This window comes from Panicum hallii, chromosome 9 (genome assembly GCF_002211085.1).
Source record: "Panicum hallii strain FIL2 chromosome 9, PHallii_v3.1, whole genome shotgun sequence".
NCBI classification, from domain to species: domain Eukaryota; kingdom Viridiplantae; phylum Streptophyta; class Magnoliopsida; order Poales; family Poaceae; genus Panicum; species Panicum hallii.
This window is the reverse complement of record NC_038050.1, coordinates 64,762,772-64,823,719: the sequence shown is the minus strand read 5'-3', so window position 1 is coordinate 64,823,719 and position 60,948 is coordinate 64,762,772. Positions and strand designations below refer to the sequence as shown.

Below are 60,948 nucleotides of genomic sequence, written 5' to 3'. Positions count from 1 at the left end.
GGACATCGTGGTGTCCCACATCGAGCGTCGTCCCGGACCTGCAAGGAGAAGGGATCCCTCCGGAGCACCAGAAAAATAAGAGTAGCTCCTTCTTTTTTCTTTTTGATGTAATGTAATGTTTTGTACATAATAAGTAATGTATTTGTTTTGCAAAAAACAAGACTTAGCCGTTTTGCGTATCTGTTTTGCGAGAAAACTTAGCCGTTTTTCCGATTGCCGATTCTGTCGTGTGCTTTCAGGCTTGCCGAGGTCCTTTTGCCCCCTGGGAGGTAGTCGCGATGAATTGGGACTAGCTACCATTAAACCGAGATCCTGCACATGACTTAGAATAGCTGCTTAGCAATTTTTCCCACGGGGTCCCGGACCTTGCCCGCTAGGGGTCTCTAAGATGCTTTGTGAATCTGGGCACTAGGGCCTATGCTTAAGGATCAGAGGGTTCCAGGCTTCCGCGGGCATGGTCCGAGGTACTACGGCACTTATCATAGGGAGATAGAGCGTGTAGGCTTAAGGTGCGGAACCAGTCTAAGCGGCTACACAACTCTGGACCCCGCAAAGGACGAGTGCGTTTCCCTGAAGCCAGTTCCCAGAAGGCCGGACCCTTCCTTCCTGTGAATATAGGTCCTGGGCGAAGATACAACATAGCAACTCTAAGCAGGCCTCGAGTACGGCATGGGAATAAGGGACCTCGTGGGGGTTAGCGAAGCAATAAATAAGGGAAAAATAGAATCGCATAAGCCTTAAAGACATACTGAGAATAAATTCCTCCTTAATAAATTGGTACAGACAGAGTGTGCGATGGATGACAGGGGCCAGTTTACGAGGACAGACCTCCACCGCTCTGGTCCGCACGGGGATGCTACCATTTACAAAGGAAAGAATTTTCTCTCACCTAGGCCCCTAAGGGTAGAACTTACGGAGGTGTTCAATATTCCACGGGTTAGGTAGCTGCATGCCTTCCTCCGTAGCCAAGCGAACAGATCCGGGTCGGCACACCTTCGTTACCTTGAAAGGACCCTCCAAGCTGGGAGAGAGTTTGTGTAGCCCTTCGCGGTTCAAGATTCGCCTTAGGACTAGGTCTCCGATCTGGAGCTCCCTACTATGCACGAACCGTTGATGGTAACGCCGGAGCGCTTGGTTCTACCGTGCATTTCGGACTGCTGCTTGCCATCTTCGCTCGTCGACGAGGTCCACATCTTGGCGACGCTGCTGCTCCTGCAAGTCCTCATCGAAAGCTTGGACTCGTAGCGAGCCCATGGTGATCTGCGGGGGAAGGCATGCTTCGGCCCCGTAGACCAGGAAGAAAGGAGTCTCCCCAGTCGCCCGGCTGGGTGTGGTCCGATTCCCCCACAGCACACTTGAAAGCTGGTCAACCCATTTTGCGCCATGTTTCTCAAGATCGTTGTAGGTTCGGATCTTGAGCCCTCTGAGGATCTCAGCATTAGCCCGCTCAACTTGGCCATTGCTCTTAGGATGCACCACGGAGGCAAAATAGAGCTAGATGCCAATATCTTCGCAGTACTCTTGGAAGTATTGGCTCGTGAACTAAGTCCCATTGTCAGTAATGATCCGGTTTGGGACCCCAAACCGACACACAATTGACTTGAGAAAGGTAGTTGCTGACGCCTTGGTAATGTTGACCACGGGGGTTGCCTCCGGCCATTTGGTGAATTTGTTGATGGCGACGTATAGGTACTGGTACCCGCCGATGGCCCTAGGGAAAGGTCCCAAGATATACAACCCTCATACAGCGAAGGGCCAAGAGGTTGGAATCATTTGTAGTGCCTGTGCTGGAGTGTGTATCTGCTTTGCATGGAACTGGCATGCCTTGCAGGACCTTACCAGCTCAGCTGCATCCTGGAGCACTGTTGGCCAGTAAAAGCCATGTCGGAAGGCCTTACCGACCAGCGTGCGGGATGAAGAATGACTTCCGCACTCGCCTCCATGGATCTCTGCAAGCAAGTCGCAGCCCTCTTCTCGAGTCATGCACCACATGAGGATGCCGTTGGCGCCACGACGGTAGAGATCCCCTTCTACCACCATGTATCGCTTAGCCATCCACACTATACGCTCAGCAGATGCTTGGTCTTCAGGAATGAAATTGTCTTTCAGGTAGTCCCGGATCTTGGAGATCCATGCATCGGGACCTTCCTGAGAAACTGGGTGCGGCTCCCCGAGGTCTTCGGGACCCTCGAGGGTGCACACAACCCTTGGCGGGCTCCACAGATGGGGCGCCACCAGGACCGCTAGCTTCGAGGTGCTAGTCCAACCCCTTCGCCCAGTCCGGCATGCTGGGCTGAAGGCTTCAGCAGCCGTCTTTGGAAGACGCCCTCTGGCACGGGTGCCTGAGTCGATGCCTTCGTCGAGAGTGCATCCGCCGCTGAGTTGCCCTCGCGTGGAACGTGTTGCAGTTCTAGCACATCGAAGTCCTTCTCCAGCTTCCTCACGTGGATGAAGTAAGCTGCGAGCTGGGGATTGTTGCAGCAACACTCCCCCCGGACCTGTCTGATGACGAGTTGGGAGTCCACTTTGACCAGGAGCTCCCGGACTCCCAGGGACTGGGCCACCGTGAGTCTGAAGATTAAGGTCTCATACTCCACCATGTTATTGGTGGCCTCAAAGTTGAGGAGCACCATGTACTTCACTTGCTCACCGCTTGGGTCGATGAGGACCACGCCAGCCCCAGCCTTCTTGTTGCGAGCGGACCCGTCGAAGAAGAGCGTCCAGTGGGGTCCGGTGAACACCGGAGCCCTGGCATCTGGAGGTGGGGGGTCCGACCCATTGCCCAGACCCCCTAGGATACTCGGTGCTGGTATCCACTCCGCAACAAAGTCGGCGAGGATCTGGCTCTTGATGGCGTGGCGTGGCTGGAAGTCGAGTTGAAATTCAGCAAGCTCTGCTGCCCACTTGGCGATATTGCCCGTGGCGTTGGAATTGTGGAGTATGGCCCTCAAAGGGTAGGAGATCACCACCACAATCTTGTGGGCCTGGAAATAATGATGGAGCTTCTGCGACGCAACGAGTATAGCATAAAGGAGCTTATGCGACTCAGGATACCTGGCTTTTGCCTCGTGAAGGACCTCGCTGACGTAGTAGACCGGCTTCTGGACAGTCTTGACTTTGCCAGCTGGACTGGGTCCTTCTATTTGGGCTGGGGACACGCCGGACCCCCGGTCACCTCATTCTTCCCCGGGTCTGGACCCGGCCGAGCCCTCCGAAGCAGGGTCGGTTGCCACACTGGTGGAGTCCGGACCTCCACCTCCTGCAGGGGGACCACGGAGGCCCCCTGCAGGAGTTGCTCAGACCTCTCAGTGACCAGCACCATGCTGATCACTTCAGTCGTCGCTGCAAGGTAAAGAAACAGCGTCTCACGCTGGGTGCCTTGGTCAGCGCCTTGGCACGAGAGGATGAGGGGTCAGACCCCTCGGGGCCAGCTGTCGGGGCAAGCCCTGCTGCTAGCTTATGCAGCTTCTCAACCACCACCACGGCAGCGGTCCGGTCGTTCTGCACGGTGAGGACGCCTGCCGGGGACAGCATCTTGAATACCAAGTACCCGTAATGGGCAACGCCATGAACCGGTACAGAGCCGGTCTGCCAATGATGGCATTGAAGGGGAGGTTGACTTCCGCAACTTCGAACTGGACGTTCTCCGTGCGGAAGTTCACCTCCGTCCCGAACGTGACCGGCAGGGAAATGGTCCCCACCGGGTAAACGGGATTTGGGCCTACTCCGGAGAACGGGCGCGACGGAGCCAACTTTACTCCGGGATCTGCAGGTGCTTGAACGCTGCATAGCTGATGACGCTAAGGCCAGCGCCTCCGTCGATCAGCACGTGGTGGAGCCTGACGTTGGCAATGGTGGGGGCGGTGACGAGCGGTAGGACTCCAACCCCCTCCATGTTCTTAGGGCAGTCGGACGGCTCGAAGGAGATGGTGGTGCTCTTCCACCTCTGGTGGGGCACCGCCTTTGGCGTCTCCGGCTTCACCGAGAGAACCTCTCGGCGTAGGGTTTTAACATCCCACCGAAGATGAGCTCCGAACTACCGCCGTACATGACGTACAGCTTTTTGCAGCGCTCAGCCCCCCCCGGACTCGGAGTCAGACTGGTGGAAGAGGCCCTTGAGGTCCTTGTTTGGGGTCTGGTACCCCAACTCCCTCTCCGTCGCAGCCGCATCGGCATCGGAGGCCTTCTCCTTGCCGGACCACCGCGGTGGGGAGGAGCCTTCCCTGGAGGCTTGGTCGCGCCTCTTGCTAAGGCGCTCCGCGAGCTTCTGGATCTCGCGGCACTTGGTGGCGCTGTGGCGAGCCCCAGGATGAACAGGGCACGACCCGGGGTCGGTGCGCTGTTGACGTGGGCGCTTGCCACGGGAGTTCTGGCCCCCGGTCGCTGCAGCTGCGGCGACCGGACACCCAACTCGTGACTTGTCAAAGCCACGGTTCTTCTTGTTCTTTTTCTTGTCGCTGCCAGGGGCAGCGACACTGGACCCACTCGTTTGTGCGGGCCCTCCTTGAGGGGCAGAGTGCCATGCTCGGCCCTCTGCTGCCCTGGCGCATTTGTCCACTAAGGCGAACAAGGTGGTGACAGTTTTTGTGGCAGAACCAACCTGAATTATACCGGCTCAAGTACGTGAGTCCATTTCTGAGGGCTCCAACGTGCTTCAAACGGTATAATCCCTTGGCCTGTCGGGTAACTTCCCGATAAACCACCGAATACAGGATCAATAAGGTTATCTCACACGAAGGTGAGTCCAGAGATACAGTCATCATCATATTTTACATCACAGAAAATTACAAATTTAGAGAAAATATTACAAACTGTTAAAGCTATGGTTTTTGGCAGCGGAAAACATACGGGATGATGTACAGCACGTCGTCAAGATGGATGTCATGCTAAGCCCGGGCACGACATCATTCGAGATCATCAGTGTTGGCCGGGGATGGATCCCATTCCACGGACCAACCATCTGGAAGAGCACAGGGCCAAGGCAAGGGAAGAGTAGGGTCTTCAAACACTTTACCTGAAAAACAAGTAACTAGCAAGACTGAGTATACTGATACTCAGCAAGGCTTACCCGTTCATGGTATACTTAGCCATGTAACTAGACTTATGAAGGCTTTTAGCTTTGGGTAGAGTTTTCAGCTGAAAAGCATCGAAGAGTAGATCCTTAATGTCAAATTTTAGCTTTCAAGTTCTATGTGATTATTCATTCTAGGTAGGCACGTATAGCTATTCAAGCATGGTAGAAACTTTAGCCAAACATCATCTTTGATAATCATGAAATTTCTCTTGTTACTCTATATGATAAAGGGATCAAGCAGTCTCAATCTCCGCGAGAAACGGACGATTCTGAATCCAATTTTCAACCTTGCAAGGTAAACCTAACTCACACGCTTGGAACATCCAACGATTGTTCCGAAGCAACCGTTTGCCTTTCATTCCGACTCGTGGACAGGTCCACCACAAGCGACTGCAAGACCATACGCACTTCCAAAGTGCGGGACATATGTCTGTAGCGCGACTACAAAACCCGTATTCCTGGTTGCCCTTGCAACACGTATTCCCACACGTCGAACTAAGTAACCAGAAGAAGCAAGACGAGTGGTGGGAGGTATGTCCACTCCTCGGGCCGATTGGTTATTAGGCTTGCCGCTTACCCAAAACTCACGGTATGTGGTAAGTACTTTCAAACGCTTAACCCCGATCGGCACACACCGCGACCTTATCCAATTTATCAACACAGACGGGGTATCATTCATTTCCATGATACTGCACACAACCCCGTCCATCATCCTTATATTGATTACAGTAATGTAAATATTACAACTCCTATATCGCGCGAGTGACAGGAAATCACTCGACTTCTACCGGTCCTATTAGCATAGCAGCTATTCGGACTCAAGTGCTAGTATTCAATACATTGGATCCTAAGAAAATGCAACTAGGGTATCTCATACAATTCCTATGAACGTAATGCATAGATAGATATACGTAATATAGGTTGCAGTGTAAATAAAGTAGGGGTTATGTCCGGGGCTTGCCTTCTTGCACGGGGTTGAGGCAGTTAGTATTTTTCGAATTTTGGTTCGGTACTTCAGTTAGACTTTTGACGGCGTCTTTGGGGTCTACAGGAATTTCCACGGCTTGGTCCGCGATCAGCTCGTAATCATCGTCGGCGAGAGTAGTCGGGTCTACATGATATGCAAGGATATAAAATTAAGAAATGCATAGTCTTTTTACTTTATTTCACGATAAGCTGCAATCCAAAAGGCTAACACTCAAGAACTTTTGGTACAAAAAGGGATTTAAGTTTTGAATCATTTACATTCAACTCATGACTATAGCATTGATTTAATTGACAACAAGAATTAAAATATTTCAAGTTTAAATTAAATTCAAATTTGAATGTAAACCTTGGATAATTAAAGTTATAAAGTTTTGAAAATTTAAACATAGATCAATTGCATACTTTAAAAGATTATGACCAAGAGATCTAGTTAGTTAAGCTTTAATGGGTATACTTAGCTAATTCTACTATAAAACAAATTGAGTTGATCAATTTAAAAGAATTTAAATTACAAAACAAAATTAGGTTTGAAAATTCCACATCAATTTATAGTTAATCTCTAGAAATTGTATACCAAAAATCATGATCAACAAAGTTAACATGTAGGAGCTATGGACATTATACTCCCTTATCTTAGATTTAAAATAGATTCGAAAATACTCAGATTCAAACCAAACTCATTTAACAAAAGTTGTAGGATTTAAAATCTAGTTTCCAGCAAAATTGGTTTGACAAATTTTGGAATTTTCTACAATTTTCTATTGAATTTACAAGCCAGCAGCACTACTCACATGAAATAACACTAACATTTACACAGAGATCCCCAAACAGCACTGTTCTTATGAGTCTAGAACTTTGCAGAAAACCCCCTGAACTTGTTCCAATTGTTGCACGAGGTCCTTCACCTGCATTTGGAGCAGAGGAGGCGCTTGGGGGCGGCTCGGTTCCGGTGGAAGAAAGCCATGCCGGCGGCGGGGGCGGGGGGGGGGGGGGGGTGGGGTCGAGCAGCTCACTGGGAGCCCTTTTTGGGGGTCAACAGGCGAGGAGGAGGGCCAGAAGGAGGTCTTCAGCGTTGGGGGGGCGGAGCTCAGGGGCGCGGGTTGCTCTGACCGGCCGGAAAGGAAGCATCTGGTGGCTGCCGGCCGGGGGCGAAGTTGAGGAGGCGCCGAGGGGTGCTGTCGTGCTGGTGTCAAGGCGCGGCACAGCCCCTACGGCTGGCGGAAGCGGGCGAGGGACCAGAGTCGTGCGCGGATGGCGTTGTCCCGCGCGATGTCGAGACCGAGGAGGGCCACGCAGAGCTTCTGACGCGGCTGGGATGGCGGTCTTGCACGAGGGGGCGGTGCACGGGGAGAGCTCGCGCGCGCCTGGGGGCAGGCGGAGCAGGGCGTTGGCCACGGGGGCCGGAATCAGAAGCGCGGGCGCGGCGGCGAGGAGGAACGTCGAGAGGGAGCGCGCCGATGCGGCGTTCAGCGTGGAGGACGGGTAGTTCAAGATTAGCGTGGCGATGTGGTGCGGGCACAGGGGTGGTTTGGTTGGGGTGCTGGCAGGGTGAGTGCGGCGGAGGTTGGAGAAAAGCGGCGGTGTAGAGAGAGGTGCGCGAGAGGTGAGAGGAAGGCAGGGGCGGCGCGTGGAATTTTGCAGCAGGAGGTGGCGAGGACAACCGGAACAGCGGCGGGCTGCAGAGCAGAGAAACAGAGGAGCGCCAGAGAAGGAAGAGAAAGCGGATTTTCTCAGGGACCTGTTTGTAAAACTGAAGAATTACAGGGACTCTACGGTAAACTAACTTTTCCCACTGATATAGAGATCTAATGAGAAGGTGCCCAAAACGAAAGTTGTAGAACTTTTCAAGCCCTACAACATTGTTTTAGGGCTCAAGCTTAAAAACTCAAAACTTGCAGCATTACATGTTGAATTTTTAGCAAAGGTAAAATTTGAATTACCTTGGTCCTTACCAAAAGGGGTTTGGTCAAAATTTGGACCTATTTATAAGTTTTCATGATTGTCATGATGACTGGCATTCTTGCAGTTTAGTCCTAAGTAAACTTTAGAAGTCATTTTTATACTCTACTTAGCTTGCATAAAAGAACCCATATTTTTGCATTAATTACATTTAGGTCCTTGTTTTCCACGCAAAAACCCATTTTTCATGTGATTTAGCATATCTATTACACTTTCTTTCTTATGATGATATAGACTTAATGCCTAGTGTTATATTTATCCTAGGTTTTAAAGCTATCTTCCATTCCACTTAAACAACACTCAAGGACCTATATTCTATAGAAATTACAAATATACTCTTAATTATTTGTACTATACATAAATACCATAGCAAGCACATACTCTTTTCACTAAGTCTAGTATCTATATATCTATTTACCCAGTTGTCACAGTTTCCACCTGATGTGTCGCCAGCTTCTCCAGCATCTTCTCGTCACGGACCCCCTGACGGAAAGCCGTGATGATAGATACATCGGAGATACGTGGAATGGTCCCATGTACCTTGGTGAAGCGGGAGATGAAAGGCCGGAGGGTTTCCCCAGGTTGTTGCCTCACGGCGTGGAGGTGGGCCTCCACACCATGCTGCTGGTACGTGCTGGCGAAGTTTGCTGTGAACTACGCGCAGAGCTCTCCCCAGGACTGGATGGATCCCGGGTGAGGTTCATGAGCCAAGTCCGGGCTAGCCCGGTCAAGGCTACATGAAAGTAACTTGCCATGACAGCGTTGTTACCCCCAGCCGCCGTGATGGCGGTAATGTAGACCTGCAGGAATTCTGACGGGTTGGTGGACCCGTCGTACTTTTCCGGCAGGTGTGGCCGAAACTTGGACGGCCAGGCCACCACACGAAGGTGGTCTGCGAGCGCTGCACAGCCCACCCCGGCCACTGGTGCCTAGGCAAGTCCTTGCAGCTTTGGTACAACCGCATCAAGTTCGGCCCCGAGGTTGCAACCCTCGATGTTGTGCCGGCGGTTGCGCGCCCGCTCAATGGAGATGCGGGCATCCTCTCCCGCACGTCTGCGGTTGAGCTCTGCCCGCATGTCCTCGGTCCGTGCACTCCTCACCGATGGAGAGTGCACAGAGCCGGATGCGCTGCCCTGACGACGGCGCTGCCTGGACCCAGATCCCCCCGCTGAGCCTGGGGAGGCCTGTGCCAGGTTGAGGAGGCAGTCGACGTTGTCACGCCATTGCCTCTGCGCGTCGGGTGAGGCCACTGCGCCTGGCGGGTTGCGGAGCACCTCCCTGGCCGCCGCTAGCGGCCCGTTTGGTACGGGCTGCGATAGGGCTACGGAGGCATGCTCCGCAGCACGCTGTGGTGCAGCACGCGCCGCCGCCTTGGATGTGGGATGGCGCGACGCATGTGGCATAGATGACGCCACTTCCTCACCCAACAGGAGATCGTGATGCCCATTTTCCTGTGCCATCAGGGTCTTGAACTTTGACCAAGCTCAAACCAAACCTAAGTGCCCCCTACCTGGCGCGCCAAATGTCAAAGAAAATCTCCAGCCGGGTGACGGAATGCACCCACCTAATCCTAGTTTAGGAAGATCTTGGGGGATACCTAGGAAGGCTTGGTCAAAGGGTGGATGAACACGGAAAAGGCATAGGGATTTAGAGTGGTTCGGACCGCTGGAGCGTAATACCCTACATCCACTTTTGAGTTGTATTGCTTGGGAAAGCTTGTGTGTGTCCTTGGGAGTCTAGAAGAGTCCTTGTGTTCTAACGGGCGCTCTCTCCCTTTTATAGACTAAGGGGAGTGCATACACTGAGCGGGACCCCGACAGGTGGGCCCAGCGACTGGAGACTGTAATACGAGAGATATGGAGATCTTCCTCTCCAGCTCTTTCCTGTAGTCCTCTCGATCGAGAAGTTAATATGCGTATCTACAGCCAGGATATGGTCATATGCCACCTTACCAGCACAGTGCCTCCTGTCAGTGTTACGCACAGTGAAAGACGTGTTGTCACTGTTGGGCTAGTACCCTCTAACAGGTGAAGGGGCTGCGCTGACCCGCCGCGCCGTCGCCTCCGCGCACACTGTGGCAGCGCATGCCTCAGCTATCCTGCAGCGGACCATAATCACCTCTTGTTCACGCGCGCGCGGCGCTGTGAGTTGACTGTACGCCGCCTGCCCGCGCACAGTGCGTGGTGATGCGACGCGCCGCCTTGGAAACAGGCGGGCTTACCGTGGTGTCAGTATACCTGCCCAGTGTGGCAGTGGATAGGCCATGCCCTGTCCTAGGTGCGCGCAGTCCACCTACCCGTATTTAATGCGGTAGTTGGGCTGGCGTCCCACGGAGGGCCTTCTGCCACGGGCACGTGGCAGGGTTGGCCCCGCAGTCGCCTCCTTGGCAGCTTGAGGCAGCACGTGGCGGCACCGAACCCCTTCCCGGGGGAAAAGGAGGTCCGGGCCCCCGAGGCCGGTCCAGATGGACAGGCCCACAGGGGTCTGGCTCCCACGCGTGGCGGCGTCGGACCCCCCTTGGGGGTCCGGGCCCATGGTGGCCATTCCCGAGCACTCTGTCCTTGTGGGTACGTGGAGGCGCCGGACCTATAAGAGCACGGGGAAAGTCCGGGGACCATGATCCCAGCTATCAGGCCCGGGCCGTACACCTCGTCACCCAAAGGGCAAGGGCGTGGTCACGGATAACCTTGCGCCCATCAGGTTGGGCACTCTGTCAGACGACTTACTGACAGACGAGGCCCGCGGAGAGGCAGATCTCCTTGCAGTGGACTACCACGACCTTCTGGTCGTTGAGCAGCTCCTTGGCGATGATCGAGGAAAGGCGGCCGAGCATGTGGTGACGCGTGTCCACCACGATGCGCTTGGCGCACACGCAGGAGCCGGACATCATCACGCCCTTACCTGTGAGGCGGCAGCGGCGCTCTAAGGGTTTGGAGATGGTAGAGGCGGATCGTGCGTCCACCACGATGCGCTTGGTGCACACGCCAGAGCTGGACACCCTAGCAGGAGGTACCCCTGTCCGTATGTACCGACAGTGTGCGTTGCACAAAAAGTAGGCGGCGAAGCGTAGCTTTGATCCGTGGGCGAATTGTCGATGAATCCAACTAGTCGGAGCTGATTACGACTAGTTGTTGACCGTGCGGAGCTTGTCGCCGGGTGGTTTAAGACTCGTTCCCGGCTAGTTTTTCTAGTTGGGATGGGTAGTTGAAGTTGTCGTTGGTGCTGCCGGTTCGTCGAAACAGTCATAACTGCGGCGCGAGTCGAGTAGTCGAAGTCGTCGCTGCAGCGCGTCGATGTCATGACACGAGGTGAAGTTGAGCGGAGTAGTCGAAAACTTCCGGCTCCCTGGGGTCGATACGCTGAAGGGTGGATTCTGCCACAAGGCAGGAGTCGTATTCGAGTAACTCGGAGGGCTTTAGACCCTTCCAGTACACGAAACAGCCTTGCGGCATAGATGTTATGGTTAAACCCGGATGATTACCCGAAAATGACTCGGAGTAATCAACGGGTTGCGAGTGCTTGTCGAGAACTGGAGCCTCCCGACGAGTGGTGGCTCCCTCGCCCTCGACTCCTCCTTGGCTCCAACTTGTAGTTGACGTCGTTTTATTCTGGATGGTTGTCGAAAACGGGAGCCCTCCGACAAGCGGTGGCTCCCTCGTTTCGAATCTTGAGAAGATGATCCAAGTCCTCCTCCAAGTCGAAGAGGGACTTGGATAGCGTAGCCTCTTCAGATCAGTTTGAATCCGATCCGAGTAGTCCTGGTGCAGCACAAGTTGAAGTTGCATTGAAAACGGACATCTTTTTGATCCGCCGGACTAGATCGGGGAGCAGCGACTCGTCGGGGTCGCTGCTTCGAGTTGGTGTAGAGGCCTCCGGCTTCCTGGAGTCGACTAGGCAGCCGTTGAAGCCACCCAAACCGTTGGCGACACAGATCCAGGAGCCAAAGATGAAAGTTCTGCCCTCGTCGAGCACGGTGCTGGTGAAGCTGAGAGATGCCATCAAGTTCTCTGGTGGATGCACGATGAACGACCCTACCTGGGGGCGCCAGCTGTTGGTGTTTTACTGCCATACCCACTGAGGGATACCCCCGAGGTGGTGAATTTGTAGGTAGAGTATTGCCGAGATCAGGAACTCGAAGGTGCAAGAAATACAAGGTTTAGACAGGTTCGGGCCACCGAGAGTGTAATACCCTACATCGTGTATGGTTTGTATTTATATAATCTAGGGAGACAAGTTACATGGAAGTCCTAGTCGGGTACAAGCTTAGAAGTTCTACCCGAGTACTTTTCGGATAGTTTCCTACTGTGTCCAGCTAGTTTTACTACTGTATGAGTAGTCCTACTACACTACGAGTAGTTACAACAGATGTAGGCCGTGGGCCATGCCCATCCCTTATTCTAGAAAAAGTATGTTATGTGCACAGTCCCGTGGGTCCGGATCTGACACCACCAGTTTTTTCTCAAGCTCACCAAATGCACTTTTTCTCAGCCTTAGATTGAGTATCTTGGCCATATTATTTCTTAGGAAGGGGTGTCTACTGACCCTGCTAAAACTGAAGCAATGCTTAAATGGCCAACTCCTTCTACGGTCACTGGGCTCAGAGGTTTCTTAGGCCTCACAGGCTATTATAGGAGGTTTGTACAGAACTATGGCATTCTGGCTAGGCCTCTTACTCAACTGCTCAAAAAGAAACAATTCCATTGGTCCCCTGAAGCAGAACAAGCTTTCGCTACTTTGAAGCAGGCAATGACCACAACTCCAGTCCTATTGCTGCTTGATTTTACTCAACCTTTTTATTATGGAGACTGATGCTTGTGCAACTGGAGTGGGAGCTGTGTTGATGCAACACTCAAGACCAGTAGCTTTCTTGAGCAAGGCTTTAGGTCCATCACACCAACATCTGTCCATCTATGAAAAAGAATTTTTGGCTCTTATTATGGCAATTGAGAAGTGGAGGTCATACTTGCAAAGACAGGAATTCACAATTAGGACTTACCATAAAAGTCTTTCCCACCTTTCAGAACAGAATCTTCAGTCTGATCTTCAGAGAAAAGCCGTGACTTGATTAATAGGCTTGAAGTTTAAGATTGTATATAGAAAGGGCAAAGAAAACCTTGGTGCAGATGCACTCTCCAGGGTGGGCCATCTCATGGCAGTGCAAGCAGTTTCTCAAGCTACTCCCCTTTGGCTGCAAGAGGGTACTAAATTCCTATCACACTGACGCCGCTGCTCAAACATTATTGCAATCCCTGGCTGTTCAGTCACCCAATGAACAAGGGTACTCTTCAGACAATGGTCTGATTTACTATAAACACCATATTTGGATTGGAGATAATTCTGCTCTTAGAACAAAATTGACAGCTGCTTTGCACTCCAGTCCCATTGGAGGTCATTCTGGTATTAATGCCACTTACTATAAACTCAAGAGGTTGTTCCATTGGAAAGGGTTGAAACAAGATGTGGAAGCATTTGTCAAACACTGCACTATCTGTCAGTAGGTCAAACATGAGCTTCACCGTCCAGCTGGTCTGTTGCAACCTCTCCCAATTCCAGCAGATGCTTGGCAAGATATTTCTCTTGATTTCATTGAAGGGCTTCCTAATTCTGGTGGCAGTAATGTGATCCTAGTTGTGGTGGATAGATTCACAAAATTTGCTCATTTTATTCCACTCAAGCATCCATTTACTGCTAGTCAAGTTGCTCAAATTGTACTAGATTCAGTGATCAAACTTCATAGAATGCCAAAAACTATGGTGTCTGACAGAGATAGAATTTTTCTCAGCACTGTGTGGCAGGAATTATTCACATTGTTGCGCACCAAACTCATTCACAGCACTGCATACCATCCTCAGGCTGATGGTCAGACTGAGCGGGTAAATCAATGCTTGGAGATTTCCTCAGATGTTCAGTGCAACAAACTCCTACCCACCGGAAGAAATGGTTACCCCTGACTGAACTGTGGTATAACTCTAATTTTCACAATGCTCTATTCACCATTTCAGGCTCTCTACGACTATGAACCCAATGTGGGGGTACTTCCTGATCTGACTAATTATAACAAGACTGATACTTCAGTTGCCGAGATGTTGCAGGAACATGCTGATCATATTACCATGCTCAAGACTCAGTTGGTCGTGGCACAAATTTGCATGAAGATACAAGCTGCCAAGAAGAGAGTGGATCGCACTTTTCAAGTCGGGGAGCAAGTTTTACTGAAGATCCAGCCGTATGCTCAACACTCAGTGAACAGACCCTACCCAAAACTGGCTTACAAGTATTTTGGCCATTTAACAGTGCAAGAGCGTATTGGTTCAGTGGCTTACAAGTTAGAGCTTCCATCCGATGCCCGGATCCATAATATTTTCCATGTTTCACAGTTGAAGCCTTTTATTCCTAACTACTCCCCTGTCTATTTTGATATCACCAAGTTGGTTGATCTTAGCACTGTCAACACTGAACCGGAGGCAATCTTGGATCATCGTCTGGTAAAGAAGGGCAGTACGCTGTCGCCCAAGTGCTCATCAAGTGGTCCAAATTTCCAGAGTCTGCAGCAACCTGGGAAGACTACTACGTCGTGAAGCAGCAGTTTCCAGCTGCAATGGCTTGGGCACAAGCCATATCTCAAGGGGGGAGATGTCACGGCTGGCGCTGAAGACGGCTTCGACTACTTTACGTTTTCGTATTTACTTTATGTATCGTGTCGAGTTGAACTCGTATAATGTGAGTCCGAGGCCAACATGTTTGGTGTGGCTATTAGCCGAATCCTATAAGCGGGGGAAGACATGAATTTATTTTCCAGAACACAAATACAATACGGAAGAGGATAATCTGTCCTCGTTCTACCGAAATTCTTGATCTTGCTTTGTATTCTCACGCCTCGATTCCTTATCCACGGCGACGGGGTTACATCCACGCTTCTTGTTTTGGAGGGAGCGCTCTGCTTCTGGCCGGCGTCGTGCGCGTCACTCGGAACTGGAGCCTGAACCGAACGGCAGCCACACCACAAGATAGGGTGCAGATTTTTCAAGGGCCAGAGGAGCGCGTGCGGGATTGGATCCTAGCCACTGGTGACAAACGACAGGAAACCCACTTGGATTGGATGGATCCCACCGGGACTCAACAGCAACTGCCACCACTACTCAAGCTCACTGCTCACGTGAAAACGATGGCCTGTCGTTCCCAATTGCGGGAAAACGATGGCCTGCACTTTTTCCCTCTTGCCATCGTAATACAATGTTACTGGTTCACAGCAAGTATTAGCGCTTGGAGTATGCCGAGGAAGGCATGATCAGGCTCATGTCGCGCTCGGGGCAGCTGAAACATCAGATGCACAGTATGACAGTAGTCCTTGTACATTAGACACATACAGAAACTCAGAAAGCCTTCAGGTATCTAAGCTTCTTTTTCGCTCTTTACTGTAATATACCTCTTGTCCAAAGAATCACATGCTTTGTTACATCGGAGGCGGCCTCCGTCTTCCATCATTGGAAAGAATTACATTTACCCTCTTTTGCATGATTAATGTTTTTCCAACTTACATTCTTGAATCGACATATCAATGGACTCGGGCACCCAATCAGAGGTCCCAAGAGGCTGCTCACGTCTTCAGGCACAGCCCCCTGAGAAAAATGAAGAATACGCTACTAGCTATGGTTTATGTCATCTTCTTGTCAGTTTGGTAGTAGATTACGTCTCCGGTATCGCTAACATAGTGGTCTTGCTTTAAGCTTTCCGACAGCACCCCAAATAGATGCAACGGTAGAGGACCTGACTTCTTTGGTTCTTTGTAGTACTTGCCAAGCACTGGTTTTGCTGCCTCAGTCTGCAGGTGATCCAAAGCAACATGACTTATGGTCTAGCCAAAGAAACTTAAAAGGAAACAACAACAATAGGGCGGGCAGACTCTTACCGCCTCAATGAGATGGTAATGCGGGATTTGGGGGAAAAGGTGATGGATGACATGAGTTCCAATGTCATGATGGATGTTGTTGATCAATCCATAGTCCCGATCGAGCGTCGTCAGTCCTCCACGCAGGTAACTCCATTCCTAATAGAGCAAAAGACAATGTGGTATCAATAATCAATCTATCATCAAAAGGAAAAATCAAGATAGACTAACTATAAATGAGGAGCACTTGATAACCTGAAAGCAAGTGAAAAGCATATAATAGGCCGAGCTAGCAATATTCTCCAGTAGGCGACAAAAATAGGAAGTTACATCATTTCCCCTTAAAAGGACAACAGGAGAATCTGATATTTTTGTTCTATACTTACACAGCAGGCTCCAATTAGATGTTACTCCAGAAAGTGACAAATGAAAAAGCTAGACCTCAGATCGTAACGTCCACCACTAGGGTTTCTCTGACTTAAGGTTTCATGATCACATTGGCCACTAGCACACCACATCTTGAATATCAGACTATCACACATGTATATACGAGCAATAACAGATAGGCTACAGAAACTGAAGGCAAGTGGTGTTATGGGCAACTGCCAGTTTTATCAAGATAAATCAAAAGGTGTCGAAGTCATTATTGCACATCTAGCATTTGTGGCAGGGTGTGTCCTTACACATCTTCCAAATTTATAAAGTTTATTGTGATTCTGCAATTCACCAATGCATGTTGGTTGTATTAATCATAACTGCACCTGTACTCTTTGCAAGAGTCTGCGTCATCTCTAATATGCAAGATAGTATTATAAACGACCAAGCGCCCTGATTTAGCTGAGGTAAACATTTAAAAGCTTCTAACCAAGCGAAAAATGGCTTATTACCTAGTTTTTGAAGATTACAATTATCTTGAAACATTAACAAATTGGAAGACTGCATTGTTGATATTCACCTTTCCACGGTACCAAGGAAGCTTGTCTTCGTGGCCGTGATGGTGCAAGTATGTGACCATATCCAGCCAAGCAACAAATACCTGCAGAAACCAGCGGCAACCACATAAGTTCTCCACCACCACACACCCCCCAGCCATTCAAATTATCATTTCACAGAACGTGAGCCTAAAACTGAAGATGTGTCGCTCTTACCAAGTATGGGACAGCATAGAGCTTTAGCATCTGAATAGGCCCCATCACAAAGGTGAGACCGGCCAGAAGACCAACCATAGCTAGCCAGGATGCGGTTGAAGTTATGATGTCCTTCTTTTCATTAGGTTGGAACAACTCACTGCTTGGGTTGAAGTGTGATCCTTTCTTCCCTGGACTCCTTTTGAACTGCATACCACACATGAACCCGCAGAGCAGGAATTTAGCACCAGTGCCACGTTACAAAGCAAAAACGTCGAATTCACATGACATCAACAGACACGCTCTTAGCCTCACCAAGTATAACGGGAATGCGAGCAAGGGGAACGGCATGGTGAACCGCAACTTCTTAGTCATAAAGTCCAGGCTTTTGTACAGCCTCTCCGGTAGCTGCAAGTTATCACAATTCGAGAAACCATCAAGCACAATTCAACGGCATGCACCATCAGCATAACTCATAACGAGAAAGCAGCAGGAAACCTACCGGGTGCCAGGACTCGTCCTTCTCGACGTGGCCATGGTTCTGATGGTGCGTCCTGTGGCTAATCCTCCTGCAATTCCATTCAAAGACAGCGTCTTTCTTAGCATCAAGATAATTCGGGACAAAAATTAGCCAGGCATAAGAAACGTGTGGGTAGTAACCATCATACCATCCGTGGTATGGAACAAGAATGGAGGAATGGAGTATGTGGCCGACCACGCTGTTGAGCTTGGGGTTGTTTGAGAAGCTCCCGTGTCCACTGCAAACACCAGGCATGCGGCAGAAGTCAAAGAGCTGAGCTTTAAGCTAAAGCTCGCGTGAAAATAAAATCTAATCCAATCTCTGGCATGGCGCCGTGGTGGTCGAACCGTACCAGTCGTGGCCGAGGACGAAGAGCGCCCAGAACATGGTGCCCTGCGCGGCCCAGTAGAGCGGCCAGACGAGCCAGCTGTCGAGGCGCGCGGCGGCGGCGGCGAGCCCCAGGACGACGACGACGTCGCGGAGCACGTAGCTCATGGAGCGCCAGGGATCCTTGACCCAGCAGTGCTTGGGGATGGCCGCGCGGATCTCCGCCAGCCCGAACGGTGGCGGCGCCCCGGGGTCGAAGACCCCGCCCGCGGCCTCCTCCCCCCCGGGCGCGGCGCTCCTCCTGTCCCCCTCGTCTACGGCCGAGGCGAGGCGCGTGGGCGCGGAGACGCGGAGCGCCCAGTCGCGATGGATGGCCGCGGCCGCGGGCCCGCGCGGCAGCGCCGCGGCGGAGAGGGCGGCGGGGGGCGCCGGCGCCGCAATGGCGCCCCGGCCGGCGCGCAGGCGGAGCGGCGCGAGGCCGCAGCACTCGGAGAGCACGAGCCGGGCCATTGCCGGCGGCGGGAGCGGCAGCGGGCCGCGGGACGGGGGGAGGAGGAGGATACGGGTAGAGGCCTGGCTGGATGGAATGGGCGGCTATTGGCTATGGCTACTAGTAGTCCGTCCAGTCCACCACCGTCGCCGCTGCCGCCGCCGCTGGAACTGGATCTTCTGCGTTCGCGATGGGATTGGGTTCCCCGGGTGTGCGGTGGCCGACGGGCTTGGCTTGGCAGGGCTCCGCTGAGCCACAGAGCCAGGGTTCTTTATACCGGCGCGCGGGGGAGGCCCCCATGCGACGCGCCGTGCGCGTGGTGGCGAGCCGGACCCGGACCAGGAGTGGGCGGGCGACGGATGGTCATGGAGGGATGGATCATGGGCGTGTGCGCGTCGCGATGGCGGGCGCGACGCGGTGCGGGGGACTCGGACCCGGGACTAGCAGCACGAGCCGAGCTCAGACTAGGCACGTGTGAATCGTTGCGGGTCTGGACGGAGCCAGGGGGCTCTTCCATGCCGGCGGGCCGGCCTGCTTTTTAAAATTTTAATTCGTGTTGACTCGCTATGGCCCCGCGATGGGAGGAATAACTGGTAGTCGGTCTAAAAGGTTTGTGTGTCGTGTAAAAGTCGTGCGCTCTTGTGGAAACCGCACAACGGCGACGATGCGTATTTCATCCCGCCACTAAACTAAGGTGAGAGAGTTTAAGTATGACAGGTAAGGTAAGCATGATTTTGCCTCGTTACTTCGTTGCGGACTGTGGCTTTGAGTCGAAAGGGAGAAGTTGTTAACGACGGTGGGGTGGAGTCAAAGCCAAATCTAACGAACGGGCCACTTGTTTTCGTGCTACTATGGGAGGTAAAATCAGCAGAGGGCTTTCTTCTTCTTGATCCACGGCAGTGATCCTGTCTAGTGTCTACTAGTCCTGGAGCGAGCCCATACCATACCATGCCATGTCATACTTCTTCGCTGACATCGAAGGTTCAGAGTGAGAATGGGCATACACGCGTCCCTCCCGGAGACAAAGTCGACGGTCAACTGGTCATCCCCCGACTTACTCTGTGGCGACCGAAGAGCACATCGCGTCCGGATTTTCAAACCATCAATCTGCGTCGTGTATGACCCTGTTTTTGATTCATAAGAAAAGTGCTCCATTTCGTCCTGTCTTTTTTTCGTTTAGTTTAAGGGTGCGAGGCTCGCGAAGCCTCATTGTATGCGCATCATTCAGAGCAAGTCAAACAACTCCAAACGTACACCATGTGCGCAAGTATAAAAGGCGTCGGACACGGCCACAGTGGCCGTGTTATCAACTACCCATCTTCCCACTCAAAAAAGTCCCCGTTTTCTATTGGCCCTACCTTCCGTACCTGCTGTGTACCGCCTGCTCTGATCAAGTATATTTTTTTTCGCACTGATCGAGTCATGTTCTTGCATGTGAATTAGGTCAATCCCATGAGAAAGTTACTCTATATTTTATTGGTTTTAAGGGTGTGGTATCAACAAAATAGCAATGAGATTGTGGTTGGAAGTGCTCACCCATCTGATGCATTATCTCATTTTGTTTGTTTGTTATATGCTCTCAGACTCTCATGGCATTCAATTCGATGACTCATCAGGAATTGGAAATTGTGCAGGGTGAGTTCATTTTTACGTCTTCGTCACGTCATGGAAAAATTCTTAGGCGTCGTTCATTCAATTAAAAAGGACGTGACCGTGGGTACATGTACTAGGTCCCGCTGGAACCGTGGAGCAGGCGTGTCCACGTCGGCGGCGGCGCATGCCGTTGATGAACCGATGGACGGTGTCAAGTGGAGATATTTTCGCAGCCCAAATTGGTGGTCGTCGGCGCACGGTGCCGCGAGGCTGACGCGGGCGGGCCCCCATGGGAAGGGAATCTTGGGTGCATCGGAGCCTTTTGGTGCCATGTGGACCTGGAGGTGGTGGCCTCGGACCCGGCCGGATCCTAGTCCGTGGCCCGAGCAGGATCGGAAACAAATCCGACCGCGACCGGTAGGGTCGGTTTTGTTTTTTTTTAAATAGCAAATAAAAGTATATAAGAATATTTGAATTTAAGGATCCGAAGAAAGATAGATAGATTATATTTCAAATTCTGGCTAATCGCGTAGCCCTAAGACCAAGGGCACGGCTCGCCGTCGACAAGGTGCACGGCCACCATTTCGCGCCCGCTCCTGCGCAGAGGTGGCCGACCGCGACTTCATGGTACGTGCGACCTGAGCGCGCCCGTGCCGTGGCCGCAGCGCCGAGCCCGCGATCCGTGGACAGCAGGAGACGACGTCGCGCTCGGTAGTCGGCGCGGTCGCGGCGGCTTGCATGGGATCGCGTGGACGGCGCTGGGACACGTCGTCCGCTGGCCGCCTTGGCCCAAACGCCCGGCCCCGGGCTGCAGAGTGCTATCCCCATGTGGCTCGTGGCGGCCACCTGATTGGTGGACGCGGTGGAGGAGCCGGATTTTTTTCGGATGGGGCTCGGCTCCGCTCGCCGTTTACGCCAGGATTTCCCTGCCGCTTGCATTGCACGGGGCAGGCAGCGAAAAAAAATTTATCAGGTTTAACTTTGATCCATGTGCGCGGCGCTGCGTCCCGAAAACTTTGCCTGCGTGTCTACTACTAAGTGCCAAGCTATTCCAAAGCTTTTCTTTTTTTTTTTCCTTTCGTCGGAGGGCTTTGTATCTAGTCCAATTTACTGAAGTGTTGGAGCACGGCTGTCGTTGGCCGCAGCCTCTGTCGCGTTTTTCTCTCGCGGTGCTGAAAACTGCAGTTGTTGGAGGGAATACGTACCGGTTGCGCCGCGAAAACCGTTTTCTTTCATCTGTTCCTCTTTGTTTGTCAATAGAAAACAGCTAGCTAGCACGTCATGACGACCGAGCTAGGGGGTAAAAAAAAGGTACTAGTACTGCCGAACACGAACCTGAATGGCTGAATCTAAGCAGGAGTGCAGGACAATTAGGTTACGAAAATTGTCGCTTCTGGTAAGGTTTGAGCGAAAGGTCTTTTCATCTGCTGACCTTAGTTAACTAGAGGGTGTAGCATCATGGGCGTAGCATAAGGTCAGCACGAGTGAACGCCGCATGCAGCTCCCATATAAGTTTCAATTTGTTCTAACCAAAATGCTAACGGCAGGTGCAAGAGTGAGGTCACACTGTCGCTAGCTTTGCTTCCGGCCACTACGCCCGCCCTCCGATATTTTGTGGACGGAGGACGAAGGGGATTAGTTGCGGCGGTGGTGGTAGCATGCATCACCGTCGCCGTGGCCGGTGCGGCCTTGCTTTGTTTGTTCGGTTGGTCACGCCTTTGTCCTTTTCCCCGGCCAGTCGGGGACCTGCACCGGAGCCCCATTACATCCACTAATCAAGCGCAATAAACATGGACTAAACGAAGAGACGACCTTGCTCGCGAGCCGCGTCTGTGGCCGGCAGCAGCACACGAGGTCCTCGTGGTCGGCGTCCGGCAAGAATCTATCGCTTTGGTGATCTGGTCCCCCTCCGTCAATTCGATCAGCAGCGTGCTACGGGGCAGTGGGGGTATGACTAGCTAGCTAACCAACCCACAAAGCAAACAGATCATCCGCATGACGGTTGGTGATTAGACGAAGCCTGACTCGTCCCTACTCGTCTCTGCTGTGAGAATTATCGTTTGCCTTTGCTTGCTTGTGCTGGTGTTTGTTGATGTTCAGAAGAGAATAACCTGCGAGTCTCTGTCCGCTCATTCTTTAGCTGGAACCAGCTGGGCCGCGCGCCCAGGAGGGAGAGAAGAGCACGGACTGGCCCAGAGGCCAGCATTCCCCTCCGACCGGAGAGCGGACACGGGTCCGTGAATCCATGATGATCCGTGTCCCGGAAAGTCAGGGACGGTAGTAACGGCGTGTGAAACCGAGGCTCGCGCATCCGTTGCCGCTGCCGTGTCCTCCCCCGGCGCCATCCCTTCTTCTACCGGCAGTTTCCTCGTAGTCGCCGGTTGCCAGTCGCATCCGAAAGCTCCGATCCCGCGGCGAGTCCGGGGTAGCCGTCGTCGTCCATCCATCGGAGCCATACTGATTACTGAATTTATACGCCGGCAGCGTCAGGTCACACCGTCCGGTTGAAACAGTTAGAAAATTAATAGGATTTAAGATTAATTTGTACAACCAAAGCAACATATGAGAGAATGTACATTTACCAGCGATTAACATGAATAACCCTAATACTACACAGATCAGGATGAACTCGTGTAAAACTATACATAAACAGATATCAGATCTGGTCATGAGATCATCATAAAAGAAATGCACGGAACACTGGCTTAACTTACAGTGGATCCTGCGCGGATGCAGCGAAGAAACCGTCGATGAAGAGGAAGGACGCGAGCGGACGTGCGAGCGCACTTCCCAAAAACCTGATTCGCCGGCACCCGTACAGGTCCTCAGATCGCCGGCGCCGGTTCGGAGACACCGCTCTCCCCCGATCCGCTGTACGGCAGATGAAGGGACGGCAGGACTGAAAATGGCGGTGCAGAGAAAGAGAGAGAGTCAGATGCGAGTCACCGGTGACCTCTCTGTATACAGGACGTCTCCCATATATAGAGGGGTCCGCTGCCTCTCGGATTCGATCTGCCTAAATCTCAGGAACCGCCCCTGGGATCTCTCTACAGCAACCGACTGGAGCCCACTACTCCCGGTTGACGTGGCAGTCCAGGTGTGGTAGAAATTGACCAACAAAATAAAAGGCAAAATTAAACTGCTGGTATTACACGACACGACGCGATCGCGCATCGTCGCAAGTCACAAGTCACGCGATAATAACGCGTAACACGCGCGCGTGCGTGTGTGGCTTGTGTGTGTTCACAGCATAGCATCCTTCATCCCTTTGTCTCATATATACAGGGGCTCATAAAGCCCCACATATATGTTGGTTTATGTCCACCTAAGTAAGCAATGTGGGACTAAAGTTCCACATGCCACTTCTACAACACCACCTTGGCTTCCTATACGGAATTGGGCCACCCAAACTCCAGCCATGTATGGACCTAATATAGGCCATAATTCCAACAATCCCCACTGTCAGACCCGGGGCCACCGGGCTGGGTACGTAACGTAGTTTAAGGAGGTCTAAGAGATTAAGTCCGTCTTATTTCTTATTCATCTTGTTTATCTCTTATTTATTCCGTTTAAATAAGAGATAAGGCTAACCGATACAGGGGGAATCTACTCGAGATATGTTCTGGTACGATTTCTTAGCTGGTATTGGTTAGTATCTTTGTAACCCTGACCTCTCGGATATATAAGGGAGGACAGGGACCCCTCTAAAAACAGAAGATCATTAGGTCATTCTACACCAAAGGCAATACAAATCACCATACAGGACGTAGGGTGTTACGCATCTTGCGGCCCGAACCTGTCTAAGTTTTGTGTTCCTTGCACCTTCGAGTTCCTGATCTCGGCGTCTCCTCACCCAAAACTTACCACCTTGGGTATATCCCTCGGTGGGCAGCCGGTTAAACACCGACAGCTGGCGCGCCAGGTAGGGGAGCGCGTCGAAGATCCACTGGCGAGCTCGATGGCATCGTTCAAATTCATCAGGTCAGTTCCCTCTCAGGGTACGACATTCGTCTTTGGTTTGTGGGTTTGCATCGCTGATGGTGTGGGTAATTTTCTGCGATTTCTCGTCGACATGAGGCCAAAAACTTCCGCTACGGATCCCCGCAGCAACCTCGACAAGTTCGTCGATGGGCTCGACAACTTGCCGATCCGTGCTTCTGCAACAACGATCGAGGTGGAGACTACTCCAAGCTCGACTTCTTCCAGCGTTGCAGCAACTTCCCTTGGGTTGGACTCGTTCCAATCTAAGGATCTGCATAGCCGATCCCAACTCGGTTTATGCAAACCGGCCACTGATCGTCAGGAGGCCAACGTCTCTGGGTCCCTCTCCAAGCTAGAGAAGGACCTGAACTTTCTGCTCCAGGATGGAAGGTCTGAAGCCACCGCGTGTCGGAGGGCTTCGGGTTGTTCCGGCGCCAGTGATCTGGTGATCACCTCCTTGCCGGAGGGGTGCATCGTGCATTGGAAGGGCATAGTGCTCTCCGATCTACTCGAGGCAGAGGGTCGACTTGTGGCTTACCTCGAGCCCTTGCCCTTTCAAGAGGGCAGGCCATTGGCCATCACGGCGGAGGGGTCGACTGAACTAGTCGACGCAAGCTCTCATGAGCTTTCCTCCCGCCAGGTGCTAATGGCGGAAGAAGGCGAGGACGATGGGGATCTTCCTATTGTCAACTTTGAAGCGATCTCCGAAGATGAGATCACGGCCAATGCCGGCGACGAGAACGACGCCCATCGTGAGGCGCGGAGGGCCAGGAACAGGGCCCGCACAATCCGGTGGAGGAGGGTCAACGAGCGTAGGCGATCTATGCATCGCGAGCTTGACACTGAGTTCGCCGCTGTAAGCGAACGGGGTTTCCGGACTCCGGTGGCCAACATCGCCAGGATGACGGCTATCCTCGAGCGCAGTCATGATCCGGACATGCGTCAAGCACTCCTTTACGCACAGAGGGCCTGGATCCAGCTGGATCAACACAACCCAGCGTCCACCATCATGGAGGAGCGCATTGGTGAGAGTCGGAGCCAGGCTCACAGACGAACGGCTGGCGGTCGCCCTCGACACCAGCCCAGCAATGATAACGTCCGTGGGAGCCAGGCCCCTGGCGAGAGGCAGCAGCCACCGCAAAAGGGTCACCCGCGACAGGCCAATCATCGACTTCCTCCAGAAGACTTGCCCCAGCATATTAATGAAGGCCGCAACACGCGGACCGTGATCTCTTCCAGGGGCAAGACTCGCGAAGAAGTCGAAACCGAAGGTACTGACTGTAGCGATCGATTTCCTGCTTTCTCTGCACGTTTCAACAGCTACAAGTACCCAGAGGGTTTCAAACCCGTCGGCATCATCAAGTACGACGGCAAGCAGGCTCCTCAGCAGTGACTTCATTGCTACTCCACGGCTATCGAGGTCACAGGGGGTTTGAACATTACCAAAGTCGTCTACTTCCCGATGGCTTTGGACCCTGCACCGCTCACGTGGCTGGAGAGCCTCAGCAACAACTCAATCGACTCCTGGGAGCGCCTCAAGAAGGTCTTCTTCGACAACTTCCAGGGAGCGATTGCTCGTGCAGGTGCTCGTCATGATCTTGCTCAATGTAAGCAGGAACGTAACAAGCTTCTGCGATCCTACACACGTTGCTTCTTCGACGTCCACGCCACCATCGCGAACATCTTGGAGGACGACATCATCGATTGTTTCTACAACGGCATCACCGACCCGGGCATCTACAGAGATTTCGGGCGGAACAGGCCGAAGACTGGTGCGGGCCTTTGTGATATGATGCACGATTGGTCCGAACAAGAGTAGAAGATGCGGGAGCGGTTCCCGCGGCGCCAAGATAGTAATCTGAGGCGCCCAAATGACAGCCGCAACGACAAAGGCCAGCGGGACTTTTCGGGTCCACCCTGGAAACGTAAGCCAGATGATATCATTGTGGCTATGGATCGTCCCTCGCGAGGCAAGAAGTCGACAACGCAGGAGAAGTTTGAAAAACTCCTGCAGAAGAAGTGCCCATGGCATCCAGGTGCCAATCACGCCGCCATCGACTGCTACCATCTTCGGAGGACGTTCAGCAACTCCGGTGGTGGAAATACGAATAAGAAGCCTGCGGACAAAGAACCCGAGGACGATGATCAAGAGGACCACAGGCGCAACCCGAAGTTTCAAGACGCCTCGAAGGTCGTCAACGTCATCTTCGGGGGAGATGAGGATTTTGATTCCAGGCGGGACCAGAAGCTGCTTCTCCGGGAGATTTTGTCCGTCGAGCCGGTGGTACCACGACCACTCCGTTGGTCGGAGATCCCCATCTCATTTTCTCGCGACGACCAATGGACGAGCTTTTTGAAGCCCGGTAAGTTCCCCTTGGTCCTGGATCCTGTGGTGGCGGAGGTCAATCTCACCAAGGTCCTCATCGATGGCGGGAGCGGGCTCAATCTCATCTTCGTCAGTACTCTGAAGAAAATGGGCCTGAATTTCAAGGACATGCTAGTTCCCAGCAAATCCCCCTTTTACGGCATCGTCCCAGGTAACGCGGCACACCCGCTTGGTACGGTGGCCCTCCCAGTCACCTTCGGCACGTGGGAGAACTATCGTACTGAGTTCATCAAATTCGAGGTGGCTAACTTCGAATCTTCTTACCATGCAATATTGGGTCGTCCGGCACTCGCCAAGTTCATGGCAGTGCCGCATTACGTTTATCTACTTCTCATGATGCCAGGTCTCAGTGGAGTACTCACTCTCCGAGGTGACTTGAAGAAGTCATACGACTGTAATCAGGAGGCGATCCAGTATGCTTCGACTACTCGCGTGCCAGATGCTTCGGGAGAAGTACTCGTGGCCGCGCAGCAGCTTTCCCAGTCCAGACTGGAGATTCCCTCCAAGAAGGCCAGCAAGTCGAGCATCCAATCGACTGATGATGTGGCCCTCAAGACGATCCAACTTCAGGAGGGAGATTCATCTAAGACCGCTATCATCGGCGCGGGCTTAGGTGACAAATAGGAACTCGCGCTCCTCAGCTTCCTTCGGGCTAACCGAGACATATTTGTGTGGAAACCAGCGGATATGCCAGGGGTGCCCAGGGAGTTGATCGAGCATGCTTTGAATGTACACCCGAAGGCTACGCCTAATAGGCAACACCTGCGAAGGTTTGCCCACGATAAGCATGAGGCCATCAAACTGGAGATTGCTAAACTTCTCGCGGCTAGATTCATTAAAGAAGTAATCTATCCAGAGTGGGTAGTAAATCCCGTTCTTGTAAAGAAAAGGAACAATGAATGGAGAATGTGTGTCGACTACACCGATCTCAACAAGCACTGCCCAAAGGACCATTTTGGGTTGCCGCGCATTGACCAAGTTGTTGATTCGACGGCTGGTTGTGTCCTTCTCTGTTTTCTTGATTGTTACTCAGGTTATCATCAGATCGCGCTCAAGGAGGAGGACCAAATCAAGACTGCATTCATCACCCCGTACGGGACTTATGCTTACAAAACCATGTCCTTCGGGTTGAAAAATGCAGGAGCGACCTATCAACGTGCGATCCAGATGTGCTTCGCGGATCAGCTGCACCAGAATGTTGAAGCTTATGTGGATGACGTGGTCATCAAGACCAGGGAGTCCAGCGACTTGATTGCAGATTTGGAGGAAACATTTAGCAGTCTGCGCAGATTTCGGTGGAAACTCAATCCTACTAAGTGCGTTTTTGGAGAACCTTCGGGGAAATTGCTCGGGTTTATCGTTAGCAACCGGGGCATCGAAGCCAACCCTGTAAAGATCACGGCCATCACTGATATGGAGGCTCCGGCCATAATCAAGGATGTGCAGAAGCTAACAGGTTGCATGGCATCCCTGAACAGGTTCATCTCACGACTCGGGGAGAGAGGACTACCCTTCTTCAAGCTCCTGAAACGCCAAGATAAGTTCCAATGGACGGAGCAGGCCGAGCGGGCCCTGCAGGATCTGAAACATCACCTTCAGTCACCTCCGATCCTTACAGCACCATTGCCAGGGGAGGATCTACTACTCTACATCGCGGCAACAACTCACGTTGTCAGCAGTGCTATTGTAGTCGAGCGAGGCGAAGAGGGCCATGCATTTGGAGTGCAGAGGCCTGTCTACTTCATCAGCGAGGTCCTCTCCGAATCCAAGGTACGGTATCCAGCTGTTCAAAAGCTTCTATATGCAATCTTAATCACATCAAGGAAGCTACGCCATTACTTCGACGAGTACAATATCACTGTGATCACGGATTTCCCGTTGGCGGATATTCTTCATAATCAAGATGCCACGGGGTGCATATCCAAGTGGGCAGTGGAACTGGGGGCTTTGTCAATTGACTTCAAGCCACGCACTGCAATCAAGTCACAAGCTCTAGTCGATTTCATGGCTGAATGGAGGGAGAATCAAGTCCCAACTCCAGTCGACAGGCCAGAGCACTGGACCATGTACTTTGAGGGGTCCCTCAAGCTCGACGACGGCGGCGCTGGTGTTCTGCTTATTTCTCCACGAGGTGAACAATTGAAATATGTCCTTCAGATCCTGTGGGCGGTATCCAACAATGAAGCCGAGTATGAAGCCTTGCTTCACGGGCTTCGTTTGGCGATATCACTAGGGATCAAGCGACTACTTGTGTATGGCAATTCTCTTCTTTTCGTTCAACAAGTTAACAAAGAATGGGACTGCAACAAGGAGACGATGGATGATTCTGTACAGAAAGTGCGCAAGTTGGAAAACAAATTTTCTGGCTTGGAGGTTCACTATGTGTTATAGGAGCACAATGTTGGTGCGGATATCCTGTCCAAATTAGGGTCAACACGTGCTCAGGTCCCGCCGGGAGTTTTCGTCCAGGAGCTCAAGCAGCCATCCATCAAGCCTTCTCCGTAGGTAACCATCGACGCGGGTTCCCCACAACCCGATCGAGAGGTTATGGTGCTGGGGGAGGATTGGCGAGAGGCTTTTATTGACTTCATCCGAAATCAAAAGCTACCAGCGGGAATTGACGCCAGAAGCGCGGAGGCGGCACGCGTCCTACGCAGAAGCAAGGGTTTCGTCCTGGTCGACGGCAAGCTCTACCGGCGCGGCGCTCGGTTAGGAGTTCTCATGAAGTGTGTCACAAAAGAAGATGGCTACAACATACTGCGGGAGATCCACGAGGGCGTCTGCGGAAACCATGAGGCTTCAAGAACACTGGTGGGGAAGCATACAGAGCCGGTTTCTGGTGGCCCACCGCAGTGACCGACGCGGAGGATCTCGTGGGCAGGTGCCAAAATTGTCAATTCTTCAGCAAACAGACTCATGTTCCAGCTCACAGCCTCATCACCATACCGCCATCCTGGCCTTTTGCTTGTTGGAGCCTCGACATGATTGGGCCCTTCACGATGGCGCCAGGCAGTTTCACCCATGTTCTGGTGGCTATCGATAAGTTTACCAAGTGGATTGAGTACAAGCCGATAGCCAAGCTCACACCAGATCGGGTTGTCGACTTCATCTCGGATATTTTGCACCGTTTCGGCTTCCCCAACACCATCATCACGGACTTGGGATCAAATTTCACGGCCAACCAGTTCTGGGAGTTCTGCGAGAATGCTTGCATCGAAGTTAAATATGTCTCGGTCGCACACCCAAGGGCCAATGGACAAGTCGAAAGGGCGAACGGCTTGATAATTGACGCCCTCAAGAATAGACTTTATGATGAAAACAGCAAGAAGGGAGGAAAATGGGTGCATGAGCTGCCACACGTCATCTAGGGGCTTCGGACTCAGCCGTCCAAAGCCACAGGACAAACGCCTTTCTTCCTTGTATATGGATCGGAAGCTATTTTACCGGCCGATATCATGTGGAGGTCTCCAAGGGTCGAAATGTACAACGAAGGCGAGGTAGACGAGGCGAGGCAGTTAGAGCTCGACTCCGTTGAAGAGGCTCGCTGCACCGCTCTTGTTTAGTCAGCCCGATACCTGCAAGGGATCCGGCGTTATCATGATCGCAACATGAGGGAGTGGTCACTAAGCATTGGTGATTTGGTCTTGCGTCGCATCCAGGACAAATCCGGCCTACACAAGCTCAACTCAAGGAGGGAGGGCCCGTTCGTCGTCAAGCAGGTTACAAGGCCAGGGTCATATCGACTACAGTCTCCCGAGGGTCAGGATGTCCCGAACTCCTAGAACATCCAGAACCTGCGCAAGTTCTACCCTTAAGAAGATGCCCGGTGATAGTTGAATCCCTGGGGGTTTGGAAGATTTCTTTCCCCCGAATCAATTTGGAGGCTATAAGCCACGAGATTCGGGTGGTACATCCCTTTACGAACACAAGGAGGCTACTGTCATGAGCAGTGCTTATATAAATCGACTTCTCGTCGTGAATGTTACGGAGGCTACGGCCACGTTCATATTCCCTCGACTCCATGTCTTGACGGAGGCCTCGGCTCCGCTCTTACTCTCCACGACTCGATTTCCGCCGCGATCTTAGATGGTCGCTCGCCATCGCATCTACTCCAACAAAATCGATCCGTTCGACTGGCTTACACCCAATACGTTGGAAAGGCTCGCATGAAGAGCTACCTCGACTACACCCTGAGTGGATGCACTCAGAACAGTCTCGTTTCTGCCAAAAGCATGGCAGACCCGCGGCAACGCCCGCACCTACTCCTAACAAGCTCGATTCGTCCGTCCGGGTCCTACCTAGCTTACGGAGCACGCTCAGAGTCGTCACACTCGGGGTAGTCTTTTTTTTATGCCCTACGCACGGCAATCCCGCGATGATGCTCGCGTTCTTTCCTAACAAGTTTAGACCTGCTCGATCGAGTTGTGGCTAATATGTTAGACGAATATTATCTACCCTTCGGGTTGTTGCACCCAGGGAAGCGTCTACCACTTGAGCCTTGTAAGCCTGGATCCCAATTCAGCTAAGGCACGCAAACAAGTAGAGATATCAAACGCAGTATTTACATAAGGGAACGATTACTTGTCTCTCACACCCTAATCCTGCAGTACACTGTGTACAATTTGTTCTGCTACAGGTTGGGCCTCTCACAGGTACTCATCAAATCGTTCATCCGTGCAGTCCGCTGCCATTCCCTGCGCAAATATGTCTAGCTGCGCGTTTGGCAAGAAGGATTTCACATACGCGAGGGCATTGCTAACGCACGCGACCGGAGCCTCAGATAGGAATTTGAGCACTTTCTTCGGGGCTTCGCGGAGTCGCTCCAGCAGGGCCGCGGGCTCGCTCCGCCTTCTTCTGGGGGATTCACCATGTCCACTAGCTCCTGGGCGGCCCCCCTGAGGTCCTCCAGCTCCTTTCACTGCTGCTCGTCCTTCTCGCCCAGCGTTTTGATTTACTGAAGGCAATCGACGAACTGTCGTTCAGTATCGCCGATCACCTTCTGCAGCCTTTCGACATCATCTGTACGGCGATACAACATATTCTTCATGTGAGTAAGCAGCTCCTCTTTGTATTTTATTATTTTTCTAAGCTCTGCGGCGAAGATATTTCAGCAACCAAGGGAAATTACTAAGGAAAAAATACTCGAGGGAAGCGAGGGCCTACCTTGGTGCGCTTTCTTCTCTTCCTTGAGCTGCTGCTGGTACTCCGCTTGTTGCTCCTTGAGCTGTTTTTGGAGCTCGGAGTTGGCCTTCTCGAGGTTTTTCAGGTCATTCTTGAGCAGCCAAGTCTCTCGAGTTCTTTCCTGCTTCAGTATGTCAAGCTCTCGCTGCAGATAGCAATTTTTTGTCTTTTCATCGGAGATGCGCTTGTCCAGGGCAGCTAACTCTTGCGCACCACTCACAACCGCGCTGAGCTTCTCCAATTTTTTCTGGGATTTAGTGATCACATGCTGCACAAAAGGCGGAGATTGGGTCAAAACAGCTCATCGGTATGCATAACCGGAACATTACTCAAGTCTTACCATGCAAAAATCGTATAACTCCTTGAAGGTGCTCTTGAAGGTCTTTAAATTTTCGGTTGTCAGCAGGGGGTCATCCACCAGGTCGGTGTTGATGACGTTCTCGTACCCCGGCCCGGCCTTTAGTATCTCACGGGGATCCCTCGAGGACCCTGCGATGTCTTCGGGCGGTGGTTGCCGGACACCTGCAAGTAGAAATGTTGTCGATATATTCCGCCCAGATCCTGGTAGCTAGCCGCGGGCGGATTAACGCTTACCTGTGCCATCAGTAGGAGCAGCATCAGGGGCTTCGACTTGTTCTCCGCCACCAGCTTCAGCTTCGTCTTGTCGGAGCTCGGGAGGCGGCAAGTCGGGGAGCGTCGCATCTGCTTCAGGGGCCAGCTCCGTGGGTGCTGATTCTCCAGGCGCCGACGGCTCGGAGGCTGCAGCGGCTGGGGCCGGTCCCGTGCCGGAAGGCTCAGTTCGGGTTGATGACTCTGGGGCTGCGGTAGCCGTGTCCGGATCCAGCTGGAGCTGCACCACGCTTGCAGTCCTGATGATGTCGAAGTCATTGTTATACAAGCCGAAAAGAGCGAGATAGTTATGTGACCAGATGTAAACTCATAGTGTAGACTTCTTTTTGGCGGCCTTTTTCACCCGCAAGGCCCGTCGCGGAGTCCCTGTTGCTGGCGGCGGGGTTTGATCAGCCGATTGGGCGGCCCCCGCCACGGCAATGGTTACTACCGCGATGGCGGACGGACCTGTTTCCACCTCCTCGGGTCCGGCCCCGGGTGGTAGAGCAGGAAGACTACACGTGGATACTGTCAGTACACAACATTATGGATATTTGGCAAATCAACAAAACAGCAAACCAGTACCTGGGAGATTCGACTTCTAGCGCCTTTCGTTTGTGCACTACCCGATGACCCTGGGGCACCAGAGGGAGAGCCGCGGCTAACTCCACGGCTGGTCCGGGGGAGTTGTCCCCTCTCACCTCCCCTTCGGTGACCGTCCCCGCCAGGGGGCTCCCACCATCCGTGGACTCGCTGTTGTGCTGTCCCGCAGCCAACCGAGTTCTCTTGGCTTCAGCAGCGGCACTGGGAAGAAGGTGGTCTGGCCGAGGGATGTCTGGCTGCGGCGGGTAGCTGCGGTACAACTCCGTGTGTCCCTGCAGAAGGTGTTCAGTTAGCATGGGTGAAACAGAACTTGTTCCTATTATAAAGTAGTCGAACATTTACCGGTTTTGGAGGCTTCTGAGCAGTGTAAAGCTGTGGGACGTATGGGACTGCATCCACATCCAGAAGTACTCGTCCGACTCGACGGAGTGCGGCTTCATCTGTCAGTTCCTCTGCGCACATACGAGACGAATCTTCAGCGCCTGAGTACTCAAATCCAAGTTTGTGGCGCTATTGGATCGGCTGGACTCGGCGTTTGAAGAAGGAGAACATAACAGACGCGCCGGTCACTCCCGTCATCTTGAGTGCTTCTATGACTTCTAAAAGCTTCTCGACTTGATCCAGGTCTCCTCTGGTCAGTTCAAGATTCCACTCTGGCCTCACTACAGGTGGTTTATTTGTTTTCCCAGGGAGCTGGGGGGCATGATTTTCAATGTAGAACCAATGGTTCTTCCAACCGGGGAGGTTGGAGGGGAATTTGTATGAAAGGTATCTTTCGTCGGCCTGCTGATGCAGTTGAATACCGGCGCCCCCTACAACAGAAAGTTTCTTCGTGGTAGGCTGGGGTTTGACGCGGAAGAGGAAGCGAAATAGATCCCAGTGGGGTTTGATTTCGAGAAAGGCTTCACAGAAATGGATGAAAATGGAAATATGGCAGATGGAATTTGGGTTGAGGTGATGGAGCTCAAGCCCGTAATAATAAAGAAGGCCACGAAAGAAGGAACAAGTGGGGAGGGCCAATCCCCGTTCGGCAAAATGGAGAAATGTGATGATTTCATCAACATTTTCCATGGGGAAAGGTTCACGGTAAGAGGGGGCCCAATTGACAAGGTTCTTTTCTTGCAGCAACCCCTCAGAAACTAGTTTGTTCAGATCGTTGAGGGAGCACTTACTGTGTGTCCACTCCGCGGTCGATGGCTGCGCCTCTTTCTTCTTCCCTTCGATCTCTGACTTCTTGGGCGCCATCTCCGATTCGCTGGCCACGAGATGCTCGGGGGCTGCGGGGAGAGGGGCGGGGAGGTTGGAGCGGGAGGATTTCTTTGGGGGATGGTGGCGGCGCTTGGTCCCGATTGGGGATTTTGGCGGTTCTTGGCAAAATGCAGATTGAAAACACAATTTTTTCCCACTGTTGTCGCGGGGTTATTTAATAACCAGCGGGGTGGGGAAAAGTTAGTGTTCCGAAGTTCAAGAGTCATTTTTGGAGAATATTCCGAAGATGAGGGGTCATTTGGTGGATCGTTTAGATTAAATATTCGTTTAATCATTTTTTCAGGGCTCATTAGCCCGAAAAAAGAGGTTTTCCGAATTCATGATCTAAATTCCATCATTTGTATCATCATTGCGGTAATTTCTCAAGTTGTCATTTTTTAGCCTGCATGCCACGGTTTTCGGATCCTTATCTCCAAACTTGAGGGATTTGGACCCAAGCCTCGGGGGCTGCGGGGTACGTGGCATCGACTACTTATTTTTCAAATTTCTTTGAAGGATAAAGTGGATTACAGACTAATGGGACCCTCAGCCTGATTCTCCGATTCAACCTAAGGCTCGGGGGCTACTCCATATGGAGTGCGATTTTTCAAATCGCACACCATGATTAAAAATAAAATTCGGGGCATGAGCACCTCATAACTTCGATGCAGCCAAGCAAGTACTCGAAGAAGGATTTCAAGGCGAAGCTTCAGAAGAAATCGAAGATTGCTTCAAAAGTACTCGATAAGCCTGCAGTACTCAGCTACGAAGAGCTCAGGGGCTTGTCAGACCCGGGGCCACCGGGCTGGGTACGTAACGTAGTTTAAGAAGGTCTAAGAGATTAAGTCCGTTTTATCTCTTATTCATCTTGTTTATCTCTTATTTATTCCGTTTAAATAAGAGATAAGGCTAACCGATACAGGGGGAATCTACTCGAGATATGTTCTGGTACGATTCCTTAGCTGGTATTAGTTAGTATCTTTGTAACCCTGGCCTCTCGGATATATAAGGGAGGACAGGGACCCCTCTAAAAATAGAAGATCATTAGGTCATTCTACACCAAAGGCAATACAAATCACCATACAGGACGTAGGGTGTTACGAATCTTGCGGCCTAAACCTGTCTAAGTTTTGTGTTTCTTGCACCTTCGAGTTCCTGATCTCGGCGTCTCCTCACCCAAAACTTACCACCTTGGGTATATCCCTCGGTGGGCAGCCGGTTAAACACCGACACCCACCAAAGCCAAGGTCTCCAATTAACTCAATTTCTACGCTTTTATATACCAGCTTTACAGTGCAGACCCGTTACGGGTTGAGCTACACCTAGCGTTACAGGATTCACGTACTCACGACTTTGCAAATGGACATAGCCTTGAATTGCTAGTCTTGTGTAAGTACGCTTCACCTATAAGCATCGCTAATACTAGGCCGCCTAGAGCCAAGCCTTTGGTTGGAGCATTACAGTCATGCCCCTGTGTCTTTTCATGAGCTTATTTGAGATTACCCAAATCTCATTGACTGCGACCTCACAGTCAAACTCATATAGGTGTATTCTTATAAGTGTACCCTGCAGGACGGTATCTTGCCTTTACAGGCCTCAGAATACATTAAGATATAATATCAACCTCCCATGCAGTACTGAGAGTACGCATCTTCTAGCAGAAATGAGTAAATAAAATGTACTCTCCAGTTATACATAATAGCTTGTTTTTCCCAAAATCTACTTCACGGGATCTCTGATCACATAGATTGGGTTGCCACTATATGATAACATCACGTGGGTTTTAATCCCATTTTCCTTGATGCTTCATCAATCACAGCACGTGCTAATCCCTTTGTAAAAGGGTCTGCCAGGTTTCGAGTAGTATTAATATACTCTACGGCAATCTCACCAGTATTTCTCAAATGTCTTACTGATTTGATTCGTCGCTTCACATGTCTTGAGAACTTTGAATTTTCTTTTGCATTGCCAACAATAGTAATCACGCTTTGATTATCACAATGCAATAGAATGGCCGGTACCGGTTTAGCGACCATCGGCAAGTCCATCAAGAGTTCTTTCAACCACTCTACCTCAGTAGTGGCTGACTCAAGCGCTACAAGTTCAGCCTCCATAGTAGACTTTGTTAAAATAGTCTGCTTGCGAGACCTCCATGAAACTGTAGCCCCACCAATAGTGAATATATATCCACTTGTGGCCTTGATCTCATCTGCATCTGAGATCCAGTTGGAATCACTGTACCCTTCTAGTACGGCGGGGTACCCAGTATAGTGAAGTCCATATGTCGAGGTCCCTTTCAAGTATCTCATGACACGTTCCAGTGCATACCAGTGATCACTTCCTGGGTTGGAAGTAAATCTGCTTAGTTTGCTCACAGCAAATGAGATATCAGGCCTGGTTGCACCCGCGAGATACATGAGGGAACCGATAATTTGGGAGTATCTTAACTGATCAATTCCTTGTCCTCTGTTCTTGCGAAGCTTTAGACTAGGATCATATGGCGTTGGAGAGGATTTAGAATCTGAATATCCAAAGCGATTCAGAATGTTCTCCATGTAATGAGATTGTTTAAGTGTAATCTCATTCTTGCCCTTAATCAGTTTTATGTTTAAAATAACATATGCCTCTCCCAAATCCTTCATGTCAGAATTATTTGACAGAAATGATTTCATATCATTTATCACATCTAAACTAGTTCCAAAGATCAATATGTCATCGACATACAAACACAATATTACTCCCTTACCCCCACTAAACCGATAGTACACACAAGTGTCGGCTTCATTCACCACAAAGCCTGCTGACGTTAAAGTTCTATCGAACTTCTCATGCCATTGCTTTGGCACCTGCTTAAGGCCATACAAGGATTTTCTTAGTCTACACACCTTGTTCTCATGTCCAGCTACCACAAATCCATCTGGCTACTTCATATAGATCTCTTCATCGAGCTCACCATTAAGGAAAGCCGTCTTCACATCCATTTGATGGATGAGTAGATCATGACACGCAGCAAGTGCAACTAGCACACGAGTTGTGGTTAACCTAGTGTCAGACCCGGGGCCACCGGGCTGGGCACGTTACGAAGTTTAAGAGATTAAGCCCGTCTTATCTCTTATTCATTTTGTTTATCTCTTGTTTATTCCGTTTAAATAGGAGATAGAGCTAACCAACGCGGAGAGGATCTACTCGAGATCAGTTCTAGTGTGATCCCTCGGTGGGGGTTGGTTAGCATCTTTGTAACTCTGACCTCTCGGATATATAAGGGAGGTCAGGGATCCCCCTCAAGAAAAAAGATCATTACGTCATTCTACATCAAAGGGAATACAAACCACTATACAGGACGTAGGGTGTTACGCTCCATGCGGCCCGAACCTGTCTAAAAGTCTTGTGTTCCTTACACCTTCGAGTTTCTGATCTCGGCGTCCCCTCACCCAAAACTTACCACCTTGGGTATATCCCTCGGTGGGCAGCCGGTTAAACACCAACAGCTGGCGCGCCAGGTAGGGGGCGCGTCGAAGATCCATCGGCGAACTCGTTGGCATCTTTCTAGTTTACCAGGTGGTGGATTGCTACCTTCATGCATGTGCATCGGTGGATCGATTTATCGAGTTCGAGATCGGATCCTTCAGCGAACGGCTACATCGACCTCGACTACTCGGCTCGACTTCGCCTTGCGCTGCAACGTCGATGCACCGCGGCCGTCGACCTCGACAACCCGGTTCAACTTCGGCTTGTGCCGCAGTATCCGCGCGCAGCAGCGACGGGTTCGACTACTTCGACTTCGCGAGGACGATCAGCAGCTCGCCGATGATTACTTCAACTACTCGTCTCGACTTAAAAACTAGTCGGAATCGACTCCGACTAGTCGAGCTTCATCAACAAACCGTCGCAGCTCCATTAACGAGCTCCTCGGCTTCGTCGATATTCATCCACGAATCAAGCTAAGTGATTTTTACCTTTTCCGACTTGTTCTCCATAAAATCGGCTACCCTTTCGGGTACGCCTCTCGATGGGCATGAAACCCTCGGAGGCTACGCCCTGATCGATTACTCCTGGGATGTTAGACCAACAGCCACAGCTTTGGTGCACCGAGTACTGGAGGCTCTGTCACAGACTTAATGCACCGAGTGCTGGCGGCTTTGCCACAGCCTTAGGACACTGACTACGGAGGCTACGCCACAAGGTTGTGTTCTGAGTGCTGGAGGCTTCATGGGACTACACCCTATGGAAGTATAGATCTTTGCGTGTTGCCACACACGCACTCGCCGACTACTTATGCGTGTATGTCTCTCGATGGGTTTGAAACCCTCCAGAGCTACACATCGCCGACTACTTTATGCGCACCGCGCATCCTCTTTGTCGCATGACGACTTCTTTGTCTTCTCTTAACGGTTGCTAAAGTACTCGGGTAGCACACGCCTTAATCCATGAAACCTCGACTCTTCTGTAAGCCTATGCTCCTACGCGTGCATGCGGCAAAGTTCCCTACGCTATGGTCTACGGCCACCAGGGATCAGGTGCTTAAACGTAACAGGCTAACTGCCCGGAGAAATTACATGGCCTAGCAAGAGCAAGATGCGAAATTTTTACACCGAATAAATTTTGGTTTCTTCACATTATTACTGAGTACTATTCGGTATCTTTGCATTATGCTACATAATGTATGCATTGTCTTTTTTCAGATCAAGCTTCGGCAACAACCCTCCAGGCAGCCCGGCGTGCCATCACAGTTTCGCTAGTTCCCAGGCTCGGGGGCTGGGCGATGCACACTACTCGACATGCCTCCTTCGGCTCTCTTGGCTCATAAGCTCGGGGGCTGGATGCCGCAAAACTACTCGAAAAAGACTCATATGAAGACTGAAAGTGTAGAAGAAACCTTAAGTCACCGCGCGGTTAAATAAACCAGCGGGAGGCTTAATTTCACTATGCAGGAAGCGAAGAGTTTTTCTCGGGATTTCAGAGTAACACCAATACCACGATTCTTGGATCCTTTTTCCCAAACCTGGGAGATTTGGGTTCAAGGCTCGGGGGCTGCGGGGTACGTGGCATCGACTACTTATTTTTCGAATTTATTCGAAGAGTAGGTAAGGAGGATTCAAGCTTAATTTGACCCTCAGCCTGATTCTCCGATTCAACCTAAGGCTCGGGGGCTACTCCATATGGAGTGCGATTTTTCAAATCGCACACCATATCAAAAATAAAATTCGGGGCATGAGCACCTCATAGCTTCGATGCAGCCAAGCAAGTACTCGAAGAAGGACTTCAAGACGAAGCTTCAGAAGAAGTCGAAGACTGCTTCGAAAGTACTCAATAAGCCTGCAGTACTCAGCTACGAAGAGCTCGGGGGCTTGTCAGACCCGAGGTCAACGGGCTGGGTACGTTACGAAGTTTAAGAGATTAAGCCCGTCTTATCTCTTATTCATTTTGTTTATCTCTTGTTTATTCCGTTTAAATAGGAGATAGAGCTAACCAACGCGGAGAGGATCTACTCGAGATCAGTTCTGGTGTGATCCCTCGGTGGGGGTTGGTTAGCATCTTTGTAACTCTGACCTCTCGAATATATAAGGGAGGTTAGGGACCCCCCTCAAGAAAAAAGATCATTAGATCATTCTACATCAAAGGGAATACAAACCACTATACAGGACGTAGGGTGTTACGCTCCGTGCGGCCCGAACCTGTCTAAAAGTCTTGTGTTCCTTGCACCTTCGAGTTCCTGATCTCGGCGTCCCCTCACCCAAAACTTACCACCTTAGATATATCCCTCGGTGGGCAGCCGGTTAAACACCGACACCTAGTAACTGGTGAGTAGGTATCGAAAGAATCCTCGCCTTCCTTTTGGGTAAACCCCTTAGCAACAAGCCTAGCCTTGTATTTATCAACAGTACCATCCGGTTTCATTTTCTTCTTGAATATCCACTTACATCCCACAGGCGTACACCCAACAGGCAAGTCACAAATTTTCCAAGTCCCATTAGATAAAATGGACTCCATTTCACTACGGACTGCCTCCTTCCAGTGCTCTGCATCTGGTGATGCATATGCCTCTGCAAGTGTTTTAGGTGTATCATCCACAAGATAGACGGTAAAGTCATCACCAAAGGATTTCTCAGTCCTTTGTCTCTTGCTCCTCCGGGGAGCATCTGTACTGTTATCCTCAATAGGTTGTTCGATGTAAACAGGAGGTGCAGAAATTGGAAAAGGTTAAGGAGTAAAACCAGTAGATGTTTGGCTACGTGTTTCTACTCTATCCTTCATGGGAAATATATCCTCAAAAAATGTGGCATCACGAGATTCAGTCACGGTGTTAACATGCACATCTGGAAATTCAGATTTAATCACCAAAAATCTATAGGCTGCACTATTGTGTGCATATCCTAGAAAGACACAATCAACGGTTTTTTATCCCAATTTTCGTTTCTTGCATGAAGGCACATTAACTTTGGCTAAACAGCCCCATGCACGCAAAAAACCAAGAGCAGGCTTTCTTTCTTTCCATCCTTCATAAGGGGTTACTTCACCCTTAGCTAATGGAACTCGGTTTAGAACAAAACATGCGGTCAAAATGGCTTCGCCCCACCATGGCTTAGGTAATCCCGAACTATCCAACATGGCATTAACCAAGTCCGTCAATGTTCGGTTTTTCCGTTCAGCCACTCCATTTGATGGGGGCGAATAGGGTGCCGTTGTCTCATGGATGATGCCATGCTCCGCACAGAATTCACCGAAATCGTTAGAAAAATACTCTCCTCCTCTATCGGACCTTACCCGTTTAATTTTCTTTTCTAGTTGGTTTTCTACCTCTGCCTTATAGATTTTAAAACAATTAAGTGCCTCATCTTTTGTTTTAACAAGATAGAGCTGACAAAATCTAGTAGCATCATCAATAAACGATATGAAATACTTCTTCCCTGCTCTAGTTAAAATTCCATTCATTTCACACAGATCCGTGTGAATGAGATCAAGAGGTGCTAAGCTCTTCTCTTCCATGCTTTTAAAAGGTTTGCGTGGTTGCTTAGCTTGCACACAAGCATGGCACTTTGATCTCCTAACAACAGGAATTTTAGGAATCAAATTAAGCTTGGATAAACGGATAATACGATTGAAATTAATGTGACACAGACGAGAGTGCCAAACAGCAGCCTCCCCAACATTCATTTCAGAAATAGAAATAGAGTTTGTCACATTATTACAATCTTCAATCACTGAAAGACGGAACAGACCGCCGCTGTCATAACCTTTGCCAATAAACATACCAAATTTCGAAACTATAAACTTGTTCGACTCAAAAACCAACTTATGACCATCACGACATAAAAGTGAACCACTGATAAGGTTCCTGCTTATTCCTGGAACATGCTGCACATTCTTCAAAGAAAGAGTCTTTCCGGAAGTTAACTTCAAATCGACTCTTCCTACTCCATGTACAGCAGCCCGTGAACCATTCCCCATCACGACGGAGGAACTGTCGGCAGCCTGATAAGAAGAGAACAAATTAAAGTCATAACAGACATGAACATTAGCTCCTGTGTCTAACCACCAATCGGTGGCTTGACATGCTAGAAGAATTTTTGGAACATACCCAGAATTTCCAGCCTCGCCAACAGTCACGTTTGCAGTTTTCTGACCACCACCTTTCTTGCCTTTTCTGTTGCGGCATTTCCTGGCAATGTGCCCAGGCTCACCACAGACAAAGCAAGTGAGGTCCGCAAGATTCTTTTTCTTCTTCTTAAAGTCAGTATTCTGCTTGGCTTTTGGCTTCCAGTTCTTGTTTTTATTTCCACCACCAGATTTGCTTTCAACTATGTTGGCATTAGAGAGGCCTCCATCCGATGGAAGAGAACGAGGCATGTCCTTTGCTCTTGCCTTCTCATCAACGTCAAGAGAAGCGATCAGACTTTCAACAGCCATGACCTCCTTCTTGTGCTTGAGGCTCGTGGCAAAACTCCTCCAAGATGGAGGAAGTTTGGTAATGATGCCACCAACCACGAACTTGTCAGGCAAGACGCAATCAAAATGCGCAAGTTCCCCACCAGAAGCTGGATCTCATGAGCCTGTTCCACTATAGAACTGTTATCAACCATTCTGTACTCATGGTACTGGTCATTAACATAGAGTTCCCTTCCAGCATCTGATTCCGCATATTTGCGGTCCAGGGCCTCCCATATTTCACGTGCCACATCATATTTCATATAAATATCACATAGTTGATCAGATAACAGAGACAAGATGCAGCCAACACAAGTCGAGTTATCTAACTCGAATGCGCGGTTCTGCTCCTCAGACAGAGGAAGAATTGGTGAGATCACCCACCAGATCTTTATGCTCATGAGCCAGAACTTAACCCTAGTCTGCCATCTTTTAAAGTTATCACCCTCAGCAAATCGCTTAGGTTTCAGTGCATCCGAAATTCCAGCCATATTAATTATCTCAGGTTTCTAGATTGTTAGAAAATTAATAGGGTTGTACAAATTAATCTTAAACCCTGTTAATTTTCTAACCGAAACTGAAATTTCGGAGGAAGAAAACACATGCTACTGCTGCAGGGGACGACGCGAGTTGATTGAACACCACCACATCGCTTCGCTTTCGTTCGGCTAGCTAGCTGCTACGCAGCAGCTTGAATGCGGAGCGCAACGGATGCTGGCGGTGATTGAATGACCGTGACCGAGCAGAGAGAAATCGATCGCGATGCTGATGCTCAGAAGTAAGAATACACTGATCGTGATTGTAGCCGACGGGCGAGTTACAGATGATCCAGACCGTCGCCGCGGACTCGGATGCGTAACGCGCAGTTACCGTGACGCTGAGTCGCTGGCGCGGGACACGCAGCTCGCGGGCCCACGTGCCGGCGACCCAATCGTCACGGTGGCGTAGCACCGAGCCCCGCTCCGTCCACGTCGAGGCGCTGCGCGTGAAGCTACAGTATAGGCAGCGGGCACAGCCGCACCGACCGTGGGATTCTCAATCACTTCCACCATTTGTTCTCCATGTTTTTCCTGATCTGCTGGGCGAGGGTGGCGAAATTCTCGGCCTCGCTCTCCAGCTCCGCGGATTGCTCCGTGATCCTCTGCCCACAGGGAGGATGACGATGGCGATGAGTCACCATGGCTGATAGCGCCCGTAAACACGGGAAACTTGAAACCAGAATGATTTACCGCGAGTTTCTCCTGCCGCTCCATGAGCTTCTGTTTGGCGTGAGCCGCCGCGGCGGCGGCGTCCTGCGGCGTGCGACGGCGAAATTCAGAGTCCGGTAAACCATCACAGTGAAGTGAGAAACTGGAAATGCTTGCCAAACTGTGCTGTAGAAAGGAAATTACCCCTTTGAATTTGTACTTGGTGAGGATCTCCTGGGTGCTTTTCTTCCTCGGCGTGCGAACGTCGCTTGATCCATCGAACAGTTGCTCTCTCTCCACGTCTGGCGATTTGTAGCAGAAACTGCGATTAGGAAAAGGAGAGCCGTGCGTGCGTAGCATCTCCTTCACAAACTGCATGCTGGGAACCATCGCCGTACCTGTCTTGGTCTTGCTGCTGACGGCGGACGTGGACGGCGGTGCCGGTTTTGACGGTGCTTTGTTGTCGGCCTTGCTGTCATCTGCAGGGAATTGTGGCTTGGCTGACAGGCTGAGTATGCGCCAGGGACATGTACGAATCGAGATAGAAATGCAGAGAAAGAGAGGCAGAACCAGTTGCCAGTTCTTGTGTTGGGCTGTTTCCCATTGACAACTCAACAGGACCGCGCCCTGGGCTGTTAACTCAGTTTTTGCACTGCGGAATTATCTCGATTACGTGCCTGCTCTCTAATCCTCCTACGAGATCGCCAAGAACTCAAGCTGGTAGATCCGCGTCGTGCAAAAGGACCAGCAATGAGTATAGAAACAACCCTCTAAGGGGGAGAGGAATGCAAATTCAGATCGATTTACCTGCAACCGAGGACGGACGCGGAGCAATGCGAGAAAGACAGCCTTGTTTCGATTCGTAAAATGCCACATAACGGAGGTCAGTTTGAGCTCCTGATGCGGGTAGCAAAGCAAAGAGATGAAAGAGATTGGGGTAGTTTTGTGCTTGTAACCACATTTAGACACCTTGAAACGTGGCCTGCCACAAGGGGTTGGTGCTCTTATTTTTGGGCAGGGCAGCACAACTCCAGCTCCATCTTCTTCTTGTTTGAAATAAAATAGAAGTCAGGAGTCAAACATAGAAATTGCATGCTGAAACGGGGATGAAAGCTGCAAACTTCGCTTTGACTGTCTAGTCCTATTGAGGTAGAAAGAAAGAAGGAAAAAAAACCAAAACATTTCACAGTATATATATCGTCAATCATACAAAATAAACTGGTAAATAATGTGTATACTTTACCGATTTCTGAACGTTGAGCTTGAGCATATTCAAGCATAGACCAATTTTAACCCGTTTTGTACGCATGAATTCTACACTACCATTGCCTACATTCACCCTCCATTAATGCCTTTGCCCCGCGCGACCTTTCTTTGCAAACGTCGGTGCCTGATAAGGCCGGCGACCGCCGTGTTTGTGATGCCTCACCTTCGCTAATCGCTACAACGAAAGAGGGCCCGACCTGTCTTTCTATGCATTATTAGCCACCGCGGAAATGGTACACTTTCCGCACAATGCAAGATCTTCGCTACCATTCAATCTGAAAGATATGGTCCCTGGGCTGTGTACAAATTTAGAGGCGCAGTTCTTTATTCACAGATACATACCAAGAACAAATGAAATGTGAAGTCTAATCCGGGGTTACAGATCAGCTTGAGTTTACAGGACTAGAACTGGACAGTCTAATCTGTTTTTAGTTAAACTGTATGCAGGACCGGCAGGCCGGCCTGCCTCCTTATCCTTATTTAACCTACTCTTGCAAACAACATTCTAATGCTTTTTATCCCTAATTTCTAACATAAAGAGCGATGTGATAATGGAGGGGAAAAAAGACCAGGAATTAGATTAGACCACACAGACGGGGCCTAGAGCAAAACTGTTTTCCATTGGCTTTCACCAAGGCTACTACTCCCACTGTCAAGCCCCCGCAGATAATGGGGGAGATGAAGGGTTGTGCATTTCGTCCAACTGCAGATAAGATGAAACAATGAATATAAGAATTTGAAGTTTGTGCAATTTAGAGATAATATGAGCACAATTCAGGTAAGAAGCATGACACTATGAAAACCTCTGAACTCTTAAGACAAATAAGCAGGCAGACCTTGACTGAGAGTGAAAGTCGTCGCCGTAATTCCACCAACTATGATTGCTGAAGCCACAGGAAGATACTGCAATACATTTTCCAACAATTGCAAAAGGTGAGAAGAAGAGCAGAGTTTTCTAACAATTTTTTTTTTCTGGGAGGATGTTGCTTAACCATATAAGGGTAGTGATTCCCATCAGTGAAATAAAAAGGCCCACTATAAGGCAGGGAAAATATTATTTAATTACCGAAGCAGATTCAAATCCACCAGTGTGAAAAGGAGAAGAGCTGCCTTGACTGACTGTATAATAACCGCTAATCAGGTCTAGAGCATCCTGAAGATAAATAATGATGCATTTAGAGAGGCACACCGTAAGCATAAATTTGTCGAATAAAAAAGGCAACACTAAGCAGGAGGATGTTGGCATGAATAATCTAGCATAAGTACAGGGAAAAATAAATTATTAATAGAAATTGCTGTAAAGTTGTATCTGGATCAATATATCTCACAGTGCACCCTTAAGCATGGAAAAGGGAAATGATAACAAGAACTCATGCTACTACTACATCGTTTGAAGTTTAGAGGACAACAGAAGGGCATACAAGATTGGCACCTAAGAGGACAGATTGCTGATAGGACTAGAGCAAAATATTTGGGAGCGATACAAGAATGCCTAGTAAAACTGCCACTTACCTGTCGCACTCCGTCATGAAAATTATTCAAATAATATCGTGAAAGGGCACTCATGCCATCTTTAATTAGCCCAGGTAACGTCTGCCTTCCATATCTGTGTTACATTGGCAGTTGCCATGCAAGTTAGCTAAGTTCCACGCATAGCACAGTGCCACAGTTTATTCACTAATCATCGAGGTAGTAAATGCTAGAAATTACCTCACTAGATCCCCTTTCAAAGCATAAGAACCAGCATACTCCAGGCTTAGCTCATCACCATGCTCAACCCATACTGCCAGGCATAATCACAAGATATGTAAAGAACAGTCTATTATTGGCAATAAATTTTCATAAGAATCAGCTTACACTTTTTGAATATATCATTAATGCTATCAGAGATAGAAATGCTTTCAGATGATGATAATGCCCCCATCCGCTGCAACTGCAAATCCAATGATTTTCTTGCAAGGAAACTCTGTAAAGCAAAGAAATTAGTAACACTCATATGAGATGGTAAAACCCATAACTCATTAATACATTTTAAAAAACACCTTGTAGAGTTGTAGTCTTGCTATTCTGTTTTATTAACCATTAAAATTACTTCCAGCTACATGCTCTGCTTAGACCAAAGGAACTATTGAGCAATGAGTATAGACCAGCCCATTGCCCTATTTGCTAAGATAATGTTCTATTAATCGGAGAACGGTTCAGGAGGCATTGTCACATTCGTGGTGGTTTACCATCATCAGCCTTGACAAGAGTACCTCAGCTTTGGTATGTGCTATCGGAGGTTGAGCTCGCACCTGGAGTGGGGGATCAGCCCATATGGACACCATCCTCCTCAGGTGAGTTCACAACTAGATCAGCCTACACATGTTTCTTTGTGGATCGGTGGACTATGAACCTTGGAAAGAAATTTGGAGGGCATGGGCTCCTCACTGCAGATTCATTATATTGTTAGCCTCATTGAATTGTTGTTTGATTGCTGATCTTGGCTTGACGTGGTCTCGATCATCCTGAGTGCTGCCCACTTTAATGGGCAGCATCTGCTAACTTCCTGTGTGTCCACCAGGAGTGCCTGGTTTTCTGTTCTATCTTTGTTTGGGCTGCAGCAACTGACTCCAGAAACTGATGATCTGGTTTTCACCAATTGGTGGCACCAAGCATTGCAGCACATCCCTAAGCATCATTGCAAGGGGTTTAATTCTTTGGTAGTGTTGGTGGATGGTGTATATGGAATCACAGGAATGGTTGTGTGTTTGAAGGGGCATCGCACAATATCATCATGCAAAATATTAGAGATGAGGACACATTGTAGAGCATGTCGGGTGCCACGAGCCTTTAGCAGGCTTTGGCCATGAGCTTTTTGCCTAGTTGGTCGTGAATCGCATTTTATTGGTTTGTGGCGAGTTCTCATGTAATTAGTATTGCACTATGGGCATATGGGTGTAAGATATTATATGTGTGTGAAGTGCTACCAAGATATACCTAATTAAATTTTTTGTGAAAACAAGAACATTACTTTTCAAATGAAAACACAAGTAAAATGGAACAAACCTGTGTTACATTTGTACGGTCCAGGCAGTCAATGCAATTGGACCTAACAACACCACTTTGCTCCAACAAAATCTCGCCTTTAGAGTTCATAAGAAAATACCTACTCAGCTGGCCAGAAAAGAATCAAGAGCAAATTACTTGCCACAGTTAAACCTTAGAATAAATCTTAAAGTGGTATTGAGGAACGGAAGTTAAGCATGGAATGTTGGATATTTAAAAATTACCCTTGTTTCTGAATAGCTTCCTCAATTTGACTGTAGAGAGCTTGCAAATTATCAAAGTTCCCTCCACGACAGACATGATGGAAATCAAAATGCACATACCTGTAAGATGGAATGGCCACATCCAGCATATGTCTTATACACTTTATGCAAATGTTAATCCTTGGGAAAAAGGTAATAATTTCATCATTTGTAATATCCGAAGCCAACAGAAGTGTGATACTTGTGATGGAGGGTGAGGCATCCACTGCTTTGACTGACATGGGACCAAGGTGGAAGGCAAGACCATCTTAAGCTTGCCCAGCCAGGAGGAGAGACAGGGACACAACTGAACTAATGTTGAATCGCCTCTACTGTTTGTCTTCTCCAACGGGCTCCTCTCATATTACGGGAATTCCCTATGGCTGCCGATGGTGAGAATGTGGGATGTGAGGAAGATGATGAGCACTCACTGAACAGAACCCCATGGCCATCGGCGAGGAATCACCACAAAATGAGAAAAGCCAATTGGAGAAGCAATTGGCAGAGGGGATTCAATTTCAGTTCAGTTTTGTCCGTCTCTCGGCCAGGCTGGGTATAGATCTTCTTGCCTTCCACCTGGGCCCCATAGTTCGTGGACCCATTTGTCAGTCATAGAACTGGACACCTTGCTCTCCATCACGGTTGTTACACAGGAGTAAGCATTTCCAAGAAACATAAAATAACCTGACATCACGGATTTTGCTCATTTCAGCAGCAAATGCATTGCTTAAATCTCCTTCATCACCTCGCTGCAAGTAACAACAAATTAGATGAACCATTGTCTGTCCTCAATGGCCAAAAAGAATAATTGTTTACAGGATCCAAGTTAATGTACCAACTACCAACTATCAGGTAGGAGGATGAGTAAACCTCAAGCTCAAATTGCCATTTGGAGTACAGACTTCCCTATATTTTGGATCAAATGAAACTTGGAATCTAGTGTACTTAAAAAAATCATAGAAAAAGGTCACGCATATGGCATATGTGCTTTCCAGGAAGAAAAGATCCTGCTTTAATTGCCATTTTTTTCAGTGTTCATTCTACTAGACTTGCCTGAAATCAAGCAAAAGTTCTTCCCATTGAACATACTGCAAGTTGACACTAGTAAACATAACATACATAATGTTTTTGATTTCTAAAACCCATAATACCCATTTGCTTAATCAAACAATGGTCTGATACATCAGCACGTATGCAAAACTTACTTTATCAGTCAAGTCAATTACAACTGTCTCGCCATATCGTTGTGAAAGATCATGGAAGTGGCGTTGAACAACCTTTGGCTGTATGCAGTAGTAGTTTGAGAGAAGTCATCAGGCTATAGTTTGAGAGAAGTCATCAGGCTATATTCAGTATGTGGCCACTTTGTAAATGATTACAAATTCTTACAGTTTCTTCATGTTCAATAATGCTGAGCCGTGGTTTGTAGCTTAAATCCACTATTTGCTCCCAGAGAAGTGGAATAGAACCTCGAACCTAACAAAGTAACAAGGGGATATGTAAGCTTGTAAAGCATTGAAAATGGGACACAATATAACTACAATTGAATGCTTATCCATGACATATGCTACACAAAATGCATTGCATCAAAGATAGAAAGACTAATTATCAGATATTTATGGACCGATAACCACTTTGAACTTTAGTTAAACTAGATGGACAGTGGACACCCACAAGAATTTCTAGAGGTCCTATATCATTTGAACATAAATTGGAAAAAGCTATTATCCTATACTGAATTAAGGGAGAGAAAGGGTCTTTTCAGGGTCGTAACAATTAGAAAAGTTCTTGACCAAACTTCATCCTTGACTAGTTTTAAAATAGCTATGATTATTTAGATGGCAGGGTCCAATGTCATTTTTTTATCTTGGTTTAGACTTTATTAGTTTGCATGTACTGAATCCAAATGGTATCCCATGACATAGCACTGGTTTAAAAAAAAATAGTCACAAAACTACTGATAGGCTGCATTGTGAATGCACATCATCATCCAACAACATGAAGTTTCATTCATTATATCATCCAACCACCTGTATAAATGAGGATGTGAGACCTTCATACTCAACCAACTGTTCTGTTTCTACAAAATTTGCTGTGGCACCTTCAAGATTTGCACCCCTTCTCCACATTCTGGTACCTGCAATGAGTGCATGACAGTGCAATACAATTCAGAAATATCATCTTGTCCCTTAAGTTACTCATGTTTCAAGAAATGTCAGCAAAAGGGGAGAAAAATAAAGAAAGTGCAACCTAGACGCCTGTTGCACCTCCTTGAGAACAATGTTATCCTGACAGGTCTATCCATCAAGGTAAATTGCGCTGACTGAAAACGTAAAATAGTTAAGGACAAACCAACTTCCTTGAGAACACTGTTATCCTCCAATGGAGGAAAAACAATGGGAATAGCATGTTACATCCTTCCAATTTGGATAGCAAGATACATAAACCAATGTTATGCATGCAAAGCAAGTATATACGCACCACTAAGCAATAAATATACAAAAAATAGCATGCAATGAAATTTTCTGAAAATTTTGGATATTTCCTTGTATCAGTGGGATGATGAACTCATCAAGCTGCAACAAATTATCCAGAAAACTAAGTAAGAACATAAGCAACGAGACAAATACACAAAATACATATTTCAATCCCCTAATAGATGTTTACCTTAGCTTCAATAAGCTCCTCTAACAAATTTTTGTTCCAAACAAAACGTGGATCAGCCTGAATAAAGTGAAAAAAATGGTAAGCACAATAATACCTCATCTGGAAATTGAAAAATCGATAAACTGGGAAAAATTATAATGGAGGTGATTCCTTATCCAGACAGAAAAAAAATATTTGCGCGCAATTGTAATAAAAAGGAAATGTTTTGTTATGAAAATTTTTGTAGCATTTCTCATGTTCAATCCTCACATCAAAATGTGGCACATCAAACAATAAGAACAGCAAAACGTGCACTTAAATTAATAAATATATGAAATATATAACAAGTCATGTTTTCGATAAAGCATTACAAATGCACAGATCAAGTTCCTAGTGTCCTTTTCTAGGATTAGACACAACTGATAGAAAGGGCAGAGAGCCAGAGACCACCAGCAGCATGCTCCGATAAGCTCAATCAAGAATAGCTAGTGGCAGTTCACGATGCAGATGGAATACAGTGCGTAAAATCTGCTATTATGTGATACATTTCAATGTCATATTTACAAGTCACAGGTCATTAGACCATTCAAGCTTTGCTTGCTCAAGTTACAAATGCAATTCTTTAAAATTGCATATACATTCTAGTCTATTAGTTGGATCACATTTCTATTAAAAAATGCATGCCTAACTGTGAACAAAAACTAATTAAGCCACAAAGATTTGGATACCATGGGACATATGAAATGACATCACGAACCTGCTTCCATAATGGTTTATGTATCCTCCCTGCAGCCAACTTGGATGCCCTCTGCAAGCTGCATAGTATAGTGTTCATCTCTACTAAATTTGGTTTCAAAAGAAGGCACGAGAGTTTTTTTTAAAAAAAAAGAAGGCACGAGAGTGGACCACATAAACACATGCTTTCCATCTTGTCAGATGTTAATCTGGTGTGACAAAAGATGCATCAAAGAGATTCAGTGGATGATACAGTCATATATCTACAACCTATTAAAAGGCACTCGACAGATCCTACGTCAAGAACGTACTAAACATTTGTAAACAATGAAACTAAGAAGCAATCAATTAGATTTGTCATCCATTGATATGCGCAGCTAAGTATCTGATATTTAATTCCAAGTAGAGAACATAACTGTCGTGACAACGTAAGGCCCCAATCCCAGTAAATTATATGATATAGAGCATGTTAAGTGAAAAATTGTCATAGGGATGTGCAAAAACACTGCATAATGGTTATCTGCATTTTTTGAATATTGAAGGTGATATGTCTTTCGGTAGCATTATTGAGGTACATGCATGAAGAAGTACTTACTTTAGAGTTAAATCCCTGTCATACGAGTAGTACAGTCCACAAGTAGTTTCTGCAATTCTCAGGAGAGACATGAAGTACGCCTCATCCTTTTTCTGCAGGCAGATAGTACATAAAACTTAAATGCAGTGACCAAGTAAGAAATACAACCAGTGCTTATTTGTGACCAAACAATGTGAGTGAAATTGCATGCTAAGTGATAACTTTTGCATACTTCCTGTGAAGTTAAGTGCTTTATTGCCTCATTGCAGCACAAGAATTTCATTGAGTTTGCATGGTATACAGGAGAGCCCTGATAAGAGCCAGCATCTTTTCGAGAAGTGATGACGAGTACATAGCTTCCTGATGAAAACAAAGATTTGCAAAGTAAGAGATTTACACCATATAACTTAAATTCTACTTGACAGGAAAATTAGCACTGCTAAGGTGGAAAAAAGTATAAATAAGACACAAGTTTGATCATTCTGAGGTTCTGAGCAGCGAAAGGACATCAAATCCTTGAATGGGCAGGACTATTTTATTGCACAACCCTGTTATACTGTACGTGCAACACAAAGTACAGTTAGTGCAGCATAAATGATCTTTATTTTGCAGTTAGGTTTTTTTTGGACCTTGTCATTTTAGTTTACTACTCCTTGTTTCCAGATTTTGCTACTATGTCACTCTGCTGCCTGAGCAAGTTATAGAAACTATATATCCAAATAAATTATAAATGGATGTAGCAGTGAATGTGGCAATGAAAGCATATCAGTTCATACTATCGGCAAATTTCTAAAAATGAAATCCTGGGTGCAACTGTGCAAGAGTATTATGATTTTTAATGTAACCTTCCTTGAAATCCCAACTACATCTTTATGCATCACAACTACTTCTGTCACATTAGTAATTAGCATACGTTTCAGAAAAAACATTAGTAATTAGCAGAATGAGATTCTGTGTTGGCCACTAACACCAGTGCACACTGCAGCGTGTAAGAATCCCACAGTGAAATGAAAAACTAACCAAAGACACATCCAGGGGTGTAAGAAATCGCTACATTTCGCCTCCAAGTATTTTGTGCTCCATACCAATGGACTGCAATTTTAAGGTTTTCCTTTTCTGTTAGCTGTAGAAGTTTCACATTCAGTTGACCATTAGACGCATTGATGTGGCACTGTACAGCAGGTGTGAAGTTGATTAAACCGCGTTATCAATCAATAGAGTTTAAAATCCATCTAGCTGCAAATGCAGCAACACATAGCAGAGTAGTTCATAGTTCACACAGTAACAAATTTCTAATTTGGAACACACTGAAAAGTGAAATGTAATATATTACCAAAAATGGAAGTCTTTGTGCGAAGCATCAAACAGAGTGGCATTTCATGCATTTTTAACTAGGGCTACAGTACTACTTTGCTTTACGACTGAGTACCTCTCTAGCCGTATAAACAGGCTCAGGTTAATAAGGTTGCATTGCACAATAAATCATTAACCATTTCACAGCTAAATGCAGTAGACAGTCATTCCATGTTGTTGGTTCCTTGGAGCATAAGTAGGATCACATGGCAGTTGAATCCGCTTCACAAAGCGGTATTGATCACATCAAAGGTGAGCACTACGCTGGGGAGAAGCACAGCAAAAAACAGTATGATATGATCCGAGGTGGCTCGTGAAATTAGGTGACTCACCGGCGAGCAGCCTGATGATGCCGGCCACCCCGTAAATCCTCGATACCTTGCAATCGCTCCCCGCCGCGGCTTCCTCTGCACGAGAACAAAAGCAGAGTTGACGATTAGGCGGGCCACCAGCACTTCGCCCGTTCGCCGATTGGCGAGCCGAAGACCAAAACAACACAAATTCGAGAGCACGCCGCGACGCTTCGCGCGACGACAGGGCCGGCTGAGGTGCTTCGTGGTTTAGTGGCTGACCTGGGGAAAGGGGGCGGATGGAGCCCCCGGAGCGGGCGACAGCGAAGGCGGCGCCGCCATCGAGCGAGCGGATCACGTAGCGGTCGCGGAACTCCCGCAGCTCGAGCTCGCGGCTGCAGGCGCCCGGCCGGAGGGGCTCCTCGGCCAGCAGCGGCGCTTCGTCGGCGCCGGCGTTGGGCCTCGCCATCGGCGAACGATCCGCGTGGTGCGGGGCGGGGCTTGGCTCGGTCTGAATGTCTGGTCGGTTGCTCGGATCCGAACCGGGGGCGAGGGCGAGAACCAGACGGGTGAGGGAGGAACGAGCAGGCGTGTAACGTGTTTGCTGGTCTGGTATGACAAGTGGGCCAGCACCGGATTTATGCAGTGGGGCCAAGAGTAGGTAGGCGGGGAAAGGGGCCCGCGGCGGGATGCGAATGAAGTACCAGAGGGTGTTTCGCGGCGCCGGACGAGCAGCCGCGCCGTGCACGGTGCGCCGCCGTGCCGCACTCTGCGCCGGACAAGCATCTCTTGGTCTTGGTTTCGGCGTGTGACACTGCGGTCACGTGCAGCTTTCGGTCAGAAAACAAAAGGAAAGCGGTACATTATTACCGACGTGTTTGGATTGCGTCACGATCGGTTCCGGAATCCGGAGCCATCCAAACCTGAGTCCGAGCCTACTATTTGTTTGGGTTGAGCCGCGGAATGATCTTGGTTAACCAAGACTGCAGTTCATTTTGCCTTGCAGCAGCTGGACTTGCAGCAGCTGCTCTTGGTTAACCAAGCACGGCAAGTCATGGTAACCAGCTAACAAACCATAGGAAACCATGATAACCAAACTGTTGCGGGCTATAGAATTTAGCGGCAGGGTACTCAAAACGCTATTAGTGTCATTATTGCCCGCTATAGCGCGATATTTTATACTGAGGTGGTAACAGTGGCAGCTCCGTAAAATCGCTATAGCACCGCTGTAACCCGCTATGTAAACTATTGTAACTAAGCATAGCAAGTCATGGCTCGAGTCATTGGTAGCTAACCTTTTGGTTACACAGGGTATTTGGATACTCCGGACTAAACTTTAATCACTGTCACATCGAATGTTAGGCTACTAATTAAAAATATTAAATATAAGCTAATTACAAAACCAATTGCATAAATAAAGATTAATTCGCGAGATGAATTCATTAAGCCTAATTAGTTCATAGTTTGGTAATATTATGCTACCGTAAATATGTACTAATGATAAATTAATTAGGCTTAATACATTCCATTTATGCAATTAGTTTTAAAATTAGACTTAAATATTTCTAATTGGTATCAAACATTCAATATGACGGGATTAAAATTTAGTTACCCGCATCGCCCGCATGCTGCAGCAGATCATGGTAAAAGCATAGGAAGTCATGGTAGCCCGATTTGACATCGCATTTTCTGACATGAAGGCTCAACCACACCTAGCAAAAAAACTAGCCCTGTCCAAAATCATTTTCTACGCTGTTTGCATTCAGGAACTTTAGTTCAGATCATATCGAATATCTGGACGCCAATTAGAGGGACTAAATATGAACTAACTATAAAACTAATTGCATAAATGAAGACTAATTCACGAGACGGATCTATTAAATTTAATTAATTCATCATTAGTACATATTTGCTGTAGTGCAATATTATCAAATTATGGACTAACTAAATTTAATGGATTCATATCGCGAATTAGCCTCCAATTATAATTTATATAATTAATTTTATAATTAACTTATCCAAACATCCAATGGCACTGTTAGTTCGGGGAACACGAATCTCCGTACGGTTCCCTATCTCGTCTGCTGCAAACAGACCTGACGAATAAGGTTTGAACTGCGTGCAATCTTTTTATTCCGAGAATGTCAAGTTGCGTATAATCTGGTCCATAAAAGTCTTATTTAGTTTCCACCCCGTAAACGTAAAAAAGCCGTAAACGCAAAATTTTTAAAGAAATCTTGCTAATTTGAAGTACTAAATGAAGTCTATTTACAAAACTTTTTGCATGGATGGGCTGTAAATCGCGAGACGAATCTAACGAGCCTACTTAATCCACGATTTGCAACAGTGATGCTACAGTAACCATCCGCTAATTATTGCTTAATTATGAATTAATTAGCATCATTAGATTCGTCTCGCGATTTACAACCCATCAATGCAAAAGGTTTTGTAAATAAACTTTATTTAGTACTTCAAATTGGTAAGATTCTTTTGAAAAAAAAAATTTGCGTTTACGCCTGCCCAACTAAACAGGCCCAAAGTTTCCAATCCAACGAGCAAAATGCACTTGCCCTAGCATCCCGAACAAGGAATTTTATCTGTATAGGTGTAAAGAACAACAATCTTTTCCCTTCACGCGAAAGCCGCTAACACTGAAAGCCTACCTGCAGCGGTGCAGCATTGCAGCGAGCAGCACTAGTGCCGTACAGAGCACAAGTACTGCATTCCCATTTCCCAAATATCATTATCACTCAAATACAAAAACATTGTTTTAAATATTAAAACAATAGAAAGAACAAAAATGCCGCAAAATTTCCCCCTAACCACCTCTTCTCCGAAACTAAAGGAATCAGCAGACTTAACGCCCACGTTAATCAGTCCTTAATGCACGAGACCTCTCCCCTCCACCCTGGCCGCCTCTACCCCCTCCGCCTCCTTTGGCTTCTCCTCGACTACTCCTCTCGTCGTATCGCGGGGCTACCAGTCCAACGCCGCCGCTCGCCTTCGCCACCCAACTCCCACCAAACCTCACCTCACCCCACCCGCCGCCGCGGCCGCCGGGCGCGCAATGGCGCGCGGGCCGGCTAAGAAGCGGCGGCGCGAGTCGTCGCCCCCTGCCGCCGGCGCGGCGAGCGGCGGGAGGAAGCTCCTCACCGGCGAGCACGTCGAGGTGAGCGCCATCTGCACGGACCGCGCTGTCATTACGGACGAAGCCCACCGCATTGCGGCCGAGGGCGGATGGTTCGCGGGGGGATGGGCGGGGTGCTTGGGTTTTGCGATGCTTAAGGTCGCCGCTCGTGACCAGGGTCGTGATCAGGCGATTTTCGGGTTAATCTCGATACCGAGCATCGGTCATCGGATGGTCGCTAATGCGTCCGGGTGGTTAGTGGTTAGAAGTAGCATGTTTTTGTTAATCTGCGGTGAAGTGGGTGCTTAATTACATGTGTCTAATTGGACCCCGGAGTTTTTTATTGGGTGGTTGGAGTGATCTCATCTTATTCATGCGCAAATGCTGACAAAAAAATTGTATCTTTTGGCTCAATAGCAACAGCAATACGGCAGTGAGCCCTGCTTTATGCACGTGCAAATGCTGTACTTCAGAATCTTGGCGTCTTGTTTCTGTCTCCAGTGAGTTCCGATAGCATTATGACCTCGAAGCAAAGTATTAAAAATTGCATTACCTCTCGTTCTTGAGCAGTTTGCCCGGATAACAGTTGCCTTTGCATCTAGTCCATTAATGCCTGCCAGTTGGGCAGTGTTGCAGTAATTAGGTAGGAATCACAACCCAAAATAGGAAGTGATTCATCGCCTTGATGATCCAATTTGTTGCACGTATATGTAGGGATTGAATTTGACCTGCCAATGAACGCTGATGTTTTACTATCTCTTTAATCACACCCCTGGTGTTTCCTTTAGAGTCGGATCATCCATTCATCCCAATGGACGGTTCATTGTTTTCGTGACCCACTGATGATTGTGGGATATGCCAGCCCTGTTTTTCTTTTGCACTGTTATTGCCACTATGCCTGCCCTCATATTGTGGACAGAAGCGCCAGACCGTTATTCAGTGATACATTTCTCTTTTGTAGGTGCTCAGTTGTGATCCAGGGCTATGTGGTTCGTGGCATCAAGCTGTTGTTATTGGTATTTTGGACAATGCTCGCACTGTAAGATATACTGATTTCATTGACGAAAATGGATTGCCTCTTGTTGAGAATATTCAAGTGTCAGATGCCATTGATGGCAAGTCAAGCATGACTGGGGAACTCGTTCGTGGGAATGTAAGGCCGATGTGTCCACATCAACCATTGCAGGTATCGGATGCAAGCTATGGGCTATGTGTTGATGCATTCTTGGAAGGATCCTATTGGGAAGGTGTTATTGTTGATCATGCTCAAGGGTCCATGGAAAGGAAAGTCTTTTTTCCTGATGAAGGTGATGAATGCATTATTGGGGTTGATCAGCTACGTCTTACTCAAGACTGGGATGAAGTTACGGGGAAATGGAAACCACGCGGATTCTGGTTGTTTCTCCAGATACTTTTGTCACATGAAGAGAGTGATGGTTTACCTGTATCAGTCAGGCAGATATGGTTTGACTTGAGATCTAAACCTTCTTTTAGGACTGATGCCAAAATGTGGATGTGTGGAACAGAAGCTTTTTGGGAGAGATCACTTGCAGACCTCATCACTGAATTGCAGTCTATATGTGGCAGGGCTACCCTGGATGGATATCAAGTGGAAACCTATTCTTCATTGTTAGAAGGTTCAGACTCAGCAGCCTTTCAAAAGGAGAGAGTTGAGACCACTGTCTTGGATAAACTGGATCCCATTCCAGCTGTTATCTTCCAAACCTTGTCAGAATACATCTCATGCTACCGCAACAATAAAAGGAAAAGTGCTCTTGTAAAAAAGGAGTTGGCAAAGCAACACCTTAAATCTTTAGGATGGACCATGCTGGATGACAGAGGTAAGAACAAGTTTTACATCTCACCTGATGGCAAGCGGTTCCCATCTTTTCTAGGAGCATGTGAGGCATGTTTAGCATCAAAAGAAGCAAATGATGACCAAGATTGTCATACAAATAATTTGCTTCTGGATAGTGCTAGTGTGGTGCCCAAAAATTTACATTACGTCCCAACCAGCATGGATCTCATCTTGACAGAGAACAAGTCCAATGATAAATTGATAGAAACTTCATCAAGACATTGGGAGTCGGTTCAACTGGATGCACAATTTTCCCCGCAGATAGCTTCACTTCTTGCAAATTACCAAGATGGCACTGCTGTTCTACAGAGGCGCATCAACAGCACTCAGAGTTTAATGTTGAAGAAGCATCTGCTGGCACTGGGTTGGAGTATTAAGTTCAAAGTTGATGAAATGGTGCAAGAAAATGGTCATCGCAGAAATTTTACAAGATACAGGTACGAGTCACCTGATGGGAAGACTTATGCTTCTGTCATTCAGGTAATATGCAGCTTGATAGTTGGAAGTGGTAAACAAGTTGATGGAAACAGAGTGGATGGTATAACTGGCAAGTACAATCATTGGGCAGCACCAAAAGAAGATGATCATGCGTCAGTGTCGACGGACCTGGCAAGGCTCGGTAAGCGTAAACGAGAGGATAAATTTGGTGCCCTTGGAAAATACATAGACTATATGGAAGCTGATAAGCAAAACTCCAGAAGAAGGAAACTTTTGAGATCAAATGCTAAGAAGTTTCTCAAATCTGCTGGATGGAATTTTTGGCGAAAGGAGAAGTCTAGAAACAAACTCGAGTTGAGGTATAGTGCTCCACATGGCAAGTCCTACAACTCTCTAGTGGCAGCATGTAAAGGATACCTAGAAATGGAACATCAAGAAAACAATGATCAAAGCTTTGGAATTGCCGACTATGATTCTACTGATGGTTCTATGCATCCATCCAAATTGATAGCACTCAGTGGTCGGCTAAGGGATTCAAACCGAAGACATGATATGCCAGTTTTGGACAGATGTAGTAACATATTTACCTTCTCCACACGTCATGGAAAGTCTAGGAAAAGAAAATCATCATCAGTTCCTCTGACCTGTGCACAATTTCTCTGTTCAAGACATGGACGAGTTCTTCCAAGTCAGCATCGTGCAAAGACAATTTTTTCTTTGTTGATAGAGAAAAATATTCTGTTACCCAGAGATAAGGTTACATATAAGCAAATAAGTGATGGACCTGGGATAAAGGAAGGCTCTATTGGTAGAGATGGAGTAAAATGCATGTGTTGCAACGAAATATTCTCTCTGGAGAATTTTGAGGTTCATGCTGGGAGCAGTACTCCATTACCTTCTGCCCATATGTTTTTGAAGGATGGAAGATCCCTATCACAGTGTTTAGTTGATCTCATGGGTGTAAACACGCCCAGAGATTCACTGCGTGTGCGCTTGAAGGGAAGATATTCTGATCTGGAAAGTGATTCAATATGCTCAGTGTGCCATGATGGTGGGGAAATATTACTGTGTGACAATTGTCCATCATCTTATCATCATGACTGTGTCGGTTTGGAGGTACTCCTTCACCCCTAGTTACTTTGCCTCGAGCTTCTATCTTCAGTTGCCTCCGTTGTTGCAAGATTCCATTAAGTAGACTGCCAACATGACAGTGTTAGCCATACACTTGCTTCTCCATTTCCTTTAGTTACACGATCATTAGTATTTGAATATTTTCTCACTCAAGCGCAACCTATATGATTGGTAGTGAGAACTTGGAATAAATTTCCTTCTCTCTTTTAAGCATGAGGAGCATGTGGTCTAAGCATCATAGTTACCTGATACTATTTCAATATTTCCTCAGTTCTTATTTCTCCATCAGTTTTCCTTTCTATTTTCCCTTGCTTGTTTGAAGAACAAAATTTCAGTAGCAGTATGCTTTTGTAGGCAATTCCAGAAGGAAGCTGGTACTGCCCATCCTGCAGATGCAATATTTGTAACTTGAGTGATTATGATCCTGATACCAGCCAATTCACGGAGAAGACAATAGTGTACTGTGATCAGTGTGAACGGGAATGTATGTATGCTTATTTCAACGTATATGAATACAATGTTCCAGATTTTGTTTTTAGACTTGCTAATTTTGTTCACGTTCTTTTGATAGATCATGTTGGTTGCACTAGACATAGTGGCCATGAGCTTATCTGCCGACCAGAAGGGTGTTGGCTTTGCAGCAGTGGATGCTCAAAGGTATCACTTGATCAAAAATGCTAATTTTTACCCCGAATAACTTAGAATAGAATTTGAACTTGATTCATTCTCATTCTCTTTCTTCTGGACAGTAAATGGTTCATTCTATTGTGCAGATATTTCAACATTTGCAAGAACTCATTGGGAAGTCGGTTCCAACTCCAGTTAAAGGCTTATCTTGTACTATCTTGAGATTTTACAGAGAAAACAGCAGTGATCATGGTCACTATGACGATGCAATAATGGCCGAACATTATGTCAAGTTGTGCATTGCGCTTGATGTTCTTCATGAATGCTTTGTTACTATTATTGAGCCTCGCACAGAGAGTGATATTTCTGAGGATATTGTCTTCAATAGAGAGTAAGAAGTGCTACTGGACCATTTCCGTGGATCTGTTTTTATTTCACTTTCCATTATTCTTGTACTAATTATTCTTCATAGATATACTTGTGACTTTTCTGCGATAGTTAATATTTTTTTTACATTTGCAAAGAGT

The 60,948-nt window shown here is 48.3% G+C and overlaps 4 protein-coding genes and 1 long non-coding RNA gene across 7 annotated transcripts in view; 2 read left to right on the top strand and 3 right to left on the bottom strand.

The window, feature by feature from the left end:
• Positions 1 to 15,403: 15,403 nt before the first annotated feature.
• On the bottom strand, positions 15,404 to 18,631 carry LOC112875540 (omega-3 fatty acid desaturase, chloroplastic-like). Of its 2 annotated transcripts, XM_025939421.1 has the most exons (8): positions 17,908 to 18,623; positions 17,704 to 17,793; positions 17,538 to 17,604; positions 17,351 to 17,443; positions 17,057 to 17,242; positions 16,864 to 16,944; positions 15,930 to 16,067; positions 15,404 to 15,842 (listed from the first exon to the last, which is right to left on the bottom strand). In XM_025939421.1, exons 1-8 carry the CDS (start codon positions 18,390 to 18,392, stop codon positions 15,675 to 15,677), a joined length of 1,308 nt encoding a protein of 435 aa, XP_025795206.1. In that variant the 5' UTR covers positions 18,393 to 18,623; the 3' UTR covers positions 15,404 to 15,674. The 2 variants fall into 2 exon arrangements, with proteins under 2 accessions (XP_025795206.1, XP_025795207.1); XM_025939422.1 differs by lacking the exon at positions 15,404 to 15,842 and having other exon boundaries at positions 15,932 to 16,067; positions 16,796 to 16,944; positions 17,908 to 18,631.
• Positions 18,632 to 19,544: 913 nt separating this feature from the next.
• On the top strand, positions 19,545 to 20,358 carry LOC112875543. Its single transcript, XR_003225196.1, has 3 exons — positions 19,545 to 19,766; positions 19,956 to 20,007; positions 20,103 to 20,358. It is a non-coding gene; the product is annotated as an uncharacterized LOC112875543 (long non-coding RNA).
• Positions 20,359 to 42,539: 22,181 nt separating this feature from the next.
• On the bottom strand, positions 42,540 to 43,946 carry LOC112875110. Its single transcript, XM_025938823.1, has 6 exons — positions 43,894 to 43,946; positions 43,657 to 43,803; positions 43,485 to 43,565; positions 43,291 to 43,388; positions 43,129 to 43,191; positions 42,540 to 43,040 (listed from the first exon to the last, which is right to left on the bottom strand). Exons 2-6 carry the CDS (start codon positions 43,688 to 43,690, stop codon positions 42,939 to 42,941), a joined length of 378 nt encoding a protein of 125 aa, XP_025794608.1. The 5' UTR covers positions 43,691 to 43,803; positions 43,894 to 43,946; the 3' UTR covers positions 42,540 to 42,938.
• A 682-nt stretch (positions 43,947 to 44,628) lies between these two features.
• On the bottom strand, positions 44,629 to 53,842 carry LOC112875109 (phosphoinositide phosphatase SAC8). Of its 2 annotated transcripts, none has more exons than XM_025938822.1 (20): positions 53,523 to 53,842; positions 53,283 to 53,357; positions 51,830 to 51,957; positions 51,619 to 51,710; positions 51,046 to 51,103; positions 50,310 to 50,366; positions 50,185 to 50,218; positions 49,893 to 49,973; positions 49,673 to 49,779; positions 49,032 to 49,118; positions 48,848 to 48,925; positions 48,327 to 48,391; positions 47,625 to 47,654; positions 47,401 to 47,500; positions 46,210 to 46,318; positions 46,063 to 46,135; positions 45,865 to 45,958; positions 45,419 to 45,505; positions 45,189 to 45,255; positions 44,629 to 45,055 (listed from the first exon to the last, which is right to left on the bottom strand). In XM_025938822.1, exons 1-20 carry the CDS (start codon positions 53,707 to 53,709, stop codon positions 44,928 to 44,930), a joined length of 1,737 nt encoding a protein of 578 aa, XP_025794607.1. In that variant the 5' UTR covers positions 53,710 to 53,842; the 3' UTR covers positions 44,629 to 44,927. The 2 variants fall into 2 exon arrangements, with proteins under 2 accessions (XP_025794607.1, XP_025794606.1); XM_025938821.1 differs by having other exon boundaries at positions 47,625 to 47,723; positions 53,523 to 53,841.
• Positions 53,843 to 56,297: 2,455 nt separating this feature from the next.
• LOC112873967 overlaps positions 56,298 to 60,948 on the top strand; it is a 7,547-nt gene continuing 2,896 nt past the window's right edge. Inside the window, exons 1-5 of the mRNA XM_025937083.1 lie at positions 56,298 to 56,409; positions 57,329 to 59,779; positions 60,149 to 60,278; positions 60,366 to 60,451; positions 60,568 to 60,812. Coding sequence (XP_025792868.1) covers positions 56,308 to 56,409; positions 57,329 to 59,779; positions 60,149 to 60,278; positions 60,366 to 60,451; positions 60,568 to 60,812 — 3,014 coding nt within the window. The 5' untranslated portion in view covers positions 56,298 to 56,307. The remainder of the gene's footprint in view (positions 56,410 to 57,328; positions 59,780 to 60,148; positions 60,279 to 60,365; positions 60,452 to 60,567; positions 60,813 to 60,948) is intronic.

Excerpts from the sequence above, each read along its gene's own strand:
- LOC112875110 (XM_025938823.1), bottom strand. The coding sequence starts at position 43,690 with ATGGGAAACAGCCCAACACAAGAACTGGCAACTG. Across the intron at positions 43,566-43,656 it reads AACACAAGAACTGGCAACTG|ATGACAGCAAGGCCGACAAC; the intron begins GTTCTGCCTCTC and ends AATTCCCTGCAG. Across the intron at positions 43,389-43,484 it reads CAGCAGCAAGACCAAGACAG|ACGTGGAGAGAGAGCAACTG; the intron begins GTACGGCGATGG and ends ACAAATCGCCAG.
- LOC112875109 (XM_025938821.1), bottom strand. The coding sequence starts at position 53,709 with ATGGCGAGGCCCAACGCCGGCGCCGACGAAGCGCCGCTGCTGGCCGAG. Across the intron at positions 49,974-50,184 it reads CATCCCACTGATACAAGGAA|GTTTTCAGTCAGCGCAATTT; the intron begins ATATCCAAAATT and ends TAACTATTTTAC. Across the intron at positions 49,119-49,672 it reads TCACATCCTCATTTATACAG|GTTCGAGGTTCTATTCCACT; the intron begins GTGGTTGGATGA and ends TTACTTTGTTAG.
- LOC112875540 (XM_025939421.1), bottom strand. The coding sequence starts at position 18,392 with ATGGCCCGGCTCGTGCTCTCCGAGTGCTGCGGCCTCGCGCCGCTCCGC. Across the intron at positions 17,243-17,350 it reads TCGCATTCCCGTTATACTTG|TTCAAAAGGAGTCCAGGGAA; the intron begins GTGAGGCTAAGA and ends TGTGGTATGCAG. Across the intron at positions 16,068-16,863 it reads TTCCTTGGTACCGTGGAAAG|GAATGGAGTTACCTGCGTGG; the intron begins GTGAATATCAAC and ends TTGCTCTATTAG.